The 72,089-nt window shown below is 39.2% G+C and overlaps 3 protein-coding genes and 1 long non-coding RNA gene across 5 annotated transcripts; 1 reads left to right on the top strand and 3 right to left on the bottom strand.

The window, feature by feature from the left end:
- Positions 1-18,372: 18,372 nt before the first annotated feature.
- On the bottom strand, positions 18,373-20,137 carry LOC121401417. Of its 2 annotated transcripts, XM_041586036.1 has the most exons (3): positions 19,416-20,137; positions 18,962-19,216; positions 18,373-18,871 (listed from the first exon to the last, which is right to left on the bottom strand). In XM_041586036.1, the coding sequence occupies exons 1-3, from the start codon at positions 19,975-19,977 to the stop codon at positions 18,639-18,641; spliced, it is 1,050 nt and encodes a 349-aa protein (XP_041441970.1). In that variant the 5' UTR covers positions 19,978-20,137; the 3' UTR covers positions 18,373-18,638. The 2 variants fall into 2 exon arrangements, with proteins under 2 accessions (XP_041441970.1, XP_041441969.1); XM_041586035.1 differs by having other exon boundaries at positions 18,373-19,216.
- Positions 20,138-20,238: 101 nt separating this feature from the next.
- LOC121401418 lies at positions 20,239-22,156 on the top strand. The gene is made up of 2 exons (XM_041586037.1): positions 20,239-20,706; positions 21,659-22,156. The coding sequence occupies exons 1-2, from the start codon at positions 20,239-20,241 to the stop codon at positions 22,112-22,114; spliced, it is 924 nt and encodes a 307-aa protein (XP_041441971.1). The 3' UTR covers positions 22,115-22,156.
- LOC121401416 (protein ANTAGONIST OF LIKE HETEROCHROMATIN PROTEIN 1-like) lies at positions 20,736-23,480 on the bottom strand. The gene is made up of 2 exons (XM_041586034.1): positions 22,317-23,480; positions 20,736-21,614 (listed from the first exon to the last, which is right to left on the bottom strand). Exons 1-2 carry the CDS (start codon positions 22,755-22,757, stop codon positions 20,814-20,816), a joined length of 1,242 nt encoding a protein of 413 aa, XP_041441968.1. The 5' UTR covers positions 22,758-23,480; the 3' UTR covers positions 20,736-20,813.
- Positions 23,481-43,830: 20,350 nt separating this feature from the next.
- On the bottom strand, positions 43,831-47,996 carry LOC108710788. Its single transcript, XR_001934796.2, has 3 exons — positions 47,505-47,996; positions 45,753-45,808; positions 43,831-44,311 (listed from the first exon to the last, which is right to left on the bottom strand). It is a non-coding gene; the product is annotated as an uncharacterized LOC108710788 (long non-coding RNA).
- Positions 47,997-72,089: the final 24,093 nt, after the last annotated feature.

The following is a 72,089-nucleotide window of genomic DNA, read 5'->3' as shown; positions in this document are numbered from 1 at the left end:
TCTTCTTACTCTGCTGCTGGGTCCTCCTTCTCCTCCTCCACACCTGTGCACCCCCAGCTCCCCCTAGGCTATTCGACGTGCCAGGTACGCCGTTGTCACGCTGTCTTGGGGATGACGTGCCTGGAAAGCAAAAACCATACCGGATCTGTACTCCTGTCATCTCTGCAGTCACAGGCCGATCGGTGGCTGACCCCACACCAACTGCAGATCGGAAAAGTGGTGTGTGACAATGGAAGCAATCTGTTGGCAGCGTTGAGACTAGGCAATTTAACACATGTGCCCTGCATGGCACATGTGTTAAATTTAATAGTCCAACGTTTTGTCTCCAAGTACCCAGGATTCCAGGACGTTCTCACCCAGTCCAGAAAGGTGTCGGCCCATTTCAGGCGTTCCTACACAGCCATGGCACGCCTTGCTGACATTCAGCAGCGCTACAACATGCCAGTCAGGCATTTGATTTCTGACAGCCAGACTCGCTGGAATTCAACGCTCCTTATGTTGGAACGTCTGCTGCAACAACAAAGGGCCGTCAACGAGTACCTTTTTGAACTGGGTGGTAGGACTGGATCTGCACAGCTGGGGATTTTTTTCCCCCGTTACTGGGTGCTTATGCGCGATGCCTGCAGGCTCATGCGACCTTTTGAAGAGGTGACAAATATGGTCAGTCGCACCGAAGGCACCATCAGCGACCTAATACCCTTCGCTTTATTCCTGGAGCGTGCCGTGCGACGAGTGACAGATGAGGCTGTAGACCAGCGTGACGAGGAGCTGGAAGCGCACGATTTCTGGTCGGAATCACCAGAACGAACCCAGGCACCTGCTGCAACGCAGGGAGAGGTGCCAGAAGTGGAGTCAGAGGAGGAAGGTGGCTTTGTGGAGGAGGAGGAGGAGGACCAACAGGAGCAGGCTTCCCAGGGGGCTAGTGGTGACCTTTTGGGGACCCCTGGTCTTGTACGTGGCTGGGGGGAGGAGACCGTGGATGATGCAGTCCTTGATAATGAGGAAGCGGAGATGGATAGCTCTGCATCCAACCTTGTGAGAATGGGGTCTTTCATGCTGTCATGCCTGTTGAAGGACCCCCGTATCAAGAGGCTTAAGGAGAAGGACCTGTACTGGGTCGCAACGCTACTAGACCCTCGGTACAAGCATAAAGTGTCAGAAATGTTACCAACATACCACAAGTCCGAAAAGATGCGGCATTTACAAACCAGCCTGCAAAACATGTTGTACAATGCTTTTAAGGGTGATGTCACTTCAGGAACTCATCAACATTCCAGGGGCAGAGGTGCCAGTAATCCTGCCACGAGCACACCTGCAAGGACAAAGCCCTTTGGCCAGTCTGTAACGTCAGACATGCAAATGTTTTTCTGTCCAAGGCAGCGCCACAACCCTTCTGGATCCACCCTCAAAGAACGCCTCGACCGGCAGGTAGCGGACTACCTGGCATTAACTGCAGATATCGACACTCTGAGGAGCGATGAACCCCTGGACTACTGGGTGCGCAGGCTTGATCTGTGGCCAGAGCTGTCACAATTTGCCATGAACCTCTTGTCTTGCCCAGCCTCAAGTGTGCTCTCAGAAAGGACCTTCAATGCAGCAGGAGGGATTGTAACTGAGAAGAGAACTCGCCTAGGTCACAAAAGTGTCGATTACCTGACCTTTATTAAAATGAATGAGGGGTGGATCTCGGAGGGTTACTGCACGCCGGAAGACTTGTTCTGACTTCTATGCAGCTGTCCTTCTCTTCAAGCCTCATGACTCCACACACAGCTGTCCTTTAGCGTCCTCCTCCTCCCTCCGCCACCGTTACAAACTAGGGTGCAAACCCTACTGGTTTAATTTTTTCTGGCCTCTGTGCTTCAGTGGCTGCAACCAAAAAAACTGGGCAAACAATGTCTACAAGGTCAACGTATGGCAAAAAATGACTATTTTCAGCATTTATATGGCATATTTTTTCTGGCAACTGTGCTTCAGTGGCTGCAACCAAAAAAATGCATATTTTCTGCATTTATATGGCATAATTTTTCTGGCCTCTGTGCTTCAGTGGCTGCGTCCAAAAAAATGCATATTTTCTGCATTTATATGGCATAATTTTTCTGGCCTCTGTGCTTCAGTGGCTGCAACCAAAAAAATGCATATTTTCTGCATTTATATGGCATAATTTTTCTGGCCTCTGTGCTTCAGTGGCTGCAACCAAAAAAAATTATATTTTCAGCATTTATATGGCATAATTTTTCTGTCAACTGTGCTTCAGTGGCTGCAACCAAAAAAATTTATATTTTCAGCATTTATATGGCATAATTTTTCTGGCCTCTGTGCTTCAGTGGCTGCAACCAAAAAAATTTATATTTTCAGCATTTATATGGCATAATTTTTCTGGCAACTGTGCTTCAGTGGCTGCGACCAAAAAAATGACTATTTTCAGCATTTATATGGCATATTTTTTCTGGCCTCTGTGCTTCAGTGGCTGCAGCCAAAAAAACTGGGCAAACAATGCCTACAAGGTCAACGACGTTGACCTTGTAGGCATTGTTTGCCCAGTTTTTTTGGCCGCAGCCACTGAAGCACAGAGGCCAGAAAAAATATGCCATATAAATGCTGAAAATAGTCATTTTTTGCCATACGTTGACTCAACGTATATGGCAAAAAATGACTATTTTCAGCATTTATATGGCATATTTTTTCTGGCAACTGTGCTTCAGTGGCTGCGACCAAAAAAATGCATATTTTCTGCATTTATATGGCATAATTTTTCTGGCCTCTGTGCTTCAGTGGCTGCAACCAAAAAAATTTATATTTTCAGCATTTATATGGCATAATTTTTCTGTCAACTGTGCTTCAGTGGCTGCGACCAAAAAAATGCATATTTTCTGCATTTATATGGCATAATTTTTCTGGCCTCTGTGCTTCAGTGGCTGCAACCAAAAAAATTTATATTTTCAGCATTTATATGGCATAATTTTTCTGGCAACTGTGCTTCAGTGGCTGCGTCCAAAAAAACTGGGCAAACAATGTCTACAAGGTCAACGTATGGCGAAAAATGACTATTTTCAGCATTTATATGGCATATTTTTTCTGGCAACTGTGCTTCAGTGGCTGCGTCCAAAAAAACTGGGCAAACAATGCCTACAAGGTCAACGTATGGCAGTTGTTTAAAGAGAACAGTAGATTACTAGCCAGCAAAGCTACCTAAGCTAAAATGTCCCTCAAATCCCTGCAGACTTCTGTCCCTCCAATACAGAGCAGTATCAAGCAGATTACTAGCCAGCAAGCTTACTATCATCTGTCCCTGAAATCACTAACAGCTCTCCCCCTACACTATCTCTTCCAAGCACACACAGGCAGATTTTTCAGATACATTTTTGCCCTTGATCCCCCTCTGGCATGCCACTGTCCAGGTCGTTGCACCCTTTAAACAACTTTAAAATCATTTTTCTGGCCAGAAATGTCTTTTCTAGATGTTAAAGTTCGCCTTCCCATTGAAGTCTATGGGGTTCGCGAACCGTTCGCGAACCGCTCGCATTTTTGCGCAAGTTCGCGAATATGTTCGCGAACTTTTTTCCCGACGTTCGCTACATCCCTACCAATTACTCCACATGGTTACAAATATGAGTAAGTACCCACTTCAAGCATGAAATATACACTTAATATATGTCCTAATAAAGACTTATTTTAACTTTACAAAATACTTTTGGCTACTACTTTATCAGTGGATGGTATCTTTCCACAAGTGAATTTTCCCTAAAATCCTTCCACGTTTAATTAGGGTCACTGATCCCTTTTCCTATTAATATTCAAGTCTTTTATCCAAACCACTGCTTGATTGCTAAGGTAAACAAAACCATAGCAACCATATAGCTGCTGAAATATCAAACTGGAGAACTGCTGAACAAAAAGCTAAATAACTGAAAAACCACACAAAGATAAAAAATGAGAACCAATTGCAATTTGTCTCAGAACAGGGGAACTTCAGAGACAATTTTTGCATCCAGCATATTTTTGGTTTAGTAATCACTACGCAATACTAAAAGTTAATTTAAAGGCAAACAACCTCTTTAAAGAGATTCCTTTGGGATTATTTGATTATAATGGAGTCTATGGGAGATGGCTTTTCCGTAATTCAGAACTTTCTGGACAACGGGTTTCCAGATAACGGATCCCAAACTAATTGTGATAATATTAAAAGAGATGTACTGTCATTAGTGAATGAAGGTATTTAACCCACATTGACTTGCCTTCAAGAATACAAGTTTGGGTAAATGGCAATGGTGTAACTAGATTATTGAGCCCCACAGCAAATTCATTTTAGGGCCCCCAACATAACCAAAGGTCATCCTGTTTTTACCAATATACATTGAAATTGTTCATTATTTAGGATGTCATGGGGCCTCTATACTTTCTGGGTCCCCCTGAACCCACAGGGTCTGCTTCCTCTGTAGTTACGACCCTGGTAAATATCAATAATAAAGGGTAATTTATGAATGCAGCCGCAAGCGTGGTTGTGCTGAAATGGACACAAATGGTGTGTGTATTGAGACCATGTATCAAAGACACATAATTTCTGTGTAGATAAAGGGACAGAACTTGCATTTGTTGATATCAATTAAGAATTGGTAGAGTATTGTTTCAAGGCTATGATATCTAGTGCTTTTCCTCAATGGCTCTTTATATATCATAGATGTCAAGGCAACATGTGAATGTTGTGAAGTAAAGTAAAATTCTAAAGGTGCCAGTATTGTATAGAGATGGACGAATTTGACTTTCGCCTGCATGCATGCATTAAAGCCTATGGGCGACAATTTTTTTTGACACGCGTCGTTTTTTTTGACACACATCATTTTTTTTTCTCCCATTGGAGTCTATGGGTGTCATTTCCTCGGTGAAACTCAGTGAAAAAATTGACTCTTCCCGAGTACTGTGATCTTAATCCATAGAGTTACAGTCAACTTAGTTCCATCCTTACAGTGTCAGTGCATTGTTCAGTTCTTAAATCCCCAAAAATGATTTGAGGCAAGTCTTATTTTGTTTGATATTATTTGCTGTTTAACATAATATTAGAAGCAATAGCACAGTCACTACCTGGGTGAGGAGAGATTTGAGTGTGATATTACCACTGTGAACTGTTATCTCTCCAACAGAGCAGCCTAACAATGTGTACATTCACTGATACTTATGATGTAGTAGTATAGTTCATTCATGGTCCTAAATTTCCTGTGTAGTGATGAGTGAATTTGTCCTGTTGCGCTTCGCCACAAATTTCTTGAATTTCCCGCAAAATTTGCGAAACTGTGTAAAAATTGACACTGGCGTTCAAACAGTTGCCAGCGTCAAAGTGTTTTCACAAGCAAATCTTTGCGGCAAATTTGTGATTTTTTTTGCTGGCGGCAAAACGGGCAAATTTGCAGCGAATTTGCGCATGCACATAAATTCGCCCATCACTATTCCTGTGGTAATATAATGGATACCCTGCTCAGGTATAGAGACGACAATGGGCAATAAAAACAATGTTTATCCCATTGATTCCCCGATTATGAGTATTCTTCATTGCCGAGCAGTTAATTAAAAATTATCAACCAGGTAGCTGATTGGAAATCAGAATAGAAGATCAATAGGAGAGCTAGAAAACAAAAACAAAAAAAAAGAAAAGACCCATGCAAAATAAAAAATAGAGACCATCCAGAAAGTTGGAATAGGTCTATACATCCTCTATAAAGGGGCATACTTTACTGACTGCTATGCAACTGCTTTTTCAGTAGTAAAAAAAGACTCTCATGTTGTTATTTGCTTAAAAACGTGTCTGGGATTTTTACCTCTGGTTGCCTGGTCATGGTAACTACTACTACACTAAATATGTTGTTGTAAGTATGTTGCGGTTTAACCAAAAAGTACCATCTATAGATTATATATTCCTATACTAGCTTACAAAAACAGGTACAACAAAGATGTGGAATTCTCTCCCTGAATCAGTTGTACAGGCTGATACATTAGATAGTTTTAAAAATGGATTGGATGGCTTTTTAGAAAGTGAAGGAATACAGGGTTATGGAAGATAGCTCATAGTATAACTTGATCCAGGGACTGGTCCGATTGCCATCTTGGAGTCTGGAAGGAATTTTTTCCCTCTCTGAAGCAAATTGGAGAGTCTTCAAATGTTTTTTTTTTTTTTTTGCCTTCCTCTGGATCAATTAGCAGTTAGGCAGGTTATATGCAGACTTAAGATTGAACTTGATGGACGTGTGCCTTTCAACCTAACTATGTAACTACATTACTATGTGATATCAGCAACCAGAGACCAAAAGATTACTAAAGATTATTGACAATAGTATTAATACATATTGGCTCATTAATGTAGAGTAGGTTCAAGTGCTAAGTGGTCTAATAAGTTTAATTATACTCTGTTCACTACCCAATGAAAATATGACTTCTAAAGTCACATGTGCTATATTGCCTCTATGACATTTATTATTGCAGATAGTCACCCAGAATAGTCCAAACTGATTGGGTTGGATATGACACTAAGGGTTAACCACTGCCTTGCCATGGCAATATGGTTGAGGGCATTTTCATTAGGCTTTATCTGCTATAATATGAATAATATTCACTGTTATTATTATGAGTTTACAGGTGTCAACAAGCTTGCAATATATTTTTATCTGACAGAATACAACTTGTTTAGTTTTAGATGAATGCCTTGCCTTTGGCATGTGCCAACCTAAATAGCTAATGCATTATATACGCTTGCCAGCATATTAGCATAAACACGCATGCAAGAACACATATAGCCATGCAATCACTCATGCATGCACAAGCACATGCTCACACACAAATATACTCACACTCTTCCTATTGTTAAGTTTGTACGGGCAGCAGATGTTTGCCTTTCAGCATACAATTTCTACCTTTCTGGAAAATAATCAAAGGAGCTCAGACTTCTTAAGCAGAAAAAAAATTGTCTCTTGTTTTTTCACAATTCCGATGATTTTAGTATCTTTAATAAATTAACACATTTATTACCAGGTTACAGGTAACTCAGCACCCTTTGGCAACCCATGGGATGTAAATGTATCATAAATATACAAAAAGCCCACTTAATAATAGGGATGCACCGAATCCACTATTTTAGGATTTAGCCGAATCCTGAATCCTTTGTGGAAGATTCTGGAGAAAACCAAACGGAATCCTAATTTGCATAAAGTAGTGAACCAAGGGGAAAGGGAACCACAAGCTGTGATAAAACTGGATCTGCTTTTAGAGTCCCCAAAAGTTTCGAGATTATACACTGTATCTCTTTTGCCTTTAAACTATATGTGGAAATAAATCTCATTCTTCTCACTTCACATTCATGTCTGCTTTTATTCTTAGACAAAAGTAAATCCCTCCTATTGCATGACACAGCCTTATCATATGCTTTCTTGAAACAATTAGTATGGGAACCCCTGGATATAAGTCTGTCCATGAATCTCTCTTGAAAAGCCTCTGTTCCATTGCGAAACCGCTTGACCTGGAGGGACTCAGGATGACTGCTTTCTCACTGTAAAAGGGAATTCTTACTGATCGATTTCCTATACATGTCTGTATGTATACTTTTACATCTCGAGGTAAACTGTATAACAAAGAATTCAATGGTATTGCAGTCACAATTACACGTGAACCTACTATTAATCTCATTGTCATTAGAATGGTTCACAAACAACTGTAAATGCAACCCTCCCAGATTAGTATCAAATTGTCTATAAAGCGATAATAATAAGCTTTAACATTAGAGGTAAATGGTGCATTATTTTCAAAAATGTGGCATCTCTCAAACCATCCCATAAATAAATTTGCGTATGAGGGTGCAATCTGAGACCCCATTGCAGTCCTGAATTTTTGCAGATAATACTATATTTATACATTATACATTATATATACATTATAAAACAAATTATTCAGAATTTAAATAATTCTACAAGATGAAAAGGGATTTTGAACAGTGGATAGTGGAGTTTTTGGCAAGGAACCCCCAAATTAGCTTTGTATATCTGTGGCAGCATTTAAATAGAATATATGGGTAATTTATGAAATGAGCTAGGGTTAGAAAGCAAGTTAAGGAGTGGTTTTGGAGTGGCTCGGGATGCAGGCTGCAATAGAGCCCTGTTTTACAGAATATGTCTGGCCTGCACCTACTGACTCTGTGCGCTATACTTCTCCCCAAATGTTTTATCTGGCATGGAGTGCAGAATGCAGCACTGCCCCTGCTGCAATCTGGATGTCAATAAGCACACTTCTGTACCCCTCAGTGCTCCAGGGACAGGCAAAATAAAAGCCTATATAACGTATATTTATTTGCCTTTAAAAAAATACAGTGAAGCTGGCAAACCATTAATTTTCAGGCCACATATATTGCTAGCAAAACTACTAATCTGTTAAGCATGGGAAAGAAGAAATGTTGGAAAAATTAACCTCCAGGTCAAATGGCGACCCCCTCCACCATACGCAGACACCTGCAGAGGCCATTGACTCATCCAATTTTAGGTTTCTAATGACGCCCTACAAACTAATATTAATTTGTTTAAAATGAATGAGTGGGGACCCCATGCAAAGAGCAAAGTATGCAGATACAGCTGATAGTAAGCAACAAATGATCAAGGTTTAAAGAATGCTGGAAGCAGTGCTCAGGTCCTAGGTTCAATTCTAGACATAGTAGACTTTAGTCTTTTAAGCTCCATTTGGCAGTGAACTAGTGATATGCCAGCAACGTGGCAATAGTGTGTGTAAGTCTGCCTGAGCCCACCCAACCCATGGGTCGGAACACACATCACTACAGTGTATGATATATAATCTCTGCATACTATGTTAGCAGTATATAAATTAGGTATAATAATAAAATTAGGGATTAATTGAGCATTAATTGGGTTATTAGAACACTACCCTCTCATAAGGACCAGCATCAAAAGAAATACAAGACAATCTTGCAATAAGAATACTATCTTCTTTGTTCTCACCTTATCATGCTACACAAATCTCTGTGGTTGCAACAGCAATTCCTGTATATACAAGTTAGTGATATGGGGGTCAAGAAAACCTCAACCCACACTGAGCCTTAACAGTACCCCCTACCCGAACCAGCCTCATGCTTCGTGTGGGCCGGCACATCTCTTATACAAGTCATCAAAATTCTGTGAAAACAAAATAAAGTGGCCAATATATATTTTTGCAGCAGTTTGAAGTCTTTAGGGTTTCACTGTCACCACTAAGTATAATTAATAATGTCTATATCTCAACTATATATAAAATACATAAAAATAACAAAAAAAACAAAGTTTTTTTTTGCTAGGCATGGGTCATATAAACCATTCTGCTATGTACTGATCAACACATGTATCCTTTGACTTACATTAGCACAGACAAGTACAAATTTATGCTGAATACATTTTTATTCTGTCACTTCCAGCAACTGTTTCAGCAGACGTAAATTTATCAGAAATGCCAATTATTCATTCTCTTCCTAAAAGATGACAGAAAGATTAGAAAAGGACATGATATAAAGATTAAATAACTGCTTGGCATGCGTCTCATTTCAGTATAGACTAAAGCATCAAGATTTTGGTTTTTTCCTGTAAATCAAGTTATTATACTTTTTTGAATCTGCTGTGTTGGCTGTAGAACTGTAGGAACTATAATGCAGCAGCACCTTATATTCTATGCTTCTGATCTGTTATTTGATCTACAGAACTCTTTGATCTTTGCTGCATGTTTGGCCCCATTTAAACAGCATATGTAATTTTATACCATTGTCTTCTACACATCATATATATATATATATATATATATATATATATATATATATATATATACATATATATATATATATATATATATATATATACATATATACATATATATATATATACATATATATATATATATACATATATATATATATATACATATATATATATATATACATATATATATATATATATACATATATATATATATATACATATATATATATATATATATATATATATATATACATATATATATATATATATATATATATATATATATATATATATATATACATATATATATATATATACATATATATATATATATACATATATATATATATATATATATACATATATATATATATATATATACATATATATATATATACATATATATATATATATATATACATATATATATATATATATATATATATATATACACTTATATACCCATATTTATGCAGACCCATCTATACCGAAACATAAACTATATATATGCCAATACTGACTGTAGATCTTAATAGCACACAGTTATCTGTTATGTAAATGTGTGCACTAAAGCCCCATGCATACTTTGGTCTCTACCTGGTGGTGGATGTACTTTGGAGCCTGGAGCAGAAGGTTCTAAGAGAGAAAATCTTAGTATAGTCAGAGAACAAGGACCCTGTGAATCAGATTAAGGTAGTAGTAGACATTTCCTATCATAGCACAAGAGTTTCCCATTTACAGTATATTTCATTCCTATGAAGCTTCCACTGAGGTGACACTACCTTTACATTCTTATATCTCCTACAGGTAATCAGGGCCGCTCGCTGCCTCCATCCCCTACCTTTTATTTTTCATTGGGACCAGAGCAATATGGATTGGTGCACAGGAAAAAAACTGTCATATCTCCTGCGCATCCCTATTGTTTCTGAACCAATGTGAGTGTGGTTGGGCAGCATGCCACCCCCTAAAATCCTGCCGCCCTAGACCCGGGCCTTGGTGGCCTCCCCACAAATCTGGGCCTGCAGGTAATGGAACACAAGCCTCTATGAAACTGCTTATTCTTTGCTATAACACTCAATTTCTTCACTATAATTGTACTCAGGAACATGCCTCAATTTCATTAATAAGTGACTCTTAAAGGAACAATAACACCAACAAATGTAAGTGTTTTAATGTAATGAAAATATAATGTACTGTTGTACTGTTGCCATGCACTAGTAAAACTGATCTGTTTGCTTCAGAAACACTACTGTAGTTGATATAAACCAACTGTTGAGTAGCAATGGCGGAAATTGTAAAAAGGCTATATGGCACAGGTTAAATAGTGGATAACAGATAACACCATTATGTTCTATGGAGCTTATCTGCTGTGTAACCTGAGCCTGTTCTCCTATGAATGTCTGCCCCCATTGCTACACAGCAGCTTATTTAGTTAAACAAACGTAATGTTTCTGAAGCAAACACAGCAGTTTTATCAATGCAGGGCAACACTGCATTATATTTGTATTACTTTAAAACACTTTCTTGATGTTACTGTTCCTTTAAGAGAGGTAATTTATTATTAATTAAATTGAGGGATGTTCCTGAGTGTTTATATATTTCACCATGTAGAAGCCTTCCTCCAACACTGAAGGCCCAGCTGAGAAAGGGAGTCCCAAAGCAGTGGTGCTGAACTATCCATCAAATGGTGTAAGAATACGTTTCATGTATCAGGTTAACATACAATATTTCTCATAAAAACTAAACTATAAATGTTTTCTCAGGCTTTATAGCTCATATAATTTCTGGTGCATGTTAAGAAACAAGCACAGCCTCTGCTATTCTTATGTCCAAATGGGAGTTGGCGTTATTTCTAGTATGGAAAGTTCCATTAATGGCCTAGTTCAACGGGCCATTCCCTTGGGAGGTGCAGTGGGACCTTGGCTGCAACCTGACTCAGTTATTTTGACCACTAAATCTTGGAGAACTTGGAGCGAATGGAAAATAATTATAAATATTATATAAATATTTTTTCCATTAGGCAAATCCATTGGAGATATACAAAATGAAGGAATAGTGGCCCTTTGTGGACATAATCCTTCTGTAACAGGGTTGCTTAATCAATTAATAATGACCACACTTATTTTTAAATATTGCTTGAGTGATCGATATTTAAGTCCAAATATCTTTCATGATTGAGATGATCTATCTATGTTCTAGACTGCATTCACTTGGCGCTTTTTAACTCTTAACCCTAAAAAGCTAGAAGGTAAATGGGTTGCACAGGAAAATAACTGGGTTTTGGCTCAAAGGGACGCCTAATTCCATATAGAAGGATACACAATGATCCTTAGAATCTTTAGGAAACAGTTGTCATGGTGATTCTCTGTGCTATAAAACATGGCCTGTATTTTGTAGGCAAAATCTGAGCCCTAAATGGAAAAATACTGAAAAAAAATTAAGCTGAATGCCACATGATGCACCGCTGAGAAGCAAAGCACAGCTGATGTTGAAAAGGCTTAACTCTTTAAATATCACTTGCCTTGAGGACCTTCGGACTAATAATCCATTCCTTACCACAAACATTTAGGTAATAAAACAGAACAGTGAAGAATTGGGGGCTGTACCCCTGAATATTATTGATATGCATCAAACACACTGAATACTCATATATACATACGGATTCCTCTATGCAACAAAGTATTTCGATGTGCATTTCAATAAGGGAAGCACAACTACACGTACATACATTTACTAACATTAGATTTCCTTATGTTTTTTAACATGTGCCTTCATTGATACTTCTACTAATTTTATGCATGTCAACATTACTAAAATAAAGATTATCTGAAATGCAATCACACAGAGAAATGTTAATGGTTGTTACCCTATTGCTGTTGAAGCCCACATTTGTGATGTGTTTAGAAGCTTCCATACAGTCACAAAGTTCTGTAGCACACACGTGAGTGTACTTTAGCTGTGTGAATTATAGTTTGTGGCCAGGACTATCTCTGCTTATATTGTGCCACTGACCCACTTGTACCAGGGCAACTCCCAGTTCCTTGGATGCTCCTCTTTGCATCAAAAGATCCAGATCACAGAAAAGTCTCTTGCAGCAAATAACAGGTTTATTAACATTGAACAGTTCAAATGAAGAAATGTACAGGCATGGTGATGTAATTCAACATAATTGTAGCAGAATCCCTGCCAGAGGTGAAATAAGCAAGGTATCCCTGTACTAGTGGTTCACACACCACGGGGGTTATAACCCCACTATTCCTCCTCGTTGGAGTGGAAGCTGCTCACTATCTTCACTGAGCCTTCCTCTTGATACTTCTATTAATTACTACTAGTGGTTCACACACCACGGGGTTATAACCCCACTATTCCTCCTTGTTGGAGTGGAAGCTGCTCACTATCTTCATTGAGCCTTCCTCTTGCTCCTAGAGTAACTATAACAAAACTTACTATCACTAAATAACTGTTTCTAAATCTTGACCAACACTGTAATCCAGGGCCTGTAGCACCTCCCAGTTAGGAGAGGTCCCAGCAAAGACCTTGAGTACATGGGGCTATACCCCTTTATACTTTTAAATGCTGCAATCTACTGGGCAACAAGAATCTAGATAAAATAACAGTGGACCCAGGAAGGGAGACATAGCTGCTTGTGCAGATCAATGGACCACTTTAGGTGTCTAAAATGCAAACTGCCTGAGAAATGTCTAACCCACAGGGTCCCTACAGTTCAGATAAAAAAATATTGCAAAAAAAATAAAGCAGGATTTGCTGTTCCTGCATATGCCCATAGGCTGCCTTTTACTGATATGCATAGTGAGACCTCCAATCAGGATTTAATCATATCTTAGAAGTCAGAAAATTTTTCCAGTGTTCCTGATAATTTCACAAGTATTAATATTAATCACGCAGAAATAGATTTATGAGACTTATCTATTAAGGAGGCAATGAAGACAGGCTGCTGCACTCCTTTGGCTTGGATTGGCGTGCTACTAAAATAGTGGATTAAATGAACATTGGAATAGTAGCTTGCACATTACCATTTGAAAATACAATTGAACCCCCATTTTACTTTTTTCAGGGAAACCAGAAAAAACAAGTAAAATCCAGGGAAATTTTAAATCAGGGAAATGTATTAAAGCAACTTATTCTTCAAGTCCTCAAAAGATATAATCGTAGAGGTCAGTTTGAAATTCAAGTAAGGTTTTTTTTTTTGCCTTCTTCTGAATCATCTAACCTCTAGGGAGGTTTTATATGGAATTAAAACGTCGAATTTGATGGATTTGTGTCTTTTTTCAACCCAACTCACTATGTTTTACTATGTTACAATTTATACTGTGTTAATGACAAGGGTTAAGCCATGCAGCATTAATGTTCAGTTGGGGGGATGTGCAAGACTCTCTGACAATCAGATGTACAACCTAAAGCAATATGTGAGTGATTTGTGCATGACTGCATAAAGATTGGACAGAACCATGGCAAAATATGCATCTGGTTAGTATTTTAAACCTCTTAATTTCACGAAAAATAACATTCACAGAGAACAAACAGCCATTTTTAAGAACATCAGAACAACATTTTGGTGGAAAACCCAGGAAAAAAGTACGTCAAATCAGAGGAAAACATCCATTAAAACACATTATTTATTGTTGGAATCATATAGATATGGTTTAAAATCGGGTAAAACTTAACATCAGGGAATGAAAAATTATGTTTCACTGTAATTGAAAGAGATATAAGGGTTGATTCATTAACTGGAAGGCAGGGTACAAAATGGATATATAACGCACACTGTTTGTACTGACCACCCGGCATTACACCCTTTGACACAGGTCCAAACCAACAGCTGCCCCATGAATACAGCACCACAGGCTTTGAAATACCCTGTATTTATAAGGGGGGGGTGGAGGAGTCACATAGGCATCCTCCCTTCTGCCTTCTGGTTCCCTGTTTTTGGTACCTGGGTGAGAACCAGCAAAAGCATTTGCAGTGTCGATATTTCTGCACAACTTGCATTATTCCTGTATATCTCTTCCAGCAATACTCTCACTATCAGTGATTTATCCCCTTGTGTAACATTAATTTGATGATTGAATATTTTTCACTATTGTTACAGCATACTCAAGCGATAACATCAGGCTGGGTGTAACAATGTAAAGCATCAGGGCAGTATTCATAAAGAAATGATGCTCAGTAAAATGTATATAAACCCCCCAGGGCAGTGGCACACTTAATTCAAGAGGGTTTTTTCATTAAGTAAGCTTCTGCTTGAAGTAAAGGTTTGAGTAAGATCTATCCCCATGCGCAAAGCAAGGTTCATATGGAAATAATCTGTTATGGAAGTGGAAAAGTCCAACTGGTCTGCACAGAGCTAAACTCAATTTAATTCATATGGGTTGACCTGGAAAGGTGGCTGTGAGCCAGGCTTGATCCCCAACATCACTAATGCTCTTATTTTTTTTTTCCATATAAAAAATGATTTCATACAAATATTAAATAAATATGGTTTGTGAATGAGATGTGTCCTCATTTCTCATGTCTGTGCATAGAGTAATATTATGACAGCAAGATGATTGATGTTGTTCTGGTAATGATGATTGTTTTTTAGAGATTCCTGTTAACTTTTTCATTACTTTGAGGTACTGGGCTACAATTGAAATTGAGAGGGTGTATACTGAATGTTTGGTGATAAAAGACACACGTACATCAAGTTCAACCTTTGAACTCTATTTTAACCTGCCTAACTGCCAGTTGATCCAGAGGAAGGCAAAAAAACCCATCTGAAGCCTCCCCAATTTGCCTCAGAGGGGGAAAAATTCCTTCCTGACTCCAAAATGGCAATTGGACTAGTCCCTGGATAAAAGAGTAAAGGAGTAATTATTGACAGGGCAGGGGCCTATGTGCTCATTTTGGGAGCACTTGCCCTCACCTCTGCTTGATGTGCTCTACACTGAGAACTGGATGAAAAAAACAGAGCTCAGTACAGAGCGCAGCTGCTGAATGCGTCCTGATGCTCAAGGTAGGGGCCTTTTTTTTTGCAATTTGCACACTGCGTTTATCTATGCAAATTAATCTTTAGGAGAATATCTATACTATGAGTTGTAAAGCATAAACATAGAAAATATCTATGATTCTATCTTCTGCATATTGCATTTTCTCTTAAAGGAGTGGTTTACCTTTAAGTTAACTTTTAGTACATTATAGAATGACCAATTCTAAGCAACTTTTCAATTGGGATTTATTTTTTATAGCTTTTTAATTGCTTGCCTTCTTCTTCTGACTCCAGATAGGGGTCACTGGCCCCATATAAAAAATAAATGCTCAGTAAAGCTCCACATTTTTTGTGATTGCTGCATTTTATTACTACTCCTCTTTCTGTTCTGGCCCTCTCCTATTCATATTCCAGTCTCTAATTCATTGTATGGTTGCTAGGGTTATTTGAACACTAGCAACCAGATTACTGAAATTGCAAATTGGTGAGCTGATGACTAAAAAGCAAAATAACTAATAAAAAAGTGAAAAACCAATTACAAATTATCTCAGAATATCACTCTCAATATCATATTAAAAGTTAATGCAAAGGTTAACAACTCCTTTAAATGAGAAAGGGGCATCTGTAGCTGGATTCTGAATTTACAGTTAGGAAAATAATCAAGGGCGTCTTGGTAGAACACCAAGACAAATCTCTGCCTGTTTCTGGGTTGCCCTTTAACGCAAAAGCAGATAAATCAAGCCCATAAAGAATATATTCTTCTGATTACAGTGCCAGAAAGTCTTCTGACAAAAGGTCTGTTCTTTTCCCACAGGAGCTAAGACTGATTGATCGACTCTAATGATTGTGTTATCAACACTGGAAAGATGAGAACTAAGGTGGGATTATTACAAACTGTTATTTACAAGTAATCACTCATGTACTAACTATTAAAATGATGGTGCTTGCAGTATATCAATAATGGATTGTAACCTGTATTCTGCAGTAATGTTTGCTTGTAACAGAGTAATATATTTCTTCATAAAATGATAGCTCTTGAGCCTCTCTACTACTACAAAAAGGGTTTTCTATAAAGGAATTAATACCAAGATTGAAGTATAGCAGTTCCTTTCTCTTTCAATGGCATGTGACTGGTGTTGCTCAACCACAGGATATTCATTTTACTGAAAAACTTACTCCAATTAATTATTATAGAAGATTTTGGAAGAACTGATGTTTTCAGCCTTCATTCTTTATCCAAAGGGCTGAAATCTCTGAGATATCTTCATGAATATCAAGATCAACTACAGTACTTCTTGTAATGGGTCTTCTTAATGATCTTTTTCTGCCAAGAAATGATATACAGTATATTTGTTTACTTGGCAGTCAATGAATGCAAGTAAATAGGAAAGGACATAAAAAAGCTTATACATATTTATACTTATAATCAGACCTGCCTTGTTGCTAAAAAAAAAGCTGCATCTCAGTGTTTGCTAGCAAATAATGTAAATCTGCTGAACTTTTGTTCTGCTTAAAGCTGGCCATAGACGCAACGATTCTTCTTTGGTGAACTACCGATTTCAGTGCAGTCCGACCAATCCGTCAAATTATCGTGCGGTTAGTGGGATTCGAACGATCGTACATCTTACGATTTTTCGGCCGACATCGGTTGGGGAATTGATCAGGCAGGGTAAAAAATTTTCGTCGTCTAACGATGAAAATTGCCCATTGATGGGACAGACAGATTGCTGTCGTTTACAATTTGTAAACTGCGCATGTGTGGGGAGGTGCTTGTGTGACACTGGCAACGAACGATCGTTCTTATTACATTCATAAAACACAAAAAAGCAAATAGTACACAAAGTAAAAATATTTTTTTTAATGTTTTTTTTTGCATGTTCAATAATAACAAGAACAGTCATATATATGTATGCAGTAAGCATTCAAAAGAACACATTGACATTGGAACAATCATGTCCATAGCACATTATATAACATAATATATATGTGCCTCTTTTGTTAACACATAGGATGTTAATATATATATATGCACACACTGAGGATAGGTGAGTGCTTGGAGATAAAATTGAAAAAAAGGACAATCTTGTCCATAGCACATTATTGAGCATTATATATATAGGCCTCTTTGTTAACATATAGGATTTTATATATATATATATATATATATATATATATATATATATATATATATATATATATACACACATATATACACAGCGGAGAGGTGAGTGCTGCTTCACAAAAGAATACTTGGAGATAAAATTGAAAAAAAAGGACAATCTTGTCCATAGCACATTATTAACATGCTATATTATGTTATCGAAAGAGGCATATAAAGAAGAAAGACTTGGAGATAAAATTGGAAAAAAAGAAAAAAGGACAATCTTGTCCATAGCACATTATTGAACATCCTATATTATGTTATCAAAAGAGGCATATAAAGAAGAAAGACTTGGAGATAAAATTGGAAAAAAAGAAAAAAGGACAATCTTGTCCATAGCACATTATTGAGCATTATATATATAGGCCTCGATTTTATATATATATATATATATATATATATATATATATATATATATATATATATATATATATATACAGAGGAGAGGTGAGTGCTGCTTCACAAAAGAATACTTGGAGATAAAATTGAAAAAAAAAGGACAATCTTGTCCATAGCACATTATTGAACATCCTATATTATGTTATCAAAAGAGGCATATAAAGAAGAAAGACTTGGAGATAAAATTGGAAAAAAAGAAAAAAGGACAATCTTGTCCATAGCACATTATTGAACATCTTGGAGATAAAAATGAAAAATGAACAAACTGGCCCATAGGACACAACATCCTTTCCTTAAGGTAAAAAGAAGAAATTTTTATGGATAATTATTTTTTTAGAGCTGCAACTTTACTTTGTATTGCCTCCACCATCTCTAAAATGGCACCTAAACCTTGCTTCAAATTAGTAATGGCAGCTTTGCATGTTTCAATTCTGTCAAGGATGTCGTGCACATTTTCTTCACCGACTTTATTGTCTGCTGCTGCATCCAGAAATAGCTGCTCTGTTGCTGGTACTGTCTGCTGCTGGGTGGGGCCATATAGCAGGTCAGCATGCTCCTCTGTGGGTAAAACAACATAAAATACAATTTTGAGTGCAAACTTGTAAATGTGTACAAGGTTAATGTACAAATAAAAGTAGAGATACATACCTGTACTTGTGACCGGGTAAACTGGACTATTTGGAGGCACAGAAAGCATTTGTTCATTTGCAGGACAAACAGGTACATTTTCACACGGATTTTCCTCTGCATCTAGCTCTATGTCCGACAGATCCACTACTGCTGTCTCTTTAATTGTGTCTTCATCATCAACAGCGATATTGTTATTAGCCTCTGGTATCATTTTCTTTGATGCTTGAGATCTCATTTTAAGTTGTGCAGTTTTCAAAACCCGTCGTTTGTCCTCTGCAATTAAATGGATGTGGATTTTTATAGATAATAGACTTATTAATAGATTTACTACATATACATACCCCATGCATAAAAATGTTCTTGAATATATATATATATATACACACATATAACAGCATTTATATGTATAGACACACACCTACAGATACAAAAAGTACACACAAACTATAATAGCACCTAAATAACGACTTACTTTTTTTTATGATCTTTCTTATTGCTGTCAGCTGCTCCTTCTCTCGTAATTTCAGGTCTGACCATCTTTTCCTCAACTGATCTTTGGATCGTGTGATGCCATATCTTCTCTGCAGACCTTCTATAACTTTCTCCAAAATGGCGTTCTTTCTTGTATTAGGTCTTGTGTAATGTGCCAGCCTGCAGTCATAGTCTTGCCTGTCAAAAGCAGCCACCATGTAGGTCATTTCAGTTTTGCTCATAGGTGTTGCCTTCCTTCTGTCTCTCTCCTCTTCCATCATTGCCTGCTGTACCTGCTCTTCTGTCTGAACGTAATGGAATCCGACCTGAAGTGGGAGGAGCCTATAGTTACCGTGGTATACAAACGAACGTTCGCGCGTTTGTTGCGCATTTCTTTTGTGTGCTGGCTGGTTCTCTTCGGTCGTCGACGTAGTTTTTCCAGTTGTACAAACGAACGTTCGCGCGTTTGTTGCGCATTTCTTTTGTGTGCTGGCTGGTTCTCTTCGGTCGTCGACGTAGTTTTTCCAGTTGTACAAACGAACGTTCGCGCGCTTGTTGCGCATTTCTTTTGTGTGCTGGCTGGTTCTCTTCGGTCGTCGACGTCGTTTTTCCAGTTGTACAAACGAACGTTCGCGCGCTTGTTGCGCATTTCTTTTGTGTGCTGGCTGGGTCTCTTCGTTCGACGACGTATTTTTTCGTTAACACAAGAAACATCTGGTAAGTTTAGCACGAATGTTCTTTTGTAACGAACGTTTTAACCTCCCATTATTATTAGTTAACAAACATACTGTTTTCTTGTCTTGCAGACTGTGTGTTTGGACAATATGCCAAGTGACAAATTTCTGAAACCTGACTTTCTTCGTGAATTTATTGAATTGTACCAAACATTACCCTCTTTATGGAAAGTTAAGTCAGATGACTACTCCAACAGGAACAAAAGAGAAAAGGCATATGAACAACTTGTCACACTTTGCCGAACTGTCTGCCCAACTGCAGATGTACCTTTTGTCAAAAGCAAAATTTCTAACTTAAGAACAGTTTTCAGAAAAGAACTAAACAAAGTGCAGGCCTCAAAAAAATCTGGAGCCTCGGCAGATGATATATATGTCCCCAAACTGTGGTACTTTGATCTACTTTTGTTTACAGTAGATCAAGAAGTAGCACGGTATTCAAATTCAAATTTATCTTCAGTTGAAAACCACAATGAAACATATGTGGATGTTGAAGCACCAGCAACACAAACAACTGAGTCAACTGAGAGTACAGAGACCAGTACAGAGACCCAGTCTCAGGTAAAGACACACACACAAACAATTCATTCATAAATGCTCATTTATTATGTTTTATACATTTTTTATATATTATGGTTGTTGTGCCATAGTTCTTTTGTAGTATCAATTCAGATCATTGCATCTTGCCAATCCACTGCACCTTGTCCATTAAAATAATCTACATAGTTTTCCCTGTTTGTTTTAGCATCCACATTAGCATTACGTGTACCACCAGCTTGTAGTTGCAGCATTGCATTTGGGTCTGATCGCCAGTCCCCATAAACAAGAGAGCAATACTCAATGTCTTCTCTGTCCACCATGTTATTTGGCATATAAACATTTCCATTGGTACGCCGTAGGAAATTATGTAGAACACAGCATGTTAAAACCACAAGATCTACCTTGGCGGGTGAGAGAGTAATGGCTGTATGGAAGACTCTAAATCGATTAGCAAGAATTCCAAATGCATTTTCTACAACACGTCTTGCCCGTGATAGTCTGTAATTAAATATTCTCCTTTGCTTTGTCAGTGTTTTGACCGGGAATGGCTTTAGAATATGTTCCTGCAGTGCAAAGGCCTCATCTGCAACAAATACAAAGTTTAGACCTTCTGTAGTTTCATTATTTGTAGGTAGTTGTACTTCTTTGTTCTTTAGCTTCTGATAGAAGACAGTCTGTTCTATGGCTCCTCCATCTGATACTCTTCCATTTTTCCCAACATCCACCATTATAAATTCATATTTGGCATTTACTATTGCCATTAACACAATACTAAAGTATCCTTTATAATTATAATAGTAGGATCCTGAGTTGGCAGGAGGTTGTATTCGAACATGTTTTCCATCAATGGCCCCTCCACAGTTTGGGAAATTCCAATAGTCTTCAAACTGCTTTGCTATGGCTTTCCATTCTTCAGCACTTTCTGGAAACTGAAAAACACATGTAAAACCATTGTTAAATTATTTTTTTTTAGACAAGTGTCAACACCAGTTCTTTGGATTCTACACAACAGGCAAGCACTACAGAAGTTTCACACACACCCAACCGACCCAACCTTGGCGAAAAGGGGAAAAAAAGGAAAAGACTACAAACTGATGACAACACACAGAAATTAATAACTGATGCTGCTTCTCTTTTATCCAAAAGAACAGATGAACATGATGCATTTGCATTTACTGTTGCCTCTAAACTGAGGCGTATGGAAGAAGAACAGCGCTTGTTTGCTGAAAACATGATCACGCAAGTGCTACAGAAAGGCCTGATGAAAAAACTATCAGACTATACCACAATTAATGACCATAACCCGACATCAATACAATACCCACAACCATCCTGGTACTCCCCTGCTCACAGTTTTTACCCACCAGTGGCAAACTCCTCACAATACCCACCGACACCACATGAAAGCACACAGTACGAAAATTTGTAACTACTACTTATTTACACAACCAAACACTGTTTTGCACTTTTATTATTATTATTATTATTGGTATCTGTTTTTATATACTTATAGTTTTTTGTTATTTTAATGGTTCATATTGTTATTTATGTGTTCACATTGCAGTGCACTTGTAGTACAAAGTATTTTAAATAAACTGTTTAAAATAACGTTTTTTTAATTAATTAATTACCTTTAGATATTCCGCTTTCATTGCCTCAATAATTGCATTACATGTTTCCGGAATGATTCGGCCTAGACTTTGTGCAGAAATGCCGGTTGAAAACTTAAGATCCTCCAATGTTCTCCCAGTTGCCAGATAACGTAGTGTTGCTATGAGTCTCTGTTCTGGCGAGATGGCCTGCCTCATACACGTATTTTGTTTGGTAATGGCTGGTCGAATTGCTTCAAATAGGTGTTCAAAATTTGAGTCAGACATCCGTAGGTAATTTCTGAAATCATCTGGATTATTTTCTTTCAGTTCTTTCAGAAGTCCCATATGAGAAAATTTATGGCGGTGTAATAACCACTGTTTGCTCCAAATTGATCTTTTCCTCTTCTTCTTCTGCTTTATGGAGGTTAGTAGCAGTATAGCTAGTGCAGCCCTCCTGCTATCATCCATAAATATGCTCATCGTCACGAACGATCGGTGAAAGAGATCCGAATGGACTCAGCGCGTCGAATGAATGTAACACAAAGGAACGTTCGTGGAAAAGCAGTTTAACGAAAGCATACACGTCATATCCTCTTCCGGTTTGGGCTGTTGCGGGACGATATCGCACGTCATATCCTCTTCCGGTTTTGGGCTGTCGCGGGACGATATCGCTGAAAATGATCGTTTTCGCTGATGGACAGATCGTATCTATAAACGATCGTTTAACCAATATCGTCGGTCGTACGATTACAAAAAATCTTATATAGATCTGCAGGTCTATGGGGACCTTATTCTTGCAAGTTTGTTTCATTTATCTCAGGAACATCTTAGGTGGTTTCTTAAACCAATGAAAACATTTCTCTGCTGTTCAAAACCCAGATCCTAATGAATAGGAAAAGATCTAATTTTACATGTGATTATTAAGAGGCATTCAACACTCTTTGTTAGGAGGAAACATTGAAGTAACACTATAAGAGACATTTATGAACACAAGTGCAGTGTGCCAAGTGCAATTATAGAAGCAATTTGTCATTGTTTTACCCAGAATGTAGCATTTCCATAATTCCATAGGTTAAGCCTATTTTAATTGCACCCGATTGCACTTGCATTTTGACCTCAACTAAACACAATTGTGTTAAATTGTATAATTTTTGATGCTGTACAAAGCACTGTACAACAAAACAATAAATTAGTAGTAACAAACAAGGGGTCATTGGAATAAAAAGTAACAATAAGTGCATTATTAGAATACAATTCACCTAAATATAAAATATAATTACAATGCAGATTAAGTGCTCAGTGTCAAGGAAACAAAAGGCTAGAGGACCCTACCCCGTAGGGCTTACAGTCTAAATGGGAGGGTAACATACAGACACAATTCAGAGGGGTATTAAGGTGCTGTGGGTTAAAGTTTGTTACACTGTTATATAAGTGCCAGTTCCCAGTTCAGGTGTTATCCAGGTGCTCCCAGAGGTAGTCTTTGAGTTTTGTTTTAAAAACATTGAAGGAGGATTCTCTCCTGAGAGATTCAGGAATGACATTCCAAATATAAGGAGTCCCAAGAGAGAAGGGTTTGATACGGGAAACAGCAGTAGTAGTGGGGGGTACAACCAAGCGGTTGCTCTGAGAGGAGCGGAGGTTTCGGGCAGGAACATATAGAGAGACAAGAGATGAGATGTAGTTAGGTGCAGAGGAATGAAGGGCTTTAAAGGTTATGAGGAGGAGTTTATAAGTTATTCTTTGTTTTATAGGAAGCCATGATAAGGACTTCAGCAGCGGAGGGGCCTGTACCCTTTTGGATGAGAGGAGGATAATTCTGGCAGCAGTGTTTAATACAGACTGTAGAGGGGAGAGATGGGAGTTAGAGGCCAGTTAGTAGAAGGTTACAGTAATCTAGTCTGGATAGGATGAGAGCATGCATGAGCGTCTTGGATGTATCAGGCGAAAGGAAGGGACAGATTTTGGCAATATTGCGTAAGAAAAAGTGACAGGTTTTGACAGTGGTGTTAATATGATCAGAGAAGGAGAGAGAGGAGTCAAAGATTACCCCCAGACAGCGAGCTGAGTTGACAGGATTAATGAGCATGCCATCAATAGAGATAGTAAATAGGGGAGTAGGACCAGGCTTAGGTGGAAAGATAAGTTCAGTTTTTGTTAGGTTGAGTTTGAGATGGCGCTGGTTCATCCAATTTGAGATAGCCAGGAGGCAGTTAGAGATCTGAGCCTCTGTTCCAGCTGTTAATGAAGGGGTGGATAAATATATTTGGGTATCATCAGCATACAGATGATAATTAAAGCTAAATGAACGGATGAGATCTCCCAAAGACAGAGTGTACAGGGAGAACAACAGCGGACCAAGTACGGAGCCTTGCGGCACCCCCACATTAAGTGGAACTGGAGATGAGGTTTTCATAGGAGACAGTGAATGATCGGTTAGAAAGGTAAGAAGAGAGCCAAGATGCAGCCTGGTTACGGATGCCAAGCAAATAGAGAATCTGCATCAGGAGAGAGTGATCAACTGTATCAAATGCAGATAATAGGTCAAGGAGGAGAAGGATGGGGTTAGGTTGAAAAAATACACACTTGCAACAAGTTCAGTCTTTTAACTTTTTTAACCTGCCTAACTGCCAGTTGATCCAGAGGAAGGCAAAAAAAAAAATAATCTGAAGCCTCTCCAATTTGCCTCAGAGGGGGAAAACTTCCTTCCTGACTACAAGATGGCAATCGGACTAGTCCCTGGATCAACTTGTACTATGGGCTATCTTCCATAACCCTGTATTCCCTCACTTGCTAAAAAGCCATCCAATCCCTTTTTAAGCTATCTAATGTATCAGCATGTACAACTGATTCAGGGAGAGAATTTCATTTTCACAGCTCTCACTGTAAAAAACACCTTCCGAATATTTAGGTGGAACCTCTTTTCTTCTTATCGGAATGAGTGACCTTGTGTCAGCTGGAAAGACCTACTGGTAGATAAAGCATTAGAGAGATTATTATATGGTCCCCATATATTTATACATAGTTATCATATCCCTCTCTTCTCCAGCATGAACACCCCAATTTGGCCAGTCTTTCCAGCCAAGATTTTCCATACATTTTACCAGCTTAGTTGCCATTCTCTGTACCCTCTCTAATTCAGTAATGTCCTGTTTGAGCACTGGAGACCAAAACTGTACAGCATATTCTAGATGGGGTCTTACCAGTGCTTTATAAAGTGGAAGAATAACCACCTCTTGCCTTGACACTATGCCCCTTTTAATACAGCTCAAGACCTTATTTCCCCTTGATGCTGCTGATTAGCATTGCTTGCTACAGCTAAGTTTATCATCTACAAGGATTCCATAGTCCTTTTCCATAATGGATTTGACTAGTGCAGGCCCATTAAGGGTTTAAGTGAATATTTTTACATCCCAGGTGCAGGACTTTACATTTACATACTTTACATCGACAATGAATCTCATTTGCCACTTAACTGTTGCCAGTTTGCCAAGATCACATCTACTGGCTTCCACTGTCAAGCATCTCACTCAAGCAATCAAATTTGTCTGACATGACCTATCATTCATAAAGCCATGCTGACTGCTACTCATAATTCAGTAGGTCAAAATTTTGAATGTGATCCCTTTGCAAGCCTTCAAATAATTTGTCTACCACAGATGTCAAACTTACTGGCCTATAATTGCCAGGCTAAAATCATTATCCCTTTTTAAATATTGGAATGACAGCTTTTCTCCAATCTATAGGTACCATACCAGATGAAAGCAAAAAGCTGGCTGGCTGTACACATGATTTTCGAGAGAATTATCTATGGGATGCAGGTAAGCAGAGGATTAGGAGCATAAAGACAAGGACACCACATCTTCAGGCAAAACACAGGTTTATTTTGGCAAATTCTTCCCAACATAAAGGTAACAGGAACACAGTTCATTACCTTTCAACAGCACGAATTCAAGACATTTCACAACTCTGGGTTTCTCACCATACAGGGTGGCTTCTACACTCTTCTAGCCTTCTCACTAAGCCCTGCTGATTCTCCCCTCCAGGGTTATCAGCTCAACAGCCTCTGACCTATCTTACCTTCTGGCTTTTCTCAATCACTTTTGACTCAATAATTTGTTTCGGCTAGCACTCTAGCCTTTCTCAAAGTGGACTTTGAGAAAGGCTAGAGTGCTAGCCGAAATGTCAGCTTCTGTTTGCTAAATAAAAACACTTTTATTGGACTAATAAGACCTGAAAGTGCTCGCTTTGGTTCTGGATATATATATATATATATATATATATATATATATATATATATATATATATATATATATATACTTTCAAGCTTTTCATTTTCAGACTACTATTACCAAACAATTGCCAAGAGCTGCCAAAATCAATAAGTCAATATTTATTTTGCAGTAGTAAGGAGGCTGTAGCTGGCAAATAGTGAAGGGCAGATTCCTGATAACTCTAGAAAAGTGGATTTTGGATTAGCCTGATCTTCCAGCCATCAGAATGCTGATAGAACATGCAAAATATCCAAAAGTGGAAAATAAATTTGCACTGTATATACAGAGATGCAGCTGAAGCCCTAGCTCACCAATGTTAGCATCCAAAACTTCAATTACAGAGTAAGGGATTCTCTGCCAGTAATCCCCAATAGCACTATATCAATAATCTTGATCTTATTTACAATATAAAGATTGCTGTTTGATTTTTGGTTTCCCACATTCTACCACATACATTTTAGAAATGCAGATGTAATAAATTATTTACCAATGTGTACAGTAAGTTCTGGAAAGGAAAGCCCTGGAGCTATAAGTGCAAGGGCTACATGACAAGGGATCCAAATAACCAGCAGCCAGATTACACTGGTTTACATTTAGAGATTGGCAGAATTACATAATAACATAGTAAATTAGGTTGCAAAAAGACACACATCCATATTTTGCAAAAAATGCAGTGTTCTTCTCTCATGGTGGGAAATGAAGCTCCTGCTGGTAGCAGAGATTGGGGTCATCCTTTCTGTAGGTAGAGGCAGACTAATACACAGTGGTGGATATAATGACATAGTGCTGATCTCAATGGCAACTATGGAAGTGAAATTCAAGTCCTCAGTGAGGAAGGGCAGAGCATATTAGCAATCCCTTATGGCAGTGATCCTTAACCAGTGGCAACATGTTGCTCACCAACCCCTTGGATGTTGCTCCCAGTGGCCTCAAAGCAGTTTTTTAGGTTATTTTTGAAATCCAGGCTTGGAGGCAAGTTTTGATTGCATAACAACTATGTATACTGCCAAACAGAGCCTCTTGTAGGTTGCTAGTACCCATAGGGGCTATCATATAGCCATTCATAGACCTTATTTTGGTATCCCCAGAAACTTGTTTGTGTTGCTCCCCAACTGTTTTTACATTTGAATATGGCTCATGGGTAAAAAAGATTGGGAAACCCTGTCTGGCTTTAGAATATTGCTCTGGGTTAATCTGGCAAGGTCCAATTTATTTGGTAACGCGTAAATAAATGCTGTGGCCATTTTACCCCATTTCTGGCTCCTGGTGTTTCATTAAGGTATGTAACAATGGGGTTCAGTGGGATAGCTCAAGACAAAGGGTCAATTGAGGAGTTCCCTTGTCATGCAAAATTGAATACCATAGGGCCCAAGCACAGAGCACTTGCACATGTACCATAGTGATCTGCAACTTGTGCCTAATTCAAAATCCATTCCAAAGGAAACAAAAACATAACACCTGCCATAAGCAATGTGTTTCAGGGGATGCCTCTGTTCTATGCACCTTCAATAGAAAGCAATGCCTCATACAGATTGAGGCACAACTCTTTGTGCACCATTTTAGGGAACATTAACTTTGGATCAGGGTACAGTACAAAAAACAGGTGCTTTTTGCCCATGTTTTCACCTTGCCCCATTTTTTGGAAATTTCGCTAGAGAATCGCCTTCCATTAGTTGAATCAATTCTGCTGCTTTCCAAAATTCTTCCTTTTTATCATTGTGCACTTCTGTGTTTACCTTTAAAGTTAAGGTAAACTGTCCATTAACATACACTTCCTATCTCTCTAAAGTAGGTCCAAATTTAATTATAAAGGCAAACACTATATTGTCATCTAACATAGTGTAATTATTGTGCAATTGTACTGCTATATTCATTTATTGGAAGGGCATGTATAGTACCAATAAAGTTGATATTGGTCAGTATACAGAGCTGGCTTTCACTGAAGAACCATTTTTCATTAATTTGTTCAGAACTAAGACAATGTTAAGCAGCATTACTTTAAATTAGAAGAAAAGTTTTACTACAGCTTTCTTTATATATGTTAGCCATATTATGTAGAGTAAATATCCCTATAACACTTCTCTGCCTTCTAAGTTTGGCTGCAATCTTGCATTTTCTGCTGAAAGAACTGAGTACTTTGTAGCTGAGTCACTCAACTTAGGATGAGTTAGGTGAGCAATAAGAACAGGAAGCAAGATATTTTAGAATGTATACATTTAAGGAATTGCAATTTAATTATGATCCCACATAGACAAAAAGCAATACAATTCTATTGACACCATTCAGTTCTATTAGAGCTTGGACCCAATTTATTAAAATGGTGGTTCACCTTTAACATCACTTTTAGTATGTTATAGAATGGCTGATTCTAAGCAACCTTTCAACTTGTCTCCATTACTTACTATTTAAAGTTTTCGAATTATTTGCCTTCTTCTTCTGACTTGTTCCAGATTTCAAATGGGGGCCACTGACCCTATCTAAAAAACAAATGCTTTATAAGGCTACACATGTATTGTTATTGCTAGTTTTTATTACTTATCAGGCCTCTCCTATTCATATTCCAGTCTCTTATTCAAATCAGTGCATGGTTGCTAGGGTAATTTGGAACTTAGCAATTCAGACAACTCTTTTACCCATGCTGAAACAAATCATTCCAGGATGCAAAATACATTGATACAGCTGAAGATGTTGTTATTTTATTATCAACTTTCCAGCTCAGTTAAAAAATACCAACCATTATTTTGTTCCTTATGAATTTTGAAAAACAGCAGGATTTATTGATGACATCTATTGCTATTACAGAATAGCTGATTGATTTAACAAAACATTGAATGTGTTTCTTGATTCAGTCTCTTTTCTTTCTTAAATTAAAGCTGTTTCCAATTGCCTATTGCCCCCAAATGATATCTATCGTCAGCTGGGAAGTAATGTACAACTGTTTGAATTTCAAAGCAGTCCATTTAATAGGGACAATGTTCCTTTGAATAAAAATGGTAATGGTATGATTACTGGAGTGTTAACAGGAGTGATATGAATGCTCCCATCACATCTCAAAGGGGAAGTGGAAGTAAAATATATCTAGAATGCCTGTAGGGGGAGGCTGGAATAATGTTACCAAGTAAATCTAAGGACAGAGCATAAAATATATGTAGGAAAAAAGGGAACAGAAGGGGCCCAAGAGGATAAAAATATAAATCTGATTGAATAAAAGTGCAGCGTGTTACCTGGGGCTTAGCAGCCAATTAATTGAGACCGAGTCTAGCCTTCCCTTTACAATACAGTTCAATTTAATGTGTCAGAAAAGCAATCTTAACCTTAAAGTGTCAACTCAGTGTTTCCATGTTAGAGCCTCCAGCAAGGCATTTCTGTACACCAACGGCACAATGGCACAGCCAGGTAGAGGGGGCAGCTTAGGCATGGGGGTCCTGAAATCGGCACACTGACTCCAACTCATCTGACTGCGACAAGTAAGCAACACAATATTTTCTGCCCATGGTGGAATACAAGGAAATTACAATATCTATTCTTTCCAATGAATATGTCAACATACTCTACAGTATTTCTACTCATTCTGATGATTCTGGTAGCTTCATTGCATAGGGGCTGTGTGAGCTTTTCAAAAAACCCAGACATAAACCAGCACCTGTTGGAGAAAAACTGTACAGGTATGGGATCCGTTATCCGAAAACACGTTAATCAGAAAGCTCTAAATTACGGAAAGGCTGTCTCCCATAGACTATTTTATCCAAAGAATCCAAATTTTTCTCTACAATAATAAAACAGTACATTGTACTTGACCCAAACTAAGATATTATTAATCCTTATTGGAGGCAAAACCAGCCGATTGGGTTTATTTATTTTAAAGCTTGAATGGTTTGATTTTCTAGTAGACTTCCAGAAATATCTGTGACCTGGAAAACTCCAGGTGCCGAACAGTCTGGATAACAGGTCCCATACCTGTATAGTCAGATTTCACCCACAGCATTGTGCCCCTCTTAAGTCAGTACTGTCTTTTAGGGGGTTATTTATCAAAGGTTGAGTAGCTTCAGTAAAAAGAAACTCAAATTTGTCGAGATTTATTATGCCCCAAAGCTACAAAAAACTAGAATCCAAAAAAATACTCCAGCTAAAATCTGTCTATGTCATGTAGAAATCAATAGCAGAGATTCCTTGAACCATTTGAAGATGTTTAAAGCGTTTATGATTTTTGCGTTTTTTCGGTGATTAGCACTCAAAACCTCAATAACTCAATTCGGGCTATTCGAGTTTTTTTCACAATAAACTCAATCAAAATTTTCATCCCCATTGCATTAATTCAAGTTTTTTACATTCAAGTTTTTCATAAATAAGCAAACATTCGAGTTGTGAGTTTATTTGAGGTAGTTAAAAGCTCACAAACTCCACCTTTGATAAATAACCCCATAAATCCTTCAGTTCAGAAGTACAATTTAACATTCTGGGAGCAGTTTCTTACATTTGTCTTTGTGTGAAAAGTCATTAAAAAGTCTGATATTCCTTTGTTCGTGGTTCATGACACTTTGTGAGTTCAGAATCCCTGCAGCTTGTGTCAAATAAACCTTGTTTATCCTTTTTCCACAAAACAATAAACAGTGACTACCATAGGCACCGGTAATTTATCAGGGACAGCAAAAAATCATCACTGATAACTTTCTGAACCTGGTGTCCTCAGCAATTATGTGTTTAGTATTAAAGGAGAAGGAAAGCTACAGAGGCATGTTATTGTTAATAGATTTGCTGCAACAGTGCAAGCTAGAATGCTATATTTATTATGTAGAATGTTTTACCATACCTAAGTTAAAAGCTCTAGATGCTCTCTGTTTGTTTAGGATAGCAGCTGCAGTATTAGCTTGGTGTGACATCACTTTCTGCCTGAGTCTCTCCCTGCTCACTTATAGCTCTGGACTCAGATTACAGCAGAGAAGGGGGGAGAAGCAAACTGAGCATGCTCATACCCAGGGCAAGGAGGTTTAAGCTGAAGGCAGGAAGTCTGATACAGAAGCCCATGAGTACACAATAGAAAGAAAGAAATGCAGTGTTTCTTTTGACAGAGGACTCAGAGCAGCATTACTTCAAGGGTCTACTGGTATATTTAGGTGGACCTTTCTGATAAGGCTTACTTAGTTGTAACCTTTCCTTCTCCTTTAAGACATGGGGTGTGCATCATCTATTAGATCTACTGGCATAGTAGAAGTTGTTATTCCTTGGTTGCTTGAGTAAGCATTAGTGCATTTGATATGTGATCCTACTAGCAGACCATGAATTTTCATTTACATGACATAATCTTTCTTGAGAAAACCCAGAACATCAGTGTTGAAGACTAGAACAAAAACGTATATAGTCCAACAACTATACATAGAACCTTTTCAGATACCTTCCAAGCATATTTACTAACCCTAATTTCTAGTTCTACAAAGGAGCTTAATCCTTTAAAACAAACGGGTATTGGTACATCCAATGTATTAGTGAATATGGGCAAGAGCTTTATAGCCAGTGTATTCCTTCAGCATCAACCTCAGTCTCGAGGCCTCTGCTGAACACATGTGGGCTACACCAACTCAAGGTGCAAGGCAGGTGAATTGTATTGACTTGTATTGGTAAATGCCTCCCCCCAGGGGCATCGCTAGCAGGGAGAGAACAATTGTACTCTCTTGCATTAGAAGAGCCGAACTTCTGGTTTAAAAACTGGAACTTCTGCTCTTAAATTTACCAGGATTTTTTTTTTTTTCAACTGTCTAACTAAGATGATAATCACAGCAAGCTTTCAGAACATTGCAGTTCCTTCTTCAAAGCTGGTAATCAACTTTATCAACGTGCTAACACGGTACAAAAAGTGTTACCTGGTGCCATTTTATATGCAAGACATTACTTTATTTGCTTTAGTAGCCACAGAATGACACAGCCTGGAATTAGACAACAAATCCCCAGATTTCTCTCCATTAAGGAAACCCCCAACACACTGCCATTTAGTGTATAACTTGCATTTATATTATTTCTGCCAAAGTGCATAACTTATCAATATTGAACCTAATTTTCCAGTTTGATGCCCAGTTTTCCAGTTTAGTGAATATATGCATAAAGCATAAAAGCTTATAGCTTTGCACAATTTAGTATCATCAACAGAAATAGAAACAGTACAATGGCCACCTCCAGGCTATTAATAGGAAAGTTGAAAAGAAAAAAAAAACCATGCTGGCACAAACTCATTGTTTTGTGATTTGCAATGTACAGTAGTCAAGTACTACCCATTCCAAAAATGAGCTGAAAACTTCAATATGCCTACAGGAGATTGTACAGCTCATAGGCAGGCACATGTCATAATAAATGTCATCATTTAAATGGCACCCCAGCAAATGAAAACAATCTTTGTGAACTGGGAGGAGTTGGAAAGCTGATTCTATGTCCAACTTAGCAAGGAGAGCCCATGTGAGACAGCCCTATCAAATGAAATGTAAGACACAGCTGCCGCTGTTTTGCTAATCCCATCATTCACCGATGGACCCTTCGGGTAGGAAAGGTGGAATATCCACCAGAATTTTCCAGGTTCCTTTTTGGGTACCATGCCCAAAGGAGACATCTGTAGCTTGGGAAAAGGCAAAGTGTGAAAGGGGCCAGCCATTCTGCCAAGCTCAACCTCTTTTGCCAGTTTCTGTGTGACCATCCCTGGGTTATCAAAGACACTTATAAAATGTTCAGCAAATGTAGGAAAGGACGCGTACTTAAATGGGATGAAAACCCATAGGTAAAGCTGACTAAGTAGCGCGGCTTCCTGCTTCTTGGGGTATTGGTCTGACATCTTTTGTATGCTAATTGGGGTCCTCAGGTTTACTGGTATTTGTACAGGTAGGTGGCTTAAATTTCTTAAAGCAGCTGAGTGCAGAATGTGCCCCCCCCCCTGCAAATGGAACTCTTTAAACTTACACAGGCTGTAGAACCTGCAGTGTCCCTCATTAAACAGCCAACAGGAGCCGGGGCGTCTAGTAGCCGCTGCACCGGTTGCCCCAGGGGTATTTTGTGCAGTGGAATATGGAAAGGGTTGGGACTTCTGAGTAGTCATTAAGCAAAGCCAAACATCTGTCGCTTTGCTGTCCCAGCCCAGATTCGGCTTGAGCGTAATCGCCTCCTAAACTCCTCATCATATCTTCACCATGCGGCGTACCCATGTGTATACGTATACGAAAGTATACAAAAAAGCTCAGAGCATTTGTTGGGGAATTTCTGGCCCACTACACAGGCCAGCACCGAAAAAGCTTGTAACCAATTCCCAAAAGTTTTTGCTACTTTTACTTTTTTGTCCAAATCGCCTCTCATGGTCAACCGTAGGCTGATCCGGCGATATTAATGACCATATGTCAATAAATTCATTGCCCCATATCTTTTCCCTGGTGTCACTGGAGATATGACAACGGGGTAACACCATAAAAATAAGAGTCCTTTAAAGGACAAATCAGAGAGGGTTGGGACTAGTGATGGGCGAATTTGCGCCGTTTCGCTTCGCCGGAAAATTTGCGAATTTCCAGAGAAATTCGCAAAACGGCGAAAAATTTGCGAAACGGCGCCGGCATCTAGTTTTTGATGCTGGCAGGTGTTTTTTGGCGAAAATTTTTTTTTTGACGCCGGCGAGTTTTCGGCAGCGAATTTTCGCGGGCGTTTCACAAATTTATCCGCTGATGGCGAATCACGCAAATTCACCGGAAATTCGCGCCTGCCGGCTAAATTCGCCCATCACTAGTTGGGACGCTGCTGTAGCAGGCCCCTGTAACTTACCCATAATAGATTGCAACGCGGTAATCACTTCTGAATTAGTTTTTAATTGATCCCAAGCACCTAAACAAGAATTCTCATCTGAATTATGTTGTACACTGTTCAGGGGTGCTTCGCCAATGAGGCGAGTTGAGGCTGTTGCCTCAGGCATCAGCGCCCCACTAGGTACTAGGGGCAGCAAAAATGCTGCTCCTGGTACTTTAAGAGTGAATTTCTGGAGGAGGGGGGCAGCAGCAACTGCTGCTGCCTCAGGCGGCGGAGGGGCCAGGATCGCCCCTGACACTGTTCGGCAAGTTGCTAGCACTTCCAGCCTGTAACAGTGGGGTGGGCTCTGCCGTTGTTGGTTGAGAAATAGCCTTAGCAGCTGCCTTTCTTTTGAGCCGAGCTGAGTCTCTCTCTGATGATGAGGAGGTGTCTCGTGGGCGTGAGGCAGATGAGCTGTAGTCACTGTACCTAGGACCGTAACGCCCATGCCTGAAGGTTCCCCTATGTCTTGCAGACCTAGCTGGGGACTTATCAGTGGTCCAGTGGCGTTTACGCTCACTAGAACCTTGTGATGCAAATTCCGTACACGCTAAAACCCCTCCCCTTTCCTGTGAGCCCCGCCTCTCTAGGCTGCCATGGCTTGTGGCACTGTGTGCATCAAGCGTGGCTGGAAGCTGGGGGCTTTGATTGTATAAAGGAGGAGGGTTGAACAAGGGTTGAGGAGATTGATGAATCACAGGTGTATTCACAAGCCGTGGCCTGTGGTGGTCCTGGATCAAAAAAGCCAGCTCCCTCTCTTCAGAGCTGTATGCCATAGAATCATGAAGCTCCTCAACTAAATTTGCCCCCGGACCCACTATGACCCTGCGAACCCCAGTTGGTATAGTGCCACGCGGCCAGGGGGTGGGGGGAATTATGGACGGTGAAGGGGTACGACTTTCCAACTGCCCTTGCCCCCAACTAATATGACCTGGGGAGTGATTGTGTCTGCACCACTGCTAAGGTTGGCTCGGCAGCTGCATGAACCTGTGCAGTCACCTGTAGCTGTGCGGCTGTTACTGCTGGTGTAGATGTTACAACCAGTATCAGTGTCGGACTGGCCCGGCGGGACACCGGGAAAAAACCCGGTGGGCCCCGACCCTCGTGGGCCCCCGCCGGGCCAGACCCCCTCTACATATAAAAATTTTGGAGAAAAAAAAGTTTTCGCGGATGCGCATCGCCGCATGTGCACGAAAAGCGCCGCTTCGCTTCTGTCACTTACATCATAACCTGTGTGTCAAAAATGCATTAAAGGACCAGTAACAATTTTTTAAAAAAAATAAATTTGTTAGTATACAACGAAAAAAACAAGGACAAATTAAACTTTTAAATTGCTAAGTCTTTATAAAGAAATAACTTATTGAAACTCTGCTTGTGCTCCTCTTCAAAAAAGGCGATCCATCATGCGGCGCTCGATTTCTCCTCCCTGCTTTCATTATATATAGGAGATGGGGAGGAGTGGTGCATGATGGATCGCCGCCGTGTTGCCTTTTGTGAAGAGAAGCACAAGCAGAGTTTTACTGAATGGTTCAAAAAATGGTGGCGACTTTTCCTTTTTTTAAGCAGGATTGCCTGTAACAAACTTTTTTTGGGTAACCAGTTTTCTCCAGACATTTCCTAACATATGGAACATTCATTTTACAGTGGGCTCATGTGTAGAGCATTTTATAAATTCTCGTCTTTATTAAGGTTCCCTGGATATTTGTAATAAAAAGTGGTAACTTTGCACCAACATTTATAATAAAGACCTCCATACAACTTTAAATTACCCGCTGTATGCAAATTGAGTTTTCGCACAAATGAACGCTAGCGCATCTTTGCTATGAAATGCTCATACTGCCAAAGTAACGCTAGCGGAAAGTCGCCAGCATTTGGTGCCCAGGGCACAACTTTGCATATTAGTGAATTAGTGTAGTGGTAGTGGATTAGCGCCTGCTGAAGTGGTGCGATGCGTGCAAATCGGTCACTGGCGACAATTCGCCGTTTAGTGAATCTGCCCCTATGGGAGAAGGCCCTTCCGTAATTTGGAGTTTTCTGGATGTATTATGCTTTTGTTTTATATATACATCATCAGACCCTGTCCCAGTCAAGCTTATTATCTAAGGGACCTACTGCATTTGCACACACTATTGTCAGTGTTATGATGAACTAATTAACCTTCTTGTGTGTGTCTGAGATGTTGGAAGACTGGCTGCTGTTTTGCAGGTTTATCCGTATTACCATGAATAAGTCTATAATGAAAAGTAAGACAGCTACAGAAATTGAGGTGAAGCAAGGAGAAAAAAACATTATTACTAGGAATAAAAAAGAAGAATGAATTATATCAAAGTTGTTAAAAACAAAATATTGTTCCCCACTGAGCATCTAACATCCACAGAAGGAGCTTTTTTCTTTACTGCCCCTCCTGCAGACTCTATCCATAAATGTTCTGCAAGATCAAGGTCTTGCAAAACAGTTTCTCGGGAGATGTTTATTTTTGCATCCGTAACATTTTAAATTGTTGACCAGCCCACTCATAAGTACACAATCCCCTTCTGTGTAATACAGAAACAAAAGCAATATCCAACTTGTGCAGATCTCCACTCTGCTAACACCGTGTTCTTGCAATAATATAACCATGATGTTCCAAGCATTAAATTATCATATATGGTAGTGTGTGCTCTTCCCTCTTGCTATTACTTTCTTCTGACCAAGAATTGGTTTTCAAGAGGTCAAACTCTCTTAGGTACAGTTGGATAAACTCTTCTAACTTCAAAATAACAAGTAACCATTTGACAGAAGGTAAACAGAACAGATTGTAAAACTGGACCAGAATTCTTAGAAATATTTGATTTTTAATAATAAAAATCATTCAGTGAGTTTTCGATTTCATACAGATCCAGAATCATCCAGATCATACTATGTTCATGGAGGCTACCACTATCACTATGCTTTTCTATGGGAAAACCTTATTACTGTATGGATGGCAGTTTGTTTCTTTTTGGGAAGGTTATGAAACCCTTGATGGATTCTACCACTGCCAACCCCAAAAGTTTGATATTGTAAACACCCCTTACATTTTGTGATGGCAAAGATGACTGTAGTAACCAGTTAGCACTTGGAGGTAAGAACTAAAGGAGAACTAAAGCTTAACAAAAAAGTATGATAGTAACGAGACAATATATTTTTGACCTCTTTACAAGTGAACACAGCCTTTTACCGAAGATGCCACCAGTAGATTCCTATGTTGTTTTCTGATGACTGAGTGCACATGTGCTGTGCTGGGCCTAAGCTTAGCAAATCACGCACAATACTATATAATAATAATATAATAATTATATAATTATAATACATTAATAGGATAAATTTATGGTACAAGACTATTTAGTAATTAATTCACATTTAATGGCAGCTTAGAGATCAGTGAATTCTGCATCAGAACTTACTAATAAACTTTTTAGAGTCAACCTCTTCTGCTTGAAGATTTCTGATGACCCCCTAAGCTTATAGCAGCCCAGAGCAAGCCAAGCATGTTTAGGGCCACTGAAACAATAAAATATGGTCTAACAAGATCCAAGATGGAAGGCTCCTGAGGCCCTAAACTGAATTATTATTGTTCTAGGACTGGCTGATGAAATTCTCTGATCACACAGTAAGTTCAATATATAAAATACAAATCTGAATCCTAATATGCATATGCAAATTAGGGGCAGGGAGGGAAATTGCATTACTTTTTGTCACAAAGCAAGGAAGGATATATGCAAGGAAGCATATGCAAATTTGGATTCTGATTCGGTTCGGTATGCGGCTGAATCTTTTGCAAAGGATTCGGGGGTTTGGCAACATCCAAAATAGAGGATTTGGTGCATCCATACTTGCAACTGAGACTGTTGATATGACCACAGATTTTAATTTCTTACCTGAACCCTGTGCCAGTCCTTTTGTTTGCTGAAAACTTCACCAGTCCACCGTGTTTCTGCAGGAGCACCACTTTGCAATCTCTCACCACTTTGCAATCTCTCACTTCCTCTAAGTCTGGCATTTCACCCTAGACCCTAGCAACCAAATTGCTGAAATAGCAAAAATGGCACATGGCATGGTGTACTGTACTTTGGTTCCTAATGGCCACCTTCCAGGCACGGTCCAGGCACATTCGAAGTCTTAGGTGAGATTCCCCTGAGCAGCCCTAAGCAAGTTCATTTATTGAGTATTCTGAACAATCAAACTTCACAACCTAAACAGGCTAACGTCATAGGGACCTATCAGATCAAACTGATTATCCCTCCAATTTTCTTTTATGATCCTAGTGCAAACTACCCTGCTCAAAGTTCCTAAAAGTGAATTGGGTTGGATAAAGTGTTTTATGTGTATTAAATGCTATTGTGTTGTGTGTATAGAGACCTAAGTGTCTTTTGTTTACTGCAGACAGGCGCCCAAGAGCTGTTAACCACTGTTTACAGAAAAACACAAACCTAGCCTAGTCTTTTGTTGATTTGACAATGTAGGCTACTGTTTGACTGTACTAAAGTGTACATTTCTGGACCTTAACATGCACAAAAAGCTACTTTTGAAATATTCATTTCATTTCAGAAACATAATATTATTTAATGCCCAGCAATCCACCTTTTAATTTCTGATGTGAAATTAATTACTACTTAGCAGAAACTACACACAAAACTAGTTTACATATGTACATTTCCCAGAACAAGCAAATTTTCCCATGTCCCTCTTTTAAACCTGTCAGTCATTTACTTATGTGCAAATTTTCACTATGGAAGTCTCCTCTTCGCGCAATCAGACATTATTTCATGACAAATATGCATATTCATCAAAATGCACAATAACGTCTCGTCAAGAGAACGTTGGCATACTTTGGTCAGGGATGATTTGTTGGCGAGAAAATGTCATATCTTTTCTCTAACGTTACTTTCTTTCTTGTAAAACATTAACTTACTTAGGTTTACGTCAATTTAAATTCAGTGGGTACAGTATATAAAGTTCATATGTTTGTAATTACTGTATTAGTAATGTTGGTGAAATTGTGGCCACTTTTTATTAAAAATGTTCAAGATAGCAAAATGAAAACACAGACATGAGCCCATCTTAAAACAAATGTGGCATGAGCTTCAAATGTTAAAAAAAAGTGTAAATAACATGTTTAATAGTGATGGGCGAATTTGCGCGAATTTCGCGAAATGGCGTGAAATTCGTGAAATGGCGCCGGCGTCTCGTTTTTGACGCCGGCGCACGTTTTTTTCAACGCCGGCGCACATTTTTGACGCCGGCAGATGTTTTTTCCGATGGCGAATTTTTGCCACAAATTTTTGCGGGCGTTTCGCGAATTTATTCGCTGGTGGCAAATCACGCAAATTCACCGCGAATTCACGCCTGGCGAATAAATTCGCCCATCACTAATGTTTAATAGTTACAGTTAAACATAATCCCACTTTAAATATGAAAAAAACGCCAGTTTATGACTTTTGGTCATGACTTTTTTGAATACAGGACATGATGTCACTGACAATAATAGCTTTGTTAAATTCAATCACCAGTCAGAACCTGGTAAAATAGATTTTGGTGCAAAGGGTAACAAATTTAAATTTTCACACTTTGATGAATTAGCAGATTTACGATTTTGCTTGACTTTTATTAAATAGATGATGCCACTGCGAATTGTCTTTTTAGTTAAAATTTGTCTGAAAAACACAATTAGCTTTTTAGTTAATGTGCCGCTTTGCATCTTTACAAATGTCCAGATTTACAGGTGTTCCTTTTCCAAGAATGCTGTCTTCCCATGGTTCTTTTATTAGTCACTAGACATTAAGCCCGTTAAATTAACGGGCGCTAGAACATATGTAGTCAAACATTCGCCAGAGACGGTCCACAGTCCGTGGGGCACATGCGCAGTAGCACAATCCCACGGACACAGGACGCAGAGACACTTCAACTTTATTATATAGGATGAGCGACTTTGTCTTGAAATATTTGTGAAATGCATAGTCAGTGGGTGTCAAAAAATTTTTTCGCACAACAATTTTTTACCCTCCAAATGCATTAAAGTCAACGGGCGCAGAAAAATGAGCCTTGCGTGAATTTTTACGTGGTTTCGCAAAAAAATGGGTTTGCCGTGAATCTAACTATGGCAATTTTTTTTGCTCATCACTTTCTCTTATCTCTTCCTCTACCTTTCTGCTTATGTCCTCTGTAGTATTCTCTATTGGGGATCCTTCACTTGGGAGGAAGTCTATATGGTCTTGTCCACCATGTTGGAAAACTGCATCTCCCCCTGATCTCTGTAAATCACAAAACTAAGAGAAAGGAAGGCAATTTCTTCCATTCAACCGCCAGTTTTCCTTACTCTGAGGTATCTTAATTCTAGACAATTCAAATTTAAGAAAATCCAGTTCATTTTTACAATTTTGCCATGCATTTTGCAAACTCATATCAATTTTTTCTGGGCTTTAAGTACACTATATGGTATCCACTTACTCTGACTGGTGGTTTTCCACTCTGATTTTTGATTACCCCCCTCTTTATGCAAGAAAGTAAAAAATGTATAGCACCTAACTTCTTTCCTTTCAACACTGGTAGAAGTCCTTTCCTTAAAGGTAAACTAAACCCCCCCCAATAAGAAAAGCCCCATCTACTACCCTAGATAGACCCCCCCACCCAGCCCCCTGGACAGCATGCTCACTTATCTATACAGAGTAGTGCAGCAGAGCTCATGGGCGCCATCTTCCGGGGTTTTGGTCCTGTTCGGTATTTGACACATGCACAATTGGAGCAGTCTGGCATCCATACCAACTGCACATGGGCTGAAAAGTTCAGTGAATTGCCAAAGGGAAGGAAGAGGATAGGGATGTAGCGAACCGCCGAGTATGTGTTCGCGAACGCCGTTCGCGAACACCGGCAAAAAATGCGAACAGTTCGCGAACTGTTCGCGAACTTCGAACATCCGAAAATCGTTCGATTCGAACGATCGAAGGATTTTAATCGTTCGATCGAACGATTTTCGTTCGAACGAAAATCGTTCGATTTTATCGATCGAATGGTCGAATGATTTTGACGCGAACGCCTATTGGCGAACGTCGCGCGACGTTCGCGAACTTGCGGCGGACGCGAACAGTCGAAGTTCGCTACATCCCTAGAAGAGGATCCAATTCTGTGACTGATTTAGCCCTGTGAAACAACCCACTTCTCACAATATGGAAATACCTCCCCCACCAGGATTGGCATATACACAAACTATTCCATCCCTAACAAGATCTAACATTGAGAAATTAGTGTTATATTCTCTAGCCTCTCTCATGACCTGTGGGTCAGTGGTTGAAACACCCAAAGCTGCACAGCCCCCTCATCCCACAGTCTTAAAACTCAAGTTAATAGAGGCTCACCAGACTTTTGTCTGTACAGGAAATACCATCCTATGGTTGCTGCAAACTTTTGCACCCCTTTACTCCATGGCTAGTTTTTAAGGCTAATACTAGTAAACTGATCAACTACCTCCTTCCCAAAAACCTTGCAACAAGCTAGCTCCTGTTGTACCCCAAGCAGGGAAGGTGCATGCTTCCCGCTGCATTTTTCCTCTTAAAACACAACATTTTGGAACATTTATCTCGGTTGACAAACATTAGAATTCTGCCCAACTACACAAAGGCTGAATTAAAGTCTGAATGCCAAAAACCCAAAAATTTGTGGTTTTTTTACTATAAAATCTGAATTTTTAGTGGAAAAGAAAACCTCAAAATTTTTCTGTGTTTGTTATACCCCAAGGGTGGAAAAAGTCAGAATCTGGCAAAGTTGTATATAAGTCAATGGGAGAAGTCCCAAACGTATCTTGATCTGCGCTGAGTTTCGTGCAATAATCCGAAGATTTCGTGGTTTTCGGTCAAAAAAAAAAAAAAGAAAAAAAAAAAAAAAAAAAAGAGTTTTCGGTTAGAAAATCCGAGTTTTTTTCCCCACACAGGAAATTTTCGGAAAAATGTATTGATAAATAAGGGGGGAAAACCCCATGCAGATTTGGTTGGAGTAGTTTTCAGAAAATAATGATAAAAATTCAGACTTTGATAAATTGACCTCCCCTGTAGCACTCATGTAAATGGAAGTTTTAGGAGTAGTCTTTCCCAAATTTGCATCTGCTTTGCATGCAAAAGGTGATCATCAATCTCTAGGTATTCCAGGTAAACCTCGAAATTTCAGTAGTGAGCCTGAATTTATTCTGCTTCATATACAGTAAGGAAGATATCTTCTCAACCATAATGCTCTTCTCTTGGATTCACTTCCCAGGGTCTGCATACACTGATCAGAAAACCCTACACCAATGAGCCACAATAAGAATGAAGCCATTCTGTAGTTGGGTATCTACCATGGCTGTGCTATAAAACAAAGTGGAACATATTAAACTCTCTAGGGTATTCTTAGTAAATGGAAATTTTAGAAATCAATCACCAGAATTTTTATTGCCATCTATCTATATCTATCTAGTTAGGATGGTATCTCCTCAGCTTTTGCTTGTCTTGTGCATATGTAGAAAAGAAACCACAATGCAAGGAGTTGCTCAGGCTGAGCCAAAAACGTTTCTGAAATACTGTGGGCATGAATTAACTTTAAATTTAAAACCGAGCTCTCGTTTAAAATAAGTATATTTCTCATTTTTTCCTCTATTTTTTCTTTTTTTTAGGAGCAATTAAAGTGAATTAGAAAGAAGTTAAAAAAAAAAAAAGGTTGTCGTTTTAGTTCTTTCCAAATTCAACTGCCCTTCAAAATTTCAATTATACCAAAAAGAATAAAAATAAAAGGATTTTTTGTAGTTAATTACAAGCAACAGCTTGTAATTAACTTCACATTTCTATGGCATTATCTTTACTATTGTATGAGATACTATCACTGTTTCTATTGCAATACAGATGTTGCAGTTCAGGTAAAGATTGGGGGTCATGGGAGCACACAAGAACAGACTAATGACTGTCAGACACTTAGGGGCAGATTTATCAAGGGTCAAATTTCAATGTGAAAAAAACGGCGAAATTCGACCATCGAAGTCGAAGGATTTTTAAGATCGTACGATTTACTCGTATGATCTTACAAAAAAAAAACGGCAGGTTTAAGGTGGCGAAGTCGAAGTTTTTTTAAAGAGACAGTGGTCGAATTTGTGAAGTATTTTCAATTCTAATCGAAATCTAAGTCGAATTTGGCCTATTCGATGGTCGAAGTCCCCTAAAATTCCTTCAAATTCAAAGTATTTTAATTCGAAAATTCACTTCAACCTTTGATAAATCTGCCCCTTATTTTATATGTTTACACAGTAAATGTTATGCTATGGTAAATGCACTTGAATTTACACAGTATATGTATACTGGCATCTGTTCTGGGTCATTAAAATAAAGTTGGTCATGTGTTTTGGGTTTATTATTAAACATGAAGTTGCTACAGCTTTTATACTGCCATTTTTTATTTATTAAAAAAAAAAACAATAGAAACATACAAATATAGTACAATTAAAAAAACAAAAAAAAGACCATTATGTCTTAAATACAAACAAATACAAAATTTAAAACAAAATGTGCATCAGAAACTTTCTTTATTAATCCAATAAGGCAAAATCAAAGTGATAAGCTCATAAACATAATGCTAGTCTCCACACACATCTATACATATTTATATACATAGTTTGTATACTAACCCTAGAATACAATAGCCCACTCAACCTTAAGGTGATGGGTTTGCATACTCTTTACCAAGCCACCATTCATCCAGTCCCCAAGCAATGGAGAGATCAATGTCCTAAAAATATCTGCCCACAAAGGAGGCTTCTCCAGAAGGAGGTTGCTTAAGTTGTGCTTAATAAACTTGTTAACAAAGAACACATTGGAGTTTAGGATGTTAAGAGCCCCCTCCTTGCCTTGCAGGTAGACGATATTCCTCTTGATGAGGTTCATTCTGTTTCCCCACAGGAGAAGGAAGAACAGGCCATAAATCCTGGTATAGAAAGACAGAAGGCAAACATGAATGATAAAGAAAATTGGGACCAGATAAGTCTTGATAAAATCAAGCCACTGTCTTAGCGTTTATTTTAAAGGAACAGTTCAGTGTAAAAATAAAAACTGGGTAAATACTGTAGCTAGGATGTGCAAAATAAAAAAAATGTTTCTAATATAGTTAGCCAAAAATGCAATCTATAAAGGAGTGAGCAATGGTCTAACATAACCCAACTTCCTGCTTTTCATCTCTAACTTTAGCAACTTTAAAGGGGTTTTTCAACGTCAACAACTAGTTGGTTTCAGATACAGTAGTTCATCAGAAATAACGACTTTTTCCAATTACTTTCTATTTTCTATGTGTCACCATTTTTCTAATATTGAAGTGTAAAGTCACCGTCTATAGCAGCTCTGGGCGGGGGGTCGCGACCCTGTAAACTGTTCTAAATTGTTACATTTAGTTGATCAATTTCTTGTGTTTGTCCCAGCAGAATCCCTGATTGTCATTACAGGCAGCTGTTAGAATTGATACAATAGTTGCTAATACTCCAGAGATGCTGCTGAGAAATGTAACAACTAAATGTTGCAAAATTTTAACAGTTTAGAATCTGCACCTGAATTACTGAGCTGCCAGAACACCAGAGACACAAACATTCAAATTTAAAACTTAGATTTTGGAAAAACAGTAAAAAATAATGGAAAGTAATTGAAAAAAGTCTTTATTTCTGGGGATGGAAATCAGAAACACTGGCATTCAAGGCAAAAGAATGCAGGGTTACCCCTGGCTGTTTATTCGTGCAATGTTTCGGAGCAAGCCCCTTTATCAAGCATACAAGAAAACCATTGTGCAGGCATAAAGAGTGACCAATTGTAACAATTTGCATACTAAAGTGGTGTACCCGCCCTCGAGCCTGCTTGCTCAGTGACATAGTAAGTAAGGTTGAAAAAAGACACACGTCCATCAAGTTCAACCTTTATGTTTGTTTGTTTTTTTCTTTTTTATCTGCCTAACTGCTAGTTGATCCAGAGGAAGGCAAAAAAACCCATCTGAAGCCTCTCCAATTTGCCTCAGATGGGGAAAAATTCCTTCCTGACTCCAAAATGGCAATCGGACTAGTCCCTGGATCAACTTGTACTATGAGCTATCTCTCATAACCCTGTATTCCCTCACTTGCTAAAAAGCAATCCAACCCCTTCTTAAAGCTATCTAATGCATCAGCCTGTACAACTGATTCAGGAAGAGAATGCAATGAGATGTTTTTTTCAAAAGCTAACCAGTTACTTCTATATGCTGATTGGCGGCTAGCAAAAGATCAAGGAAAAGTAGATTCACTGGGGGTGACAATAAGGTGAATATTCTCCAGTGAATGCAATCGCTAAGTTTTTTCCTGGGCTGGTTCTCCACTTAAGAAAATAATGCAGACCATCCACCAACAATTTACCTGATTCTCAGACATCCCAGCGTGGGCTTACAAGATTCAGACAGCACTAGCAAGGCCTGGAAATGTAAAAATGGTGGAAAAGGAAAACAGTGAATTAACTTTTGTCCTTTAAAAAGTTTGGCTTTTAAGACTATTTTCCCCTTTACCCCTGAATACCATTATTTACACTTCACATTGAAGGTGCATCATCCTCACTCTGAAAATTTTCTCAATATATAAAAAGTGGGTGCTAATTTGTGCGCGTATTGAAGCACTGTTTGCAAGTTGCAGTGGATGCAACGTAGTACACACTCACAATCACAGTGGAATTCTGGGTTGGGGTAAAATATGGCGTTTTGCATCCAAACATTGTACTTTGTATGTTGCAAGGGATTTGTAAATGTGCCCTTACATGCCAATATTATGAAATTAAATATAAAAGGTAAAGTATGGTAAAATTAGAATGGTAGAAATCTATACCAATTGCTTTAGACCTAAAAGACTCATTGGGAAAGTACAATATTCCCAATGTAATTCAGTATTACTCTTCATATAGTAACCAATGCTGCATCTTGGCTGGGGCATGGTGATCTTGAACACAATGTTCTGCATAAGTTTAACAGCAGCACCAAAGGAACTGTAACACTAATTTATTTTAATGCTTCATCAGCCCCAAAACAGCTATAAAAGTAGGTAAGGATTACTTCCATTTGGATTTTTTTCAAATCCTCATCTTGAATTTGACTTCAAAATGCCCCATAGGAGAATGGCAAAAAGGTGACAGCAGCTTCAGTTCCTCTGTTCGCTGAACTTCATACCCATGACCTAAAGCACCTAAGCTTTTTTTCTCCTTTGGGTCACTTTGCATATCCTATTTTATTAACATGTATTTATATAGCACCAATATATTGTGCAGCTGAAGATTTGAAAAAAGCCAAGGGAAAATAAGCCTTACCTAGCATTATAGCTATTTTGGGGGGAGGGAAAAAGTAGTAAAAAAAATTGCCATTACTTGTCCTTTAATAACATTCTATTCCAGGGAGCTGTAGCTTTGCTCAGGTATCAGTTCTGCTTTCTCTGCTGTGCATCTTTTTCCAGCATTTGCACAAGGAAGAGCTTGCCAGTGTCCAGCAAACACACACATATAATATATATATACACACACACACAGTATCAATGTTTAGGCAATAGTTAACCAGTTTGCAGGTTTAATGTTTTTTTCCCCATTGTTTAATCTCCATCTGTGGATTCGAACTGACTGGATCTTAGAGGGGATGTAATCAGGAATATATATATATATATATATATATATATATATATATATATACACACATATATACACATATATATACATATATATATATACACACACACATTATATATACTATACATATACATATACACACACATATTATATATATATATATATATATATATATATATATATATATATATATATATATATATATATATATATATATATATATATATATATATATATATATACACACATACATACATATACACACATACATATATACACATACACACACAAACATACACACATATCTCTTCCAGTAGCAAAACCCAAGGCCTCAGCACAGATTTCAGCACAGAAATGGAGACTGACTACCTAAAGGAGTTCAAACTGCAGCTTTGCTGGGGTTTTTTTTTTGCAACAAACACAATTCTTCAGCCCACTGGCTTCACATGGGGAATCACATAACATAAACAGGCTTGCTTCACACCCTCACTGGTGTTCTCTTTACTTACGTTTGAGTTTAGCCCTCACTGGCTTTCAGCGGACCACAAATCCCAGAATCTTCTCTGTTCACACTTGAGACACTTTTGTCTCCTGGGAGCAGTTTTTCTTGTCCTCTCTCCAGACCTTTGGAGCTCTCTCCAACTCAGGGGAATCACTCTCTTGTTCCCTGGTGCTCACAAGCACATGTGGCCCCCTCACCCTCCTCTACTCCATGTGATCTCTAGTGGGAAGCAGCAGCTCTGAGACATTGCTCCACGCCTCCTTTTAACTATATCAAACCTGTAGCTAATTACTTAGCTGCCTCTAGCTTGGCAGCTGCAAAACCCTTACATGGAGCAAGGAATGGAAGCCCACTCTGCTCTATTCCATCCACTCCAGGGACCCATAAACTTTTCCCTGGAGTTTTGATTTCACCAGCCATATCTCTGTCGCATTTTAGCCTGCTTCTTTGTTAAACTTTAGCTCTCCTTTCAGGGCCGGATTTACATAGTGGGCGCCCCCTAGGCCCACTGCCGTTTGTTGCCCCTGTCCCCTCCAGAGGGATAGGAACAATGGGGATTGGTGCATGGGAAATGTAAAAAATGGTTGTATCTCCAGCGCATCCCCAGTGTTTTTGAAACAATGTGGGTGTGGTTGGGAAGCATGCCGCCCCCCTAAAATCCTGCTGCCCTAGGCCCGGGCCTAGGTGGCCTTTCCGCAAATCCGGGCCTGTCTCCTTTGATAAAATAGATCATGTAGCATTTATATCAGGTATTGTACTAAACAAAAGGACAAGTAAAGTCACTACTAAATGTAGGTTTGCTTTATTAGTGTTACTGCATTTTACTGCTTTGCCCAGTGTTACTGAATTTAACTTTGGCTCTAAAGTTATAGTCCTAAGACTTTAGAAAAGTAAAGTTATAGTCCTAAGACTTTGGGGCAAATTCACTAAAGGGCAATTTCGCGCAACAGGTGCTACCACTAAACTAATTCACTAAAATGCAAAGTTGCGTCTCTGCAGCTGAACGCTGGTGAAGTTTCTCATAGTTAACTATGTCAGCATAAGCATTTCATAGCAAACTTTCGCTAACGTTCATTTCTGCCTAGCGAAACTTTGTTAGTGCACTTACGCTTAGGTCAATGTGACTATATGAATATATATGTCTTTATAACAGATGTTGGTGCAAATGCTTGAAGTGGCCACTTATTATTACAAATGTCCAAGGAAGCTAAATAAAGACATAAGAGATCCTCTAATGTTTTAGACATGAGCCCATCCTAAAACAAATGAGGCATGCCCCTCAAATGGTTAAAAAAAGGTTGAAACAAAAATTTGTAATAGTTGCAACTTTTAAATACAATCCCCCCTTTAAAATATGAAAAAACACCAGCGTTTTAATAACTTTTCGGCATACAGCATATGAATTCACTGACATAATATTGAGGAGGGTATAGCTTTGTTTTATCAGTTCGCCAGGTCTAAACTGGCAAAGGAAACTGGCAAAATGTTCTGTAAATTGGCAGAGTAATGAGCGAAAATTTCCCTGGTGATAGGGTGTGAAACTGCGCTAGTGACGCTAGCGAATTGTCCTCTACATCTGTGAATTTTCGATAGCAACGGCTACTTCGCCCTTTAGTGGATCTGCCCCATAGTGTGTGTGTTTTTGGCCTTGCCAAAAGGGCAATTCTCCTCGGCAGGGTGCAGAAAGGTGTGTATGGGCATCAAGAAGAGAATGAGGGTGGCCACACTGGAGAAATCCAGAGGGCACAAATGCATCAAGTACCCCATATTCACACAGAGGAGAAAAATGATGAAGAGGATAAAGGATAAAGACAGTGAATAGGATGACAAGATAGTGGTTGAAAGCAAATCAAGTGCCTCATACCCATACAGAGGAGAAAGATGGTGAAGAAGATGATGAGAAAGTGAAAAAATGTGCAATAAGGGCCTCACACCCATACAGAGAAGAAAGATAGTGAAGGGAATGACCTGATAGGAGTTAAATGAGAATCAAATGGCTTACACCTACACAGTGGAGAAAGATAGTGCCCCACACCCATATAGAGAAGAAAGACAGGAAAGAGGGTGACTAGGTAGAGGTTGCTTCATTCCCATACAGAGGAAGAAAATGGCCATAGTGGAGAAAGCCATGAGTACTCTCAAAAGAGGGCATATGCGCATCTTGTGCATCAAAGATGGTGAAGAAGATTACTAAATAGGGGCTGAGTGTGAATCAGGTGTATCACACCCACAGAGAAAAGAAAGATGGTTAAGAGGGATGACCAAACATGGAACACATGTGCATCAAGTGCCCCACACTCATATAGAGTTGAAAGACTGGGATAGGGGTGACTAGATTGGGGCTGAATAGAATCATTACCTCATACCCACACAGAGGAGGAGGAGGATGTCACACTTACAAAAGCCATAGGATATGAGTGCAAGGTAAGTGGAAGGTAACTGAAGTCTCAAAAGATAGCAAATGAGCATCAAATATCAGAGATCCACAGAAAAGTATACATGTGCTGGAGGAAGTCCAATAGCACAGGTATGGGACCTGTTATCCAGAATGCTCGGGACCTGGGGTTTTCCGGATAACGGATCTTTCTGTAATTTGGGTCTTCATGCCTTAAGTATTCTAGAAATTCATTTAAACATGAAATAAATCCAATAGGCTGGTTTTGCCTCCAATAAGGATTAATTATATCTTAGTTGGGATCAAGTACAAGGTACTGTTTTAATATTACAGAGAAAAAGGGAATCATTTTTAAAAATTTGGATTATTTGGATAAAATGGGATCTATGGGAGACAGCCATTCCGTAATTCGGAGCTTTCTGGATATCGGGTTTCCGGATAAGGGATCCTATACCTGTATAGTTATTATTGGTTCAACAGTGTTTTAAGACTTTCCATTTCCATTTGATCTTAATTTCTTTATTTTTTTAATATTTTTCTTTTAACCCTCAGTCTAGTTTGGGCTGAAAACTCCACTTGTTTCCTCCAATTTTGTATTATTTCTGAGATCCCTAATCGGTCAGTTTATTTAATGTGATGAGAGCAGCTGAACTTACAGCAGGCTTGGAGAGAAAGCACAATGATGAGGGGTCTGTTCAATTTAAATTATTGGACTGTCACAGATAACCAATATTTCGATTTTGCAAATATTAGTAATTTGTAATTTGTTTATAAAGGTTAGTGACTATGTGCATTATTTCTCCAGTTTCCTTTTAGGTCACAGGTCAAGTTATCTTCTAAGAGAATCAATATAAATGGTTTTTGATGAAAGACTCAAATTCCACAAGAAATTTAGTTCTATCTTTAGCCTGCGGAATATTAGCTCATGAAGTGAACCAGCTCATAAACGTCTAAGCTTTCAAGTAGCTTCAAAAAGATTTTTATTTATTTAAATATTATTTTGGTAATACATGTTTATGTGTGTAGTAGACACACTTTTTTGGGGGCTTCTGTAAGCACCCAAAGCAGCGAAAGTACTTTAGCAGGGAATCAGCAGGAAAGTAAATGGAGAGCTACTGGGGCATCTTTGGAGACACAGATATTTCCTGCGAAAGGCCTGTGGTTTCTTTGGGATGGTACAGTTCCTAAAACATAATGTACAACATTTCCAGCCTATTTCTTAGTTAAGCTTTACTTCTCCTTTAAGCAACTGAACTCCCAAACTACTGCTGTTTCAGTCAAATGACATATTGCACACTAATTGCACCATCAATTGACCAGACCAAGATGGGCCCATATTGAAAAGTTACTGCTGTCTGCCTATATCCACGTGTTTGAATGTTCTTGAGAACCCCGGTTATTGTCAAAAGGGTAACGAAGTGCAAAAATTGGAGTATATAGCACCTTCCACCAATTAGAAAAGCAAAAAAATGGTGTGCAGGGTCAAGGATTAATGATAAATATACAAAGGACAGAAAAGAATGACCCCCGATTTGCACCGTCCCATTTATTATTCAGTAAATCCCATGACAGGAGGTAGAACGTAAAACGTAACCTTTATTAAATTAGTTAAAATCGACCAAAGTGAAAGAAATTATTTAAAAATACAAAAAGGAGGAGCGCATCATTAACTGTATGCAGTGATCTAACCCCAGAGCTCTAATGACTGATCATATCCGGCCTATTGAGATCATGTAGAGTAAATCATTCGTGGGATAGACTGCATCATGTCCTATACATCATGCCTAAAGACATCTGTAGTGGTACTCAGTACCCGAAGGGTTAATACACTAATATGTGCAGAAGGAGTTATATGGGCAAGAACTGTGGACAATGTTACTATTGAGCCTCCACAGTATCCGCAACACCCTATATGTGACAGAAATGTGAGAGCCAGAGGTCTGTCATAGAGGGTTAAATGATCAGCGTTGCCCCAGTGTGACCACTACAGTGTCATTCACCCGTCCTAACACGGTATACCCCCCAGTATTACTGGCGGGTCCGCAATAACGTCAATAGCGACGCAAAAGGAACTTCGTTACAGTAAATGCGCTACCTGCCTAATTGAGCTAAAATAACTGAGAGGCGCCTGATGCGCGTTTCACTCGCACCCGCGAGCTTTGTCAAAGGCAATCTGCGGCGCAAAGAGGAGTGCATCTATATATAGGCACGGAAAAGCCGTTACAATTCAAATCAACCAATGCGCATTGGTCTACCAGTCATCAGCCAATGCGCACACTACTGGAGGCTCATGGGGAGGAGCAAGTGCTGCTCCTTCAGTGTCCCAATATTCGCCTGTCTGTAGCTGACATGCTGATTTCAATACAAAGTATCTATTTATCAGTGTTTGAGGGAGATAAGTGTTACAGATTTATGATTTATTTGTAACATTTCCTTTAGGCACGCTAACAAGTATCAGATAGCAGGGAGATGGATATTTAATGTATGACCAATCACAATAGTTTTTAACATTGCGACCAGACTATCTCTTGACATATATTAATCAAGAACAAGGGGCCATCCTAGACTACATCTTAGAGAGCAATGAAAAGTCATGGATATTTAAATAAAAATATTCATGGTAATACTCTCATTCATACCATCAGGGCCCATGGCATGCATTTTAAAAATCCACTCACTCTCTTTGGCCAAGAGGGATGATTCCAAATCCCCTCCCCTAATTCCAAGAGATATTTTGGATAGTCCAGTCACAAGAAGACCTTTACTATTGTGATTGTGACATTCCAAAAAATGTCTGCTCACTGGTGGTAATTTCTTTTCCAATTTGATCCATTCCAATGCCCTGTCAATGCTTGTCACATGTTCTAGTATCCTTTTCTTCAGGGCACGGTTTGTTTTTCCAATGTATATTTTCCCACAGGGACAGGTCAGCATATAGATCACACAGTCAGTATTGCATGTAAAGCATTGAATGATGTTGTGTCGTTTGCCAAACCTATCAATAACCGATGATGTGTTATGCATATATCGGCAAGCTCTGCATTTACCACATGGGAATGTACCTGTTCGTGTCGTTTTGTTACTCTGTTTACCAAAATGGCTCTTGACCAATCTATCCCGAAGGTTGGGTGCCCTACGACAACATGTCAGTGGTCGTGGTCCCAGTACATTAGATAGAACTGGATCTGTCAATAAAATGTGCCAATGCTTCTTAAGTATGGAATCAATATATGGCCATTGTTTGCAATAGGTACTGATAAAACGTACTGTCTGTGACTCTCGATTGACAGAATTCCTAGTTCTGTTGAATAAACTGTCCCTCGGGGTCCTAAGGGCCCTTGTATAGGCTTTCCGAATCAATGTCAGGGAGTAGCCCCTTGCAATCAAACGTGTGGTAAGTTCATTGGACCGTGCCTTAAAAGTGGTAGTATCTGAACAGTTGCGTCTCAACCTAATAAATTCACCTGTTGGAATGCCCTTCTTGGTTGATACTGCGTGGTGACTCTCAAAGTGTAAAATGGAGTTAGTGGCCGTGGTTTTCCGAAATAAATCGGTAGAGATAGAGCCATCATCATTTAATGTGAGAGTCACCACGCAGTATCAACCAAGAAGGGCATTCCAACAGGTGAATTTATTAGGTTGAGACGCAACTGTTCAGATACTACCACTTTTAAGGCACGGTCCAATGAACTTACCACACGTTTGATTGCAAGGGGCTACTCCCTGACATTGATTCGGAAAGCCTATACAAGGGCCCTTAGGACCCCGAGGGACAGTTTATTCAACAGAACTAGGAATTCTGTCAATCGAGAGACACAGACAGTGGGGCTCATTTATTAAAGCAGCGCAGCGCATAAGTGGACGCAAAAGGTTGTCTGCGCCATCACAAGCGTGATCGCTAATATATTTGCGTGATATTGCGCATAACACAGAGCTTTTGCGATGGTTTTGTTTATGCGCATTGCGCAAAAGATTGGGCATTTATGTCGCAAACGATGCCGTGGTTGTTAGGGGCGTGGCTGTGGGCGTGGCTACAATGCGCTTGCACTGCGGCCGTCGCAGATTTGCGTCTGTATATGTGCAAAACTGCACCCGGGCAACAGCACCACAATTTTTACGCCTGCCTCTTCGTGGCGTAATAGTAACGCTCTTCAAAATGCGCATTCCTGCCCAGCTGCGCTAGTATATTCAAGATGAACAACCCTTGTAAAGTGCATATTAACCACGCCTTCCACCCAACATGTTTATATTGACCAAGGTTCCTTTAAGGGTATCAGGTAGGCTAAACACCTTTGCAACCAAACAAATATTAGCACAGAAACAAATGCAGATGCGTCTAAGTGAACGCAATATGCGCAATATGTGACGCAACTAATTAAAGCAGCGCATTCATACATGAGCACAACTAATCCTTACCTTTGCGGTATCTTCCTGTGCGCACAATTTATTATAAGCACTGCGACAGCTGATACGCAGTTTCACACGTCGCACCTGTCTTGTGTCTACATTAGTGCACAAATCGCACTGTTAAGGTATCGTGCGCTACATTATTAAATACTCGCATGCGCTGGGCAAATGTCTGGCCACTGCGCTCTTTTTAGCGCTGCGCTGCGTTAATAAATGAGCCCCAGTACGTTTTATCAGTACCTATTGCAAACAATGGCCATATATTGATTCCATACTTAAGAAGCATTGGCACATTTTATTGACAGATCCAGTTCTATCTAATGTACTGGGACCACGACCACTGACATGTTGTCGTAGGGCACCCAACCTTCGGGATAGATTGGTCAAGAGCCATTTTGGTAAACAGAGTAACAAAACGACACGAACAAGTACATTCCCATGTGGTAAATGCAGAGCTTGCCGATATATGCATAACACATCATCGGTTATTGATAGGTTTGGCAAACGACACAACATCATTCAATGCTTTACATGCAATACTGACTGTGTGATCTATATGCTGACCTGTCCCTGTGGGAAAATATACATTGGAAAAACAAACCGTGCCCTGAAGAAAAGGATACTAGAACATGTGACAAGCATTGACAGGGCATTGGAATGGATCAAATTGGAAAAGAAATTACCACCAGTGAGCAGACATTTTTTGGAATGTCACAATCACAATAGTAAAGGTCTTCTTGTGACTGGACTATCCAAAATATCTCTTGGAATTAGGGGGAGGGGATTTGGAATCATCCCTCTTGGCCAAAGAGAGTGAGTGGATTTTTAAAATGCATGCCATGGGCCCTGATGGTATGAATGAGAGTATTACCATGAATATTTTTATTTAAATATCCATGACTTTTCATTGCTCTCTAAGATGTAGTCTAGGATGGCCCCTTGTTCTTGATTAATATATGTCAAGAGATAGTCTGGTCGCAATGTTAAAACTATTGTGATTGGTCATACATTAAATATCCATCTCCCTGCTATCTGATACTTGTTAGCGTGCCTAAAGGAAATGTTACAAATAAATCATAAATCTGTAACACTTATCTCCCTCAAACACTGATAAATAGATACTTTGTATTGAAATCAGCATGTCAGCTACAGACAGGCGAATATTGGGACACTGAAGGAGCAGCACTTGCTCCTCCCCATGAGCCTCCAGTAGTGTGCGCATTGGCTGATGACTGGTAGACCAATGCGCATTGGTTGATTTGAATTGTAACGGCTTTTCCGTGCCTATATATAGATGCACTCCTCTTTGCGCCGCAGATTGCCTTTGACAAAGCTCGCGGGTGCGAGTGAAACGCGCATCAGGCGCCTCTCAGTTATTTTAGCTCAATTAGGCAGGTAGCGCATTTACTGTAACGAAGTTCCTTTTGCGTCGCTATTGACGTTATTGCGGACCCGCCAGTAATACTGGGGGGTATACCGTGTTAGGACGGGTGAATGACACTGTAGTGGTCACACTGGGGCAACGCTGATCATTTAACCCTCTATGACAGACCTCTGGCTCTCACATTTCTGTCACATATAGGGTGTTGCGGATACTGTGGAGGCTCAATAGTAACATTGTCCACAGTTCTTGCCCATATAACTCCTTCTGCACATATTAGTGTATTAACCCTTCGGGTACTGAGTACCACTACAGATGTCTTTAGGCATGATGTATAGGACATGATGCAGTCTATCCCACGAATGATTTACTCTACATGATCTCAATAGGCCGGATATGATCAGTCATTAGAGCTCTGGGGTTAGATCACTGCATACAGTTAATGATGCGCTCCTCCTTTTTGTATTTTTAAATAATTTCTTTCACTTTGGTCGATTTTAACTAATTTAATAAAGGTTACGTTTTACGTTCTACCTCCTGTCATGGGATTTACTGAATAATAAATGGGACGGTGCAAATCGGGGGTCATTCTTTTCTGTCCTTTGTATATTTATTGTCAAAAGGGGTTTAATGATTTTTTGGGTTTCTTGTAGTTACAGTACATATGTGCAATCATCAGCAATTAAACATAATAAAGTATGGTCAGAAATAAAGTTAAAGGGGGAAAGGTAGTGATAAAATATCCTTTGAAACATGAGCAAAGGAATAGAATGGAGAACTTTGAGTTAGTATAAAAGTTCATTTGCAAAAGGATTCAACAGTTTTGAAATCTGCCCAAAACCCTTTTAGAGGTTTTAATAATCAAATAAGTTGTGTCCCACTTATGTGGTACAGAGGGCTGGAATTTTTCTGTCTTACATGTTGGAGGGCCAATAATGGAAGCCAGTGTTGACTACTCCATGTTTTTAAACAACACCCATGTTACCACAAGAACTTTTAAAACCATGTCCACATTAATGGTGGTAGCACAACAAAAACCAAATGGTTGGTGCTCACTGCAGGGATATTACTCATATGTGAAAAATGTAAGTCATATTAAAACATACCCTTAAATCCATATGTCTCCTCCTCCCCTGTGGATAGCACCCACAGCACAGTTATATACCTTTCGGCCCCTAACAATATTTTCCAAATGCCCACAGGCAGAGTATTCACACACATGCAGCGTATGGCAGGCAGAGTGTGCCACACACAAGGAGTATAGGGCAGTCATAATATGGCACACACAAAGAGCATAGTTCAGACAGAGTATGAAACACACAGGGAGCATACGGCAGGCAAAATATGGCACACACAGGCAGCATAGGCCAGGTAGAGTACGGTACACACAGGGAGCATATGGAAGGCAGGAGACATGGAAATTTATCAGGACCACTCTAAGTTGACTATTCATACTATGCTACATACCGTGACACAATGCTCGTGCTCCTTCATCAGTATGTACTGTATGAGGTATTAACACATGAACAATGTGGGCACTTTCAGTCTGAGTATAAGGTATGAGGGCTTTACAGGTGTGAACAGTGCAGGGCTTTATTGGTGTGAACAATAGAGGTGTTACAGGTTTGAACAATGCAGGGGGAATTACAAGTATTAACAATGCAGGCGTTTACACAATTAATCTCAACACTGATACCTTTTAAATTTACACAAGGTAAGTAGTCACACAAGGTGGGGTCACAGGCCACCAGTTGGATAGCACTGCTCTAGAGGGTTGCTCCACAATTATTTTCAGTTCCCAGGTATACGATGTGCCGATTGTACCTAGTAAATTGTAACCCATTAAGTTATATGCTTTCATGGACTGCTACAGATTACTTTGGTCAGCACCCGGCATATATATATATATATGCATAATCTATGCAAGGTTATGCACTTTGGCAAAAATAATATAAATGCAAGTTATATACTAAATGGGAGTGTGTTGGGAGTTTCATTAAAATGAGAAGGATCTAGGGGTTTTTGTAGATGTTTTCTAATTCTGGGCAGTGTCATTCTGTGGCTACTAAAGCAAATAATGTTCTGTCTTGCATAAAAAAGGGCATTAACTGAAGGGATGAAAACATAATTATTTCTCTTTATAGGTCCCTAGTGAGGCCTCACCTGGAGTATGCAGTGCAGTTGTGGACTCCAGTCCTTAAGAGGGATATAAATGAGCTGGTGAGATTGCAGAGACGTGCAACTAAATTGGTTAGAGGGAGGGAATACTTAGGGGCCGATTCATCAAGGGTCGAATATCGAATTTTAAAAACTTCGATATTTGACCATCGAATTGGCATGCTACGATAATCGAAGGCTGTCTTCGATCGAATACGGCTATATTCGATCGAAGGAAAACATCGTTCGATCGATCGATTCCATGCTACGATGCGAAGGTTTGCGCGTATCGAATAGTCGAAGATGATCGAAGGTAGCCTTTGCCCCACTTCCTTTCTGCCATTTTTTTCAAACAGGAAGTCCTCTGGAGGCCATTTTAGGTGCATTGGCGCCCTTAATGCGCACTTGCTATTTGGATGAGCTAGGTGGAGGAGGTTGCCAAACAGCTGCTCAAAAAATGCGAAGAAGGAGTGAGGAGGAGGAAGGAGAATGTGGTTCCAGCCCTGAAGAGGTGCCCAGGGTGGCTGCATCCCACACTACGTGGGATGTAAGTCACCAGAGGAGGGGGAGAGAGGGGGACAGGGGCTGGAGTGTTAGAGGGAGGGGTTCCTGGGCTGAGGTGGAGGAGGAGAGCCTGTCAGGGTCCCATAGAGGGGGAGGGGAGAGGTCTGGGAGTGCCAGGACAATGAGCTCCCCCAGCTCACGCCATGTGTCCCCCCCAACATCGGGGACACGTGGCAGTTCCCGCACCCCAGGCAGGGGAAGTAGGGCTTCCCCCAGGGCACGCCACGTGTCCCCCCCAACATCGGGGACACGTGGCAGTTCCTACACCCCAGGCAGGGGAAGTAGGGCTTCCCCCAGGGCACGCCACGTGTCCCCCCCAACATCGGGGACACGTGGCAGTTCCTACACCCCAGGCAGGGGAAGTAGGGCTTCCCCCAGGGCACGCCACGTGTCCCCCCCCAACATCGGGGACACGTGGCAGTTCCTACACCCCAGGCAGGGGAAGTAGGGCTTCCCCCAGGGCACGCCACGTGTCCCCCCCAACATCGGGGACACGTGGTCGGTCCCGCACCCCAGCCAGGGGAAGTAGGGCTTCCCCCAGGGCACGCCACGTGTCCCCCCCCAACATCGGGGACACGTGGTCGGTCCCGCACCCCAGCCAGGGGAAGTAGGGCTTCCCCCAGGGCACGCCACGTGTCCCCCCCAACATCGGGGACACGTGGTCGGTCCCGCACCCCAGCCAGGGGAAGTAGGGCTTCCCCCAGGGCACGCCACGTGTCCCCCCCAACATCTGGGACACGTGGTCGGTCCTGCACCCCAGCCAGGGGAAGTAGGGCTTCCCCCAGGGCACGCCACGTTTCCCCCCCATACATTTATAATAATACATTTATTATTAAAGTAAACTCCTCATAAGTGCATTATTGAATTTTATAGTGAAACTAAACTAGGGTTATAATCACTAATAAAGTATTTTTTAGCAGTATCACTCCATCATTGAGTGGATTAGAGTAATTTTTACAATATTTCCATCCTCAATCCATAATGATAAAATACCCAGGAACCACTAGTCAATAAAGCCATTATTTAGAAAAAGTTAAAAACAAGTCAAATGTATTTATCTTTTCAACTTCAGATTCAAGCTGGTAACTTATTGGGAGATTTGTGTTCGATAAGTTCAGCTGTTACTGGAATTGAATTATGTCTAAGGTATGTAGAAATGAAATCTCTGGCACAGTAATTATTTTATTGTGCTAGTGATTGGAATCTAGGAAATAGGTCTCAAAGTAAATGGTTCCCTTAAGAGCATTGAGCGTGGCTGCTTCAACACATGATTATTTTTATAATCCCCAAGGGATGGGAGATTCAGTTGACTGCACACAGGCCATGAATTATTCAGAAATATTGATTGCTTTGGTAGTGCTAACAAAAACAGATGAGGGAGTGTCAGGTGGGAAATATCCACCAGCTGGTCCAAATGCTTGGCATGTTATTAATAACTGTTGCATTGCCATAGAAAGCACATTACTTTGTTCATATTTGAAGTTATATAATGATTATAAGTGCAGATTGTGTTTAATTTAAGGACAGAAGAAGGACATAGTTCAATAGTTACATAGAACAATCTGTCATTTTGTATTTGCACTTATACATATGCATTTGCCCTAACCAATATACTCTGGGTCTAGTAACCAATAGTAACCAATAATTTTATTTCCTGTGAAAGAGCATTATATGTTATCTGCTGACTGGGTGATAGGAGGCCTGAAGAAAACTTTACACAGTTACACAGTGGGCTACAGGCTTGGCAGAGCTTGGATTGAACATATACTATACAATATGTAGAACAGATCATTTTCTCCAGGGTTTGCATTAATCATAGGTGGCCCTAGAAATATTTTATTGTGGAGTCACTGTAACTTCTCTTTATTAAACCTCTATGGGCAAATCGTGCAATTATTTATAAAGAAACACAATTTCCATTTTCACTTTTTTATTATGACTTATATTGTTATTCATGTGCCAAATCTTATGTTCAAGAGGTAGCTTGTACTTTGAAAATATGCCCCCTGTTTACTGAATGACCTTCTTTGCCTACCTCCAATATATAAAACTTAAAGCAATAAGTGTTGGCAGATTGGTTTAATCCTTGGGTCTGTAGGAATGAATTCAGTTGTTACCTCTCATTTTCATAATAAACCAGCAGCAACTTCCTGTTCTTCAGACCAGTCATGGCCCCCAATTGCTCACAATTTGGATTCAATCAGTCATTCAGTCTTAGTTCCAAGAATAGCAAATAGGTTTAAAGTTTGGCTTTCAGGTGTATCTGGGGAGCAAATAGGCATTCTCTCTAAATCTGACCATAACTCAAGCTGAACTTCTTTAAACACTGCTCCAGGCCCACCCCACCGGTAATTGAACAAAGCTCAAAGGATTAGCTTCATAAATCATAAATGACTCATTCATCATATCATAATTATATTATAGGCCAAATTTGTACAGGTATAAGAGAAAGCTCAGAATTATGGAAAGGCCATCTCACATAGATTACAATTTATCCAAATAAACCAAATTTTAAAGAAATATTTTTTCTGTAATAATAAAACAGTACCTTGTACTTGACCCAGCCTATTGGATTTATTTAATGTTTACATGATTTTCTAGAAGACTTGAGGTATGAAGATCCAAATTACAGAAAGATGCATTATCAGGTCCCATACCTGTATTATTTAGCTTTACACTTATTAATTTGAAGCTTTAAATACATTTGAGATTCTAAAACCAAATATATTAATATGTACAGTAAATATATTGATATGTGACCCTGCAGGAAAAACAGAATATTGAGAAAAGGGGTTGTAATAAATAGGAAGGACCTGTGTTGCAATTATTTGATCTAGGAGGGAGAGGTCATGTCTTGGCTTGTTTTTGTAGTGTTAGAAAAGTGCTAAAAAGGCTGGAATAATATAGTATAATAATTATATAAATCAGCCGAGAAATAGTTAATAAGTGTTCCTTCCAGATTTCACGTGATGAGTCAAAAAGAATGCAACTTTTCCTTTTTTATTTCACTGTGACACACTCAAACATTCAATACCTGTCAGTTATCGCTTTCTCTCTTCAGCTAATGAGCGCTATGGTGCCTTTTATAGATTTCTTGTTAATGGATCAGCAAAGGACATCATGGCACTCAAAAAAATACATAGCACACTGTAAAATTCATTTTTCCTTCCAAATCCTCAAAGCAAGTGATTTTGATTCCTGGGTCCAGCTGTCACCCACCCACCAATCAGATGTCCCGGATTATACATGAGAATTCTCTCCTTGTTCCTGTTCAATCTGCTGTAGTGTTATCTACAGAGCTCTTTTCTCTAGTGCTTGGAACTGGGTAATGAAAGGAGGTTTCAAAATAGCAGGTGGCCTCTTTCAGCATAATGAATGCAACCAAAGACATCACATTTTAATGTGTAGGTGGCATTGTGGCACAGCCTTTTGAGAACCTAGTATATAAGGCCCCGCTGAACTCTAGGTGACAGCTCATTGACTTATTAAAAATAGCTTGAAGGGTAAATAACAGACTACATGTTGCTAGTCAGTAGATTCTCTGCAGGAAGTTATTGCTTATTTAGAAAGAAAGGGATAAAAACTGCATTTTTGCAAAGCTCCAGTGCTGAATTATTTAGGTGCTGGTTACAGGGTAAGATTTACCTTGTATGTAACCTTAGTGATGCTTTGTGATGTCCATCTTCACACTGACCCAAATATACCCAAGATCCTGCTGCTAGATAAATACAATTCTAATTTTTTTTATAATTAATAAGTAACTCATGCAATTTTCGGCCCTGGAATAGAACAGATATAACAACTGTAATTGGGGGGGGGGGCTGTCTGCAACCCACTAAAAATCTGGACTAAACTAACCAGGGCCTGACCTTTGTGACCTTTCTACAAATCTGTCTGGCTAATATAATGAGCTGAAATATAGTAAATAATATAGATAATAGTCCAGAAAGAGTAAAGCTTGTGTGTAGTAAAATAGTAAGTACTATAGTAAGGACTCATAACCAATATGAGTGATCGTTCTAACATTATAGAATTTTTTTAAGGTTGCATGCATGTAACTTTAATAGGGATATACTCTTTTGCTCCTCCTAGCACTGCAAAGTAGGCATCACATACTTAATTACAGTTGCAGGATTATGTAATGAATATCCCTGTCAGACTTTACAAGGGCTGATATAGAACTGTTTGGGTGTTGAAAGATAAAAAGAAAATGGTTAATGCCTTCAGTGATGATCATATGTAACAATGAAAGATGAAATCTTAACAGAACAGGTAGGGTTCAGGCAGATGATCCATCAGCCCCTGAGGACTTTTATTATGTGTTGTTGAGTTGAATCCATCGCTTTGGTTCCTGGACATCTCCATGATACCTGCACTATAACTTGCATCAGAGGGCCACTAGCCCCAGAGGACTTGGACAGTTTTAATGTGTGTGAAGAGTCCATCACCATCTCTGTGGTTCCAGGACTATATTTTGCATTAGATGGGCCACCAGCCTGGCAGAAAATGGAAAATTTTATTGTGCATTGTATGATAAATCAATCTCTTTGGTTCCTGGACTATAACTTGAATCAGTAGGGCCACCAGCAACAGACAACTTGGAAAGTTTTATTGTGCATTGTGTGTTGGGTTAATCTCTAAAGTGCATTGGCTATACCTTTTGACAAGTTTTGTCCCCTTTAAGAACCAGATATTCTGTTTCTAAGCTATGTTAGTGTGTTTTGAATACCCCAAAAACCCAAACTACAAAAAACTTTTAACATATAAAGAAAATCCTGTTAAAAACAAATAGTCTCATATTCTTATTGTTGAATTCCATTGTTAATATAATTTGGTTTGGCAATCATCAGTCATGTCATTACCATCCCCCATCAGTCATGCCATTACCATCCCCCTTCTCTATGGCAACCTTCTGAAGAAGTATTTTTATACATGCAACAAATTTGTTGTTTTTGTCTGTGTTGTCTTCTTTCGGCTCTATTGATACAACACAATAGGGGTGATAAGATGTACCGGGGTAGGAAAAGATCAAAGAGGTGATTGGGATGACAGAATATGTTTGTCTTTAACACAACACCAAATAGTGATGGATTCAGCATGGAAATAAATAGCTCTGCAAAAAGTTGACTGGTTTAATGAGGCTGTCATATGAGCTGAAAATTATTCAGTTTTTTGTAGATTGCATTGTTAGAAGGGGCATAAAATTATGGGGTAACTTCTACAATCCTGGTGCCTGGCAAGTAGGCTAAAAGCCTCTATCACTTGTCATACATCAACCAATGTGTTTGTTCAGACATCAGCAGAAGCCCTTAGGGTAAGGTCACACCTGGAGATTTAGTCAACCGGCGACTAATCGTCTCTTCTTTGGGGCTACTAATCTTCCCGAACTGCTTCCCCCTGTCTTTCGCCTGCTAGAATGAAAAAACACCTGCGGAATGGCACTAGCGGCGCTTCGTTTTCCGAAGTCACCCGAAGTTTTCTCTCAAGGCAAATTCGGACCAGGGCGACAATCTCCCCGAATCTCCAGGTGTGACCGTACCCTTATAGTCACAGACAGCCCCGATTGCTTGATGACATTGACCTCTGTAGGTTCCTACAAACTACTGTACTGGGATATGGTGGGATGCAAATACTTGCTTTGCTCAAATTTAATATAGCTTTTGCGAACCCGGAAACTGTTTAGCGACCACTTATGACAGTGGAAGACCATTTGCAAATTCTATAGTTTGCGCCAATGCACAATAATGTAATAAAACTTCTTACTGAAAAAGTTATGGTTGCTCCAAAAAATTACGACACCTTCAAGCACTTCTTAAGAGTACCCAATTACAATTTGCAACGCAATAACAGTTTAAGGAACAATATTACATTGCGAGATATGGATTTTTATTCTTATTGGTGCGAATTGTTTTTCTCTTTGCAACTTTTATTACTTTCCCCCATAAGTGGCTTGTGTCACTAGTTGGTTTTGTTTGGAGGAACTTGTCTCTTGCCATGGTTTATACTATTTAAAAAGAGTGAAACATCAGTCAGCATTATCGAAAGCAGTATAGTTCAACTGTTTATATATTGTAGGCCAATTATTCTCAAGACTACGTGTTCGGGGGCTACACTGTAATAAAATGATCTCTTAAGCAGTTTGGAGACCAAACAAATCTCTTGGAGGGCTAACAGTCATCCAGTGATCTAGAGGCAATGCCCATGCAGTCCCTCCAGCCTTTGCATGAAAAACAGATAAATACTGTACATGGAGGAGATGTGACAGGCCTAATAGTTAGATTGTTACATAGTTAAATTGGGTTGAAAAAAGACAAAGTCCATCAAGTTCAACCCCTCCAAATGAAAACCCAGCATCCATACACATACCCCTCCCTACTTTTAATTAAATTCTATATACCCATACCTATACTAACTATAGAGCTTAGTATCAAAATAGCCTTTGATATTATGGCTGTCCAAAAAATCATCCAAGCCATTCTTAAAGGCATTAACTGAATCAGCCATCACAACATCACCCAGCAGTGCATTCCACAACCTCACTGTCCTGACTGTGAAGAACCCCCTACGTTGCTTTAAATGAAACAATGAACCTATAGTTCTGCACAATTTAGTATCATCTGCAAAAATAGAAACAGTACTTTCAATGCCCACCTCCAGGTCATTAATAAACAAGTTGAAAAGCAAGGGACCTAGTACAGAGCCCTGCGGTACTCCACTAACAACACTGGTCCAATTAGAAAATGTTCCATTTACCACCACCACTCTTTGTAGTCTATCTTTTAGCCAGTTCTCTATCCAGGTACAAATACTATGTTCCAGGGCAACATTCCTTAATTTAACCAGTAACCTTTTGTGTGGCACTGTATCAAATGCTTTAGCAAAGTCTAAGTAAATCACATCCACTGCCATCCCAGAATCGAGGTCTCTACTAACATTCTCATAAAAAGAAATTAAGTTAGTCTGGCAAGATCTACTATGCATAAAACCATGCTGGCACAAACTCATAGAATTATGATTTGCTATGAAGTCCAGTATCTTATCCTTTATTAACCCTTCGAAAAGCTTTCCTATCACTGACGTCAGACTAACTGGCCTATAGTTTTGAGGCTGCGAACGGGATCCTTTTTTGAATAGAGGCACCACATTAGCAATTCGCCAGTCTCTCGGCACTATGCCAGATCTCAATGAATCCTGAAAAATTAAGTAAAGAGGTTTGGCAATCACAAAGCTAAGCTCGCTAATTACCCTGGGATGAATACCATCTGGCCCCGGACATTTGTTAATCTTAACATGTTCTAGTCTCTTTTGAATTTCATCATGTGTGAACGATGCATCAATAGTTGTATTACTAGAATTGGTACTGGCGCCACTCAACTATAGTGGACTGCAAGGAGCCTCTTTGGATGTGGAAGTGAATGGAGTCAATACCCGCAACAACTGTGCTCAATTTTCCACAAGAGCAACTTAATTTTTATTTAAAAATTAGCTGTAGGGGCCCCCAGACGTGAAACGTTTTCTGTCACCCTCCCCGAGCTGCAACCTGGCCCCCCTCTGGCCCCTGTGCCTATATTATTTTTTAGAAGTCAAGTTCCTGTATAATCTGTATAAAAAGACTCAGCCTAGGCCTTTTTACCTTTATATGATCATGTTACACCTTAGTGACTTATATCACCCGTATATTTTACAATAGACTGTACATAAATTCCTTAATTCACAAGAGCTACAAATATTGTGTTAAAGGGGTGGTTCACCTTTAAGTTAACTTTTAGGATTCTATATAATGGGCAATTCTAAACAAATTTTCAATTGGTCTTCATTTATTTTTTATAGTTTTTGAATTATTTTAAAATCATGTTTTCCTCTCCTATTCATATTTCTGTCTCTTATTCAAATCAATTCATAGTTGTCAGGGTAATTTGGACCTTAGCAACCAGATTGCTGAAATTGTAAACTGGAGAGCTGCTGAATAAAAAGCTAAATAACACAAAAACCACACGTAATAAAAAAAAAAATTAAAACCAATTGCAAATGGTCACTCTCTACATCATATTAAAAGGTATGCAAAGGTAAACAACCCCTTTAAATATATCCATGTCTTGTGTGAAGTCTTACATTAAAGGGTACATTATTCCTTATATACCTCCTACTTTTCAAATTTTAGACACTGTAGAAAGAACAGCCTCCAGCAAACCAGCTGCAATACAAAATGTGTTTACTTTACAAGGTAGATGAAATATGTTACAATATTATAAAGTTATGTGTCTGAGCTTGGGATTGGCAATATTTACTCAGGCTGTCAGAAACAAAAAGGTTTCTCATTTATTAAGATTAATTGCAGAACACCAAAAAAGTCAGGAAACAGCGAAGAAGCAATGTTGTTTGGTTGGTTAATAACGCTGTAGTCATCTTGACATGTCTATGGGTGATTTTAAAAGTTTGCCTTCTTTAAAGGCACCTACTGTAAGGCCCTGTAGAAAAAGTTCCTTGAAGTTACTTGTATATACAGTATGTACCTACTTACTGTATAGAGCTGATGAATATTCTTGCTTGTGCACCAGCTTTATGCAATCGCTGGAATTGTATGTTTACAAATATTGCAACTAGCTATTCTTGATTCAGTTATGGGTTCCAGAAGCTTCCTCCAGCCACTCATACATAATAGCTTCAATAAAACGGTACTGGGATTTAGTGATGGGCAAATTTGTCGCATTTCACTTCACCCCGAATTTTGGCAATTTCACGCAAAATTCACGAAACTGGCGAAAAATTTGAGAAATGGCAGTTTTGATGCCTGCGACAATTTGCCGCCATTTATCGTTGGCGGGGTCAAAATTGGCAAAACGGCAGTTGTGAAGCCTGCAACAATTTGCCGCTGTTTATCATCGCTGGCATCAAAATTGTCACCAGCGATGGAAAAACCTTTGATGCCTGCGAATTAGTCGCAAATTCGCCCATCACTAATGACAAAACATACATGTCATTCAGAATTGTGCAGACATTATGTGACAATATGAGTAAACAGATTTGAAAATGTCATCTACCATGTTGGGCCAGTGCATGGTGCATTGGCAGATGATGAATGGAGGGGGAGTCACAATTCCTGCTTTCTGGTGTTCCAATCCCTTGGGCTGTTGGACCAAGCAAACAGAACAGTATAAATGTGGTTATATTGTGTATGGCCCTTAAAGGCCAATGAACAGTATGACAACCTTAAGAGAAAATACTGTATTATGTGTTACTAAAGAGCATATGAAGGAGAAAAGCCTCTTAGTGTAACTGATTAAATGGCTTCCCTCTGTACACTAGAGAAAAGACCATTTTTCATTTCTCCCAGAAGTCTTCTTCTCATTTAATGCGTTACAAAATATAGCTAGTTACAGATGGTAATTTAATGGCACATTAAGAACATGCCTTAAGTGCATCATATTGCAAAATCAATTCTTCCCAGTATGTTTACCAGGAGACATTTAGACAAGTGCATTTCGCCTAAGATGAATAAAACATTATTGCACTTGCTCATTTATTTTGCAATAAAGCATTGAGGCTAGACATAGAACCAAACTAGCCATATTGTGGGGGGAGCACGTTGGGTAGTTGGTTCACATGCAAGATGTATAGTGTGACAATGTATTTGTTGATTATTTTATTGCATGTAACACATAACGTTTCAACCTCAAGCTGCAAAGATTATTTGTGTATTCTGGATGAGTGCAGGAATGGAAACCTTGCACTTCTAAGATATACTGGAAGTGAGTAGAATTTAGACACAATCTTTTGGAGTCTGGCATTTCTATGCTGCACATTGGGAATTTTCTACTCTCCTGCTGTTCAAATCTCTATACAGCTCTGGTAGAAGAAAGATTTTGAAAAAGAATCAATCGGCTCTGGCAAGATGTTTTATGTACAGTGGTTTTGCACACTTAATTCTGTACAAACACAAACAGCTTTTCCAAATATAGCTTAGATACAGAAAAAGGGGGTCATTGGCAGTGGCTTATAGGTTTTATGTATAGTTCTTTTGAAGTACTGTAATGGCAGCCCTGCCACATGTGACACTTCAAAGACTAATAATACTGTCTGACTGTCAATGTGAATAATGCTTAAAATGCACAGCAAACTCTCCTTGGGACTAAACAATGTGATTTATAAACCCTTTCACGTTCACAAGCCCTTGTTTAATACTTTTTAATATGTTAAGACGGAACAGCTAGGAAATGTGTGTCTGGTTGAAGGCAATGTACACTGTTGGCACAGGACAAGTTAATAGTCTTGTCATATGTTTTAAACCATTACCCAGAGACACCTGTGGCTGGAAAGAAGCCATGAGAGAGCCAGGTCTATTTTAACAAGACTGCATTTCCTAAAGAAATGCCATGTAAACAATCCCTTTGAATATTACATCATGTCCTTTACATGTATAGTGCAATAATAACACTTTACAACAATGTTGTTCAGCTATCACCAAAACCATGCACTCTTGCTCCAAGGTAGATTTCTAAATAAATACTTGTAGGTTGACATGTTATAAGGGTCAGATGCAGTTCTTGCATGTTGTTGTGATAGAACAGGTACCCTCTGACCGATAAACATTGCTGGTGTTGCTGTACGAGGAACTTCAATAACAGCGTAGGGCCATGATTTGGACAGTGGCATTATATATGGAAAGTCTATTTTCTTTTCGACCCAGAAAACTCTAAAAGGTAAACCTTGAGTTAGAGAGGCATAATTTATGCCTAAGTCAATTTCAAGGTTAACTTCGCCTTAAAGATCTGTGGGAAGATGGAGGCCCTCAAGTTCACAGTTGGGCAGAAAAAAACTGAAAAGACCTGGCGCTATCCCATTGACCAGTGGCTAACATGGTTAATGTTATAATGGTTGCACAATTTGCACTAGGTCTAGTGACCCATAGTAGCCAAACAAGGGAAAAATGATACCTGCTTATTGGTTGGTAGCAGGAGTGCAACGACAGAGGAAGCAGACCCTACTGCTGCAAGGGGGCAGGAGGTATAGGGGGTCCCATTAGGCCCTAATTTATATACAATTTCAATAAATATTGGCATAACGGGTCTAGTTACCCACTGGTTGGGAGCAGAATAGAAAGATGTTAACATGCAGGAGTTTGCCTGCTGGTCAGTTAACTAGCACATATTTGATTTGTCCTTGGCTGGAATTTTGGGCACGGCTACCAGGTTTCCCTGCAGGGTTTACATATAAAATCAGCATAAGATCAAATATGTTCATCTTTGGACTAAGTGGCTCAATATATCTGCTTCCATACTTAAAAAAAATCTCTGACTGTCAAGACAACCCCAAATCAGCCAATATTTGCTCATATCACAGAGTTCCGCTCACCTGCTTGGACCCTTTTTGACTGCCTCCGTAAATTGTTGCTTAGCAACAGGGTGAACAGCCACCCCCATGCTCAGTAGCTTTTCTTAGTCGATGATCTGGTCTGACAGCTGCATTAGTAACCCCTTGCAATCCTGTGCTCTGGTCGTTTAATGGATAGAAGTCAGCAAGAGAAAAGTATCAATGGATTCTTTGTGTTGACCACCTGACTAATAAATATAAATCTATGAATCAGCCTATGAACCTTAGGCTCTCTAGGGAAAGTACACAATCAATATATCAACCACAGACGTACATTGTATATACTGTATGCAGTTTATTTATCTTGTGTAGTTGTAATTCAACAACATAAGTTGAGCCACACAAGTTATAGCAATCAATAACCTATCTGGTGTTATCTTGGCCTACTATACTTTCTATCCTACACTTTTCTTACCAACATGTTTTGTTCCGCTTGAAGAAAGAAATGTGTTAAAAGTTAGAATGCTAAAATTAATATATTTCTGTTCATAATTTGCCGTTCCCTAGAATCCCACGAATTCAACATTGTCCATTAACGCGCTATTCCTGGTGCTGTCATTACAATCTACACACCAGTGTTTTTAGCTGTTCTCCCCCCTGCTACCTTACAGTTCTGTCTGCATTTGCTCTAGTAGGTGCAAATCAAAATAACATAGTAATGATCTGCCAACATTGCATACAGTACTCCCTCAACCCAAGAAACAGGTCAGGCCAGGAAAAATACTGGGGTCATTTATTATATGCAGAACAGGGGACAAAGTGCAAAAAAAGTAAAAGAATTGCTGCAAGAACCTTCATTGCCCCTTGAATATAATGCGCCCTGAGCTGAGGGTTGCTGTTTTATCCACAGTTCTCCTGCATCAATAGATGTAATGTAGAGTAGGAGAGATGCACAGGTGCGAAGCACAATTATTCGGTGAAAGTACCTTCAATGAATGGCATCAATATTCACACAGATTGCAGCTGTGGTGGTAAATGGGCCCTCTGGTCTTGTGATAATACCACAGTGATGGCATCCAATAGAGCACAGACACAATCTCTTATCAGCAAGGAGCACTAAGGCAAGTATTCCAGGCTCCAAATTGTTACAACCCTATGAAGACAATAGTGATGCTTCTATTCTCTATTCATTGAGGATAATAAAGATGCATTTTATTGTTGCACACCAATGGCTTGTAATTGACTTTTATTTTTGGTGCACAATGCAGTGTACATTACTTCACAATCATATTTCTACTGAACATATTTGACCTTTGGGGGGTTAGTTAGTCAGAATGCAGAGTTTTTTTTTCATTATAAAATCTGAATTTTTAGTGGAAAAAATAACGTAATTTTTCTATATTTATTATACCCAGAGGATGGAAAAAGTCCATATTCAAAAATCTGACATCTCTGACCTACCGAAGTTGTATATACTGTAAGTCAATGGGAGAAATCCCTATTCTGTTTGGAAGTTTCTGTGGTCTGCGCTGGAAAAAGCTGGAAAATCTGACTATTTTGGACTTTTCAGGCAAAAAGCAGATTCAGATTTTTGCTTGATTTTTTAGTTTTTATCTGATTAAATCATGATTTTTAAATAATAAATAAGGCCCAATCGTGGATTCTAGTTTGGTCTGACTTTTTTCATTAAAAAAATCAGAAAATTTCGGATTTTGATAAATTTATTAACTTTGCGCAATGCAGATCGCACAGTGAATATGTTTGCCCTGCACATGGTTATATTTATAAAGCTGAATAAGAGTGTGCAAACAGAATTACAATATTTTTTCGCACTGCAAATAGCTACAGTGTAAGAGCTTTTAAAATATGGCTAAAAAGTGCACACACTATTTTCGCACTCAACAACCTCGCACAGTGGGCACACTCACTCACCCGTCATTTGGAAGCCATGTGCGAAAATTTTGTTGCAATGCGAATTCGCAAAAAAAGCAAAGTGTAATATTGTAGTGTTCAGGAAAAAGCATGGGCAATACAACCATTTGCTAATAAATATGCGCTGCTCAAACTTTATAAATGACCCCCAATGTGTTCCAACTTCTTGCTGCTCTATTTCGATTTTAAAAAAATGGACTGTTCTAAGTAAAAAAAAAACCTTAACATTTTCATTCTCTTAATGGCTGACACACCATTGAGGTTCTAGCTTGACAATACAGCGGGTCTTCACCAGCCGAGAGCTAGAGGCTTCAAGGGCTATGAGCCAAGTCTCTAGCAGGGCAAGCTTAGTCAAGTGTGAAAAGCGCAGTGATTCAACATGAAGTCAATTAGACTTGGTACAATAATGGTTTGTGTGTGTGTGTGTGTGAAGGAAGAGAGTGGTT

Source organism: Xenopus laevis, chromosome 3L (assembly GCF_017654675.1).
Source record: "Xenopus laevis strain J_2021 chromosome 3L, Xenopus_laevis_v10.1, whole genome shotgun sequence".
Taxonomy (NCBI): domain Eukaryota; kingdom Metazoa; phylum Chordata; class Amphibia; order Anura; family Pipidae; genus Xenopus; species Xenopus laevis.
Note: the sequence above shows the minus strand (reverse complement) of the source record. Positions and strands in the feature narration are given on the sequence as shown.

Excerpts from the sequence above, each read along its gene's own strand:
- LOC121401417 (XM_041586035.1), bottom strand. The coding sequence starts at position 19,977 with ATGCGCAACAAGCGCGCGAACGTTCGTTTGTACAACTGGAAAAACTAC. Across the intron at positions 19,217-19,415 it reads AAGAAAGATCATAAAAAAAA|AGGACAAACGACGGGTTTTG; the intron begins GTAAGTCGTTAT and ends ATTTAATTGCAG.
- LOC121401418 (XM_041586037.1), top strand. The coding sequence starts at position 20,239 with ATGCCAAGTGACAAATTTCTGAAACCTGACTTTCTTCGTGAATTTATT. Across the intron at positions 20,707-21,658 it reads GTACAGAGACCCAGTCTCAG|ACAAGTGTCAACACCAGTTC; the intron begins GTAAAGACACAC and ends ATTTTTTTTTAG.
- LOC121401416 (XM_041586034.1), bottom strand. The coding sequence starts at position 22,757 with ATGAGCATATTTATGGATGATAGCAGGAGGGCTGCACTAGCTATACTG. Across the intron at positions 21,615-22,316 it reads TGAAAGCGGAATATCTAAAG|TTTCCAGAAAGTGCTGAAGA; the intron begins GTAATTAATTAA and ends TGTGTTTTTCAG.